Source organism: Leptodactylus fuscus, chromosome 9 (genome assembly GCF_031893055.1).
Source record: "Leptodactylus fuscus isolate aLepFus1 chromosome 9, aLepFus1.hap2, whole genome shotgun sequence".
NCBI classification, from domain to species: Eukaryota; Metazoa; Chordata; class Amphibia; order Anura; family Leptodactylidae; genus Leptodactylus; species Leptodactylus fuscus.
Window position 1 is genome coordinate 26,168,428 of NC_134273.1, and position 60,948 is coordinate 26,229,375.

The window sequence follows — 60,948 nt, forward strand, 5'->3', positions numbered from 1 at the left end:
GCCGATGGACGTGTGGGGGGGGGTCCGACCATGCCACGACCCTGGGTCATGTGATCCAAAGCGGCCTACAGCCTCCAGGGTCACATCACTTCCCAAGCCACTCCACCCATTCCTCTACCATTCCCACAGGCAATTTTGTGAGATTGGTGGAGGACGGACTGAGCAACCCTGAAGGCTGATGGACACTTTGGATCACATGACCCAGGGGTCGTGACATAGCCAGAACCCCTGAGTCCATCAGCTGCAGTTCAATTAACAGTCCCCATACAATCCTTTGAAGGGGTTATTTCAGCAATAAGAACTTACCTCCAATCCAAAGGTTAAGGGGTGACTTTCTGATTGCGGGCCCATCCGCTGGGACCTGCACCACTCAAGTACATTGTTCTGTTTTGCTCCCCTGTTTAAAGTAGCAGCAGGTTGGGAAATGTGAGTTTTTCCGCCATTAATTTCAATGGGAACCGCTGGAGACAGCTTTGGATAGGGAGGAATGTCTTATTACAGCTATACCCCTTTAAGACTTTGCATGGAAAGCTGATAAATAAATCATCCATGGAACAAATGACTGTCATATCTTGAAACGTGATCTGTACTTCTGAAACAGGACACGTCAATTCAGGATGACTGCTCCGTCACTAAACCATGAAGGCTCTGCTGCCTTAGTTTACTGTGAAATGCAAGACAAGCACCTTGTGACTAGCAATGTCAAACTCTGTTTGCCCCAAGAAATTGTAAGGTCCGAGGGCTCTGTGCCTGGAACATCGAGTACTTATATTAATATCCTCAACTCAAGAATCATAGGGCCATAGTTTCAGCTGACCTTAGAAACCCCTTACACAACCCCGGGCCCTGGATAGATAAGTGGTCTGAGATGTCACACACAGTTTGGAGTAGACTGCTGAGACATCTGGAGCTCGAAAGTTCTTCACTATGTCGTCCACATATACCAATCCTGAAAAAAACATCAGAGAAGAAATATATCCCTTTATGTCCAAAAGCACAGTAGGTAAAGTGATGACCTATCCTTAGATCATCAAATAGGTGGGGTCCAACACCAGGCACCCCTACTGATCAGCTGTTTTAAGCTCAGTCCCATTCAATTGGGCTGACCTGCAATACCAGGTACAACCACTATACAATATAAGGCGCTGTGCTTGGTAAGCAGCAAAACAGGCTACAGTACTCTTCAAACACCACCCTTGTGTTGGTGACCTTTCCTAAATAGAGGTCATCAGTATCAAAGTGCTGGAAAACCCCTTTAATTGTGGGGAATTCAGAGTTAATAAAAGACAGCATCCCTGTTTAGGTCGCTCAGCTCATAGAAAGAGTGCCGACAAGTAGTTTCTCCCACCCTGGAGGACTGAACACATCCAAACATTACAAGAATATCTCAGTAATTTTTTTTATAAGAACTGTGCAATACCTCATTGGACCTGCGGGGGTGTTGCAGGGGAATCAACACAGATATTTCCATCTCATACAATTATGGCAAGATCTGACTTACAGAGCCACCACCCATCCTGAGTCTTTCCCTGTGCAGTGCCTCCCTGCTACCCAATGTACAGGAAGGTCCACCACATCTTCATTTAAAGGGGTTATTCACTTTCTAGTATTGATAGTCTATATCAGTAGAGCGATGCAGAATATGATGGCTCTATGTAAGTAAGCAAAATAAACAAATCAATCTCTGGGTCTGAAACCCAGGACCCCTGCAGATCAGCTGCTCTGGGACAGCACAGCTCCCGGTAATGTTTACGTGCCGGGAGTCGCACTGCCCACTTTCTGTACAATATGTAGAGGTGGCTATAGGTGCTGTAGCATTGTCCTATAGAATTCAGCAGGGCAGCACTACATACCTCCCAGCTGTCAAAGAGGGGCGGAATGTGCGGCACACAGAGTGCACCGTGTGGAATGTGCGGCACACTTCTACTTTGACTCCCCCTATTCCCAGCCATTTATAACGTTACCCTAACATGATATGCCGCCAAATTATAGCGTCCCCCTCCAATTGCTCCCACAGTATAAAGTCCCTCTCCTGGTGAACCCACAGTTAAATGTCCCCCTCCAGCTGCTCCCATGGTTTAATGCCCCCCCCCCTTTAACTGCTCCCATAGACTAAAGCCCCCCTGCAGTTGCCCCTACAATATTAGGTCCGTCTCCTAGTATCACCCAAACATAAAAAAACACTGCTACTCACCTCTCCTCTTCCCCTGCTGCTCTGTGCCAAGTCACTGCTCCCAGGGGCTGCAGGTACGATGTGACCTCATCACATTGCACCTACATGGGAGGAATCATACAGAAGGGAGCATGTTTTAGCGGTTACACACGGTCACCAGTGCACCCCACTGACTATATTGGGCTCCATCATTTCAAATCTGAACCTGGTGGAGGAGCGGTAAAGGACTTTTCTCTCGGATTCTTTGCAGTTTCTGCAGCAGAGTATCCAGGCGCAGATGTGAACTTAGACTTAAGCGGCGTTCACGTTGCTGCTGCTGTAAACCCCGGGGAAACCGGACGGCTTGCGATCGGTCGGCTTTAAAGCCCATTATTTGAATGGGTTTTCAAAGGTGACCGCCCATGAGTGTTTTCAGCCTCTCCGCCAGGTGTCCGTTTTTTTTCTGCGGACACAAAATCCTACATGGCGGAGAAGCTGAAGACGCTCACGGGCGGTCACCTTTAAAAACCCATTCAAATAATGGGCTTTAATGCCGACCGCTCGCAAGCCGTCTGCTGTCCGGTTTCCCTGGCGTTTACCACGGATACCCCGGGGTGGACCGTAATGGCAGTGTGAACACCGCTTTACAGGAGTATAAGTATGATGGGGATTTATATTGCTCTTTGACTGAAATGCAGCCAGTGTGAATAAGGTCATAGAATAACACGGCTCCCATATGTCTATTCTGTACATTAGCACAGACTTAGCAGTGTGAATGAGACCCTAGCCCATCCAGGTCCTGTATACCGAGGCTGTGTATACAGCTAGTCTATAGTATACAGGTGACCAGGCCACACAATAGGCTCCTCACACCTCTCCGGGCTCCATGCTGAGGACACAGGCTGAGGCTGGAAGTGACGACATTCGGGGCGGCCCGTACTCCGTCTCCAGCGGGTGTGAGGGGAAAGCGGGGAGAGCCATAGAGAGGAGCCCGGTAATATACTAGCCCAGGCGGACACCGGAGCGGGGAGGACACCGGGCCGGCACCATGTCTATGGAGGATCCGTTTTTCGTGGTGAAGGGGTGAGAGCCGCTGTTCAGGCCTGTGTGTGCGCGGCCATGGCGGGAGGAGATGGATGGGCTGAGGGCATTGTGTGATGGTTGCCATAGAAGAGACTGAGGGAAATCACTGTCCTGAGGGAAGGAAGGCGGAGGAGATTCCTACAGGTGGCCATAGACAGGCTGATGGGGCCATCATGTGTGAGACTTACCAGAGCTGTTATATCAGGTGTATTATATGTCTTATATTACAGTATAGTCACCATATACACTATAGGATATGGTCCTATGACATAAGGCACTGTTCACATGGCGATTGTGATGTACGTTTATTGCATGTCCCATAGGTTTCTATTAGGCCGGAGCATTGTAAAAAATTCCGCCATGTTGGATTACCTATCTTAGTAATGCGTCTAGAAGCCTCGCCATTGGGGTCTCCATTTAGATTACAGCGACACAGACATCTTTGGTCACACGACAAGAGTTGCAGCCAATATCGCTAATTGACGGCGGTTTTTTAAATGGCCCCCACGCGTCTGTATTACATTCGCTATCTGTGTGCGGGGAGGATTCACCATCCAAATATAGGTCATGTCCTATTGTTGTGTTTTCACTGATCCCTCAAAGCACTAAAATCTATGAGGGACCTGTGAAAATGGGAAATTTTTCGCTCCTATTTTCTTCCACGGTCGCGTAATTTGAGGCTTCTGGCCCATAAATGTCAGTATACTACAAAAATAGATATGGAATAGTATGGTAACCTGCACTATGAAAGATGGCTGGAATGAGTTTTATGGCCCCAAATCAAATTTTTATACTGCTGATAGGATAGATCATCAGTATGAGATCTGTGGGGAGTCTATGGATGGCGGAAGCTGCTAATAAACAGGCAGCACCACTCGTATTACACTAGTCGCAGTGCTGCAATTCACTGAAACCACCACTATGCAGTGGATGGAGCTGCTGAGCCTCTCGTATTACTTGAATAGGAGCAGTGCTGCACGCGCTCCCCGTTCACTAGCAGCTTCCAGAACCTGGAAATATGGCCTATACGTGACTGTGCGTCCCAGACTGTACAGGGATCCAGATTCGAAACATCATGGTCATCTATGTTACTAGGAGTCTGTGTTTCCCTGGGGGATTACTGTCCTGTACCAAAACTTATCATAACATCATATAACCAACCCTATATATCACAGAGCTCAGCTTCTCTCCTCTATCATATAACCCTATATATCACAGCTCAGCTTCTCTCCTCTATCATATAACCCTATATATCACACAGCTCAGCTTCTCTCCTCTATCATATAACCCTATATATCACACAGCTCAGCTTCTCTCCTCTATCATATAACCCTATATATCACAGAGCTCAGCTTCTCTCCTCCTATCCTATAACCCTATATATCACACAGCTCAGCTTCTCTCCTCCTATCCTATAACCCTATATATCACACAGCTCAGCTTCTCTCCTCTATCATATAACTCTATATATCACAGAGCTCAGCTTCTCTCCTCTATCATATAACCCTATATATCACAGAGCTCAGCTTCTCTCCTCTATCCTATAACCCCATATATCACACAGCTCAGCTTCTCTCCTCCTATCCTATAACCCTATATATCACACAGCTCAGCTTCTCTCCTCCTATCCTATAACCCTATATATCACACAGCTCAGCTTCTCTCCTCTATCATATAACTCTATATATCACAGAGCTCAGCTTCTCTCCTCTATCATATAACCCTATATATCACAGAGCTCTGCTTCTCTCCTCTATCCTATAACCCCATATATCACACAGCTCAGCTTCTCTCCTCTATCATATAACCCTATATATCACAGAGCTCAGCTTCTCTCCTCTATCATATAACCCTATATATCACAGAGCTCAGCTTCTCTCCTCTATCATATAACCCTATATATCACAGAGCTCAGCTTCTCTCCTCTATCATATAACCCTATATATCACAGAGCTCAGCTTCTCTCCTCTATCATATAACCCTATATATCACAGAGCTCTGCTTCTCTCCTCTATCCTATAACCCCATATATCACACAGCTCAGCTTCTCTCCTCTATCATATAACCCTATATATCACAGAGCTCAGCTTCTCTCCTCTATCATATAACCCTATATATCACAGAGCTCAGCTTCTCTCCTCTATCATATAACCCTATATATCACACAGCTCAGCTTCTCTCCTCTATCATATAACCCTATATATCACAGCTCAGCTTCTCTCCTCTATCATATAACCCTATATATCACACAGCTCAGCTTCTCTCCTCTATCATATAACCCTATATATCACACAGCTCAGCTTCTCTCCTCTATCCTATACACCTATATATCACAGAGCTCAGCTTCTCTCCTCTATCCTATACACCTATATATCACAGAGCTCAGCTTCTCTCCTCTATCATATAACCCTATATATCACAGCTCAGCTTCTCTCCTCTATCATATAACCCTATATATCACACAGCTCAGCTTCTCTCCTCTATCATATAACCCTATATATCACACAGCTCAGCTTCTCTCCTCTATCATATAACCCTATATATCACAGAGCTCAGCTTCTCTCCTCTATCCTATACACCTATATATCACAGAGCTCAGCTTCTCTCCTCTATCATATAACCCTATATATCACAGAGCTCAGCTTCTCTCCTCTATCATATAACCCTATATATCACAGAGCTCAGCTTCTCTCCTCTATCATATAACCCTATATATCACAGCTCAGCTTATCTCCTCTATCATATAACCCTATATATCACACAGCTCAGCTTCTCTCCTCTATCATATAACCCTATATATCACACAGCTCAGCTTCTCTCCTCTATCCTATAACCCTATATATCACACAGCTCAGCTTCTCTCCTCTATCCTATAACCCTATATATCACACAGCTCAGATTCTCTCCTCTATCATATAACCCTATATATCACAGAGCTCAGCTTCTCTCCTCTACCATATAACCCTATATATGACAGAGCTCAGCTTCTCTCCTCTATCCTATAACCCTATATATCACACAGCTCAGCTTCTCTCCTCTATCCTATAACCCTATATATCACACAGCTCAGCTTCTCTCCTCCTATCCTATAACCCTATATATCACACAGCTCAGCTTCTCTCCTCTATCATATAACTCTATATATCACAGAGCTCAGCTTCTCTCCTCTATCATATAACCCTATATATCACAGAGCTCTGCTTCTCTCCTCTATCCTATAACCCCATATATCACACAGCTCAGCTTCTCTCCTCTATCATATAACCCTATATATCACAGAGCTCAGCTTCTCTCCTCTATCATATAACCCTATATATCACAGAGCTCAGCTTCTCTCCTCTATCATATAACCCTATATATCACAGAGCTCAGCTTCTCTCCTCTATCATATAACCCTATATATTACAGAACTCAGCTTCTCTCCTCTATCCTATAACCCTATATATCACAGAGCTCAGCTTCTCTCCTCTATCATATAACCCTATATATCACAGTGCTCAGCTTCTCTCCTCTATCATATCCTGATCATAGACAGGGTAGTAGAAATTAAGGTTCACAACCCTTTGGCTTTGCTTCTGTTACAATGCCTTTAACCCAGTACTATAAGCGTGGATCCATGTATGAAAATGTTATGTTGGATTTTCATTGACCACAATGTTCCTGTGTACGTCCTCTGTAGTGCATTGTGGGTACGCACATAGGAGTGTACTATATACTGGTTACATATGGTTTTATACTGCGCGGCCCCCTGACTACCACTCCCTGGGGGAGCCAAGCCTATGGTAGACTTTTGGCTGTATCACAGATGTGGAGGGCTTCTGCTCCTCACCCCTAGGACTACCTTGTGCACAATATATTTTTTTTCTTCCACAGTTTCCTAGTATAGAAGAAGAGCACCCCTACTAACCAGAGAGATCTCGTCTTTTCTGTTTTCTGTTGTTTTTTTGTTTGTTTTTTCCTGCAGTGTGGATATGTCGACTAGTCTTGTGACTTCTCTGGCCAGTTATGGGCCTCAGTGATCTCATACTGTACGTGTCAGTGCGGACGCAGTCACTGAGCAGGGGATTTTTAGATTCTTTATTCATGTACTAAAAATAAGGTTAAATTCCTGTGGCCATAATACATGGATGGATAAGTAATACAGGATAGGGGATGTGTTTGGTTACTGGGGTCCAACTACTGGAACCCCTAGTGATCAGAGGAACGGGAGACCAAAGGTCCCTCTAAAGCTTGCTTGTAGATATAGTGCTAACGCGCTTTGTGACCAGCGCTTCATTCACTTCTATGGGACTGCTAGAACTGAAACCTCCTGCCGCCCTATAAAAGTGCATGGTGCGCTGGTCACGAAAGCATCTTGGCACTTCATTCACAAGGAGGCTTTGGGGGTGGGGTTGTGCCCACTCTCTTAACCACTAGAACCCCTAGTAATCTGCAAGGGTGCAAGTGTCTGTAATGGCACAGTCCCTTAAAACCATAAAATCTCTTTAACAGGATAAAATGTGTTAAAGTTCATGATCATTGTAAAGTTGATGCGTTGTTAGAATGGCTTATGTCTGCTTTTTTTAGACTGAGGTGTTTTGTTTTTTTTTTTCCTTTTTTTAGGGAGGTGCAAAAGGCGGTGAACACTGCCCAAGGCTTATTTCAGAGATGGACTGATCTCCTCCAGGACCCCTCCATTGCTACTAGAGAAGAACTGGACTGGACTACCAATGAGTTGCGCAACAACCTGAGGAGCATTGAATGGGATCTTGAAGATCTGGATGAGACTATCAATATCCTTTTACATTAGGGATTATATGTTATATTATATGTGTACGGCCAGCTTAACATTAGATAGCTGACTACCCAGCACCAACATCTATTCCTCCCCTCTGCTATACAAGGTTCTGTATGTGTACAGGGAGAAAGCCAGTGCCAAATATCTCTCCTTCTGTCCACTACAGAATAGATCCTCAGTATCAGATCGATCTGGGTCCATCACGTAGACCCCATACCGATCATCTGATACGGCCTTCAGAAAGTATGTATGAATTATATGGCTGGAAGGAGCCCTGTTCCTTTTCAGATGTATGGGGGCAGGGCTGCATTCCCCTGGCATCGGGGCTCTGTATACTGTAGTGGTGGCTCCTGAATTTGCTTCCATCCACTTGAATAGGAGCAGGGCTACCTCCGTCCATATACCTGGTATGTGGCTGCCGGCAGCCCAAACAGCTGATCGGGACAGAGTGTGGATGTCGGATCCCGACCATTCTCATACTGATGACCTATCCTGTGGATAGATTATCAGTCTCCATTATCTTCCAGTCTCGCACCACATTTTTTTAAAAGGATTTTTCCGGTATTATGATATTGATGCATCATAAATATTAGATTGTCGGTTTTCCATCACACAGTTCCTCCAAACATCACAAGCGTAACGCCGTCCATTACATTGCAGGTAACAGGCCAAGCGACTCAAACACGGTATTACTGGCCTGTGAAGTCGAAGCCGTGCCCATGTGTCAGATCCAATCTGATACTGTTGACATATCCGAAAGTTAGGCTATCGGTATTATTGTCCCAGAAAATCCCTTTAACAAAAGGCCTTTGTTTTATCTCAGTCATAGTTGCTTAGGCTCAGTGGTATGTAGTGATGGACTGACCCGGACAGCCAAATTACTCTAAATAGATGGAAACTGGGAAATAGAAAGAAATAAAAACCTTTTGGTTATCCAGTATGAACAGTAAGTGTCCGTTTTTTTTTTGTTTTTTTTAACATTGAGGTCTATGGACAACGGACAATTACTGATAGCGGACACCAACGGTAACCCTAAATAAATCATTTATATTAGGAGTTTTCCTGGTATATTCTTAGTATATACAGGCAAAGAGTCAAATACCTGTCAGAATAGTAAAAGGAGCAGGAGTTGTAGGTGAAGGAGCCCTTTTGTCATTGAGGAGTTATAAAGTGGTTAACACAGGAAGACAGTATGCGGACATATGGCGGCGTCTGGGTCAGCTGCTGAGGTGTAGTTGGTGTAAGGCTGACTAGACCATGAAAGCCATTTGTTCCATTTACTTCACGCCAAGATTTCCTTAACTCCACTCACGTATCGTAGAAGCCAATCCCCGCAAGTTCAGCCTGGACCCTGCAGAGATGAGGCAGAGAAAAGCTTTTATCAGTGAAACGCGGCAGTGTGTTAAGGTGGGAATCGCGGCAAGACGTCAAAATTATATCACCGTATATCTGCAGTATTCATGTCTTATGGGTTTTTTTATATCTGTAAAGTAATGCTGAACACCCTGCTACATTTCTATATATCCTTTTCTTTAGCACTTGGGTCTGATGATGCTTTTATAGCACAGAGTGACATGAAGAGCTCAACCTTTAGTTTTATGGTTATGGCTGTCTCTGCTGTGCCACTTTTATGGAAGTACTGTATATACTCGAGTATATACGGTTTACTGAATGTTATTGGCGTGTAATGGCCACATATAATAAGTGTTTGTCTAAGATTGCAAGAATGTAAGGGTCTCCCTTTCTTTATAGGGTGTTACAGTTCTGCACATACACTTGAATGCGGCTGATCTGCAGTACCAAACAGAGACTATGGACAAGGGTGGTGATGTCTCTTTCCAAAAAAAAAAAAAAAGCCCTTTTTTTTTTTTTTCTAATTGCCGACCATCTTTCTAAAGGGGTTGTCCAGACATGGAGATACAGACCTGCATGCTGGGGTAGTTGGATTGCCACATTAGCCATCCGACACCCATTGAGTCACATTAAAAGGGTTTTCCAGGACTTACATAATGATGATATTTCTGTGGTATAGGTTATCAATATGTGATTGGTTGGGGGTCTGGACCCCTGCTGATCAACTGTTTGATGAGGCTATGGTTTCTTCCTTGTCACACTTCATTAGTCACTTGCTACAGAATCCGCTCAGTCCCATTCAAGTGACAGGGGCCGGGCTGCAATACCAAGCACAGATGTTATATTTTGCTTGATATTCAGTATTGCTGACCTCATCAACCAGCTGATTGGTGGGGGCCCTTGATGGAGGAACCCTACAGATTACTTCTTCATGACTTATAAATTTAGGGCATCAATATGCAAGTCATGGAAATCCCCTTTGAGTATGACCCTTGCACAGTTGACTATTGTCAATGTCCAGGATTAGATTGGGTGGGGGTATATGCCTGGACAAACCCTTTGAGTCATTTCTAAGATTTGTCGCCCATAAAGCAGTAATAAGGTATGTCAGAGTAGCCTACTTGACCGATTTGTCCCAGTGACACATGATAAACGTCTGGGAATTTATTTCACAATTTTCCTGGCTGTCTTTACTATATATACACGTCCGTTAATCTGGGTTATTTCTTTTAGCCAATACCAAATGTTTTTTCTCTCCCTTGTGCTCACGTACAGGAAATGAAGGATCAGATGACGGCTCCATCTGTTCAGGCCCTAGCAGAGAAAAAGAACCGTCAGGTAAGCGGCGGCGGCGGCGGCCGGGGCTTTTTCCATCTTCTGTTTGTTTAGTGACATGCTGGTCTCCTTGGTGAATTGGACGAGGTCACTCTGCGAGAGTGTGTAATGCATCACCAACAGTGCGCTCAGGTTACACGTTCTTCTGTCTGAGTCACGGTATCGTGAGTAGTGAAAATACGTTACCCTACCCCTCTCCAAAGCCTCCTTCTTGTGTCCTAGAGAGGCCGTCTCATCTATACCAATACATCTCCCAAAAACACATTGTTAATAGGGACAGTATCACAGGAAAACAATAAATCAATGAGTAGAATTCTGAAATCTGGGTGGGGAGCTGAGGAGACCCTTTCTAGCACCCCGTGCAGATACAAGTGCTCAAAAACTGAGCCGTAATAAGCCTCGTGATGTTTGTAGCTTTTTCCAGTAATGGGAATCTCGCACTTGACAGAGTAATCGCTGGGCTGGAGAAAAGACCTGGTCAGCAGCGCTGTCTGTAGTCAGAGTCACCCTGCATATTGACCAAGAGTCACCCTGCATATTGACCACGCGTTTATTGAGCAGCAGGATTTTCCGGTGTGACGGGTCAGTTTACAAAACAATCAATGGTAACAATCAGGCAGTCCTACCCCTCCCCCTCCTTCCAATGTGGTGACAGCAGAGTCTGTCAAGGTGACGGATTAGCAGATACTAAAAATATCTGCATGTTCCCCCAGGGAAGGCTGCAGTGCAATGTGACAACCGCTTACCCCCTGTCCTTCTACATTGTATGACTGGCTGTTTTCCCAATCTTCAGTGTCTAGATTTGATAAGTCCATGGGATGGAGAATCAGTCTATTGACAGGGAGGTATCCGTATTCAGGAAAGTCTGATGATCCTTTAACTTCTCTTTTCTTACCCCATTGTGAACACTGTAGTGGGAAAGGGGGTTGGGCAGATGTCCCCCTGTTAGCGGGTATTGATGCACAATCTGTTTGGGAGTGGCGGTGTACTCAAAGGTTTGGGCATGTAGGAATCTAACATCCTAGGTTCTTCTTTTCCCCGACAACTGCTGTAAGGAGAGATTGTGGGTTATGTTGGTGCTGTATTTGTAAGGGCTCGTTCACATCAGCGTTGTGAACTCCGTTCTGCAGGTTTCCGTTTCCTGCCTAAAACAGAGGCAGGAGATGGAAACCTGCAGGAGTCTTTCTCACCTATTCATTTGAATGGGTGAGAGAGATGTCCGGCCGTGAGCGGCGGTGAGCGTTTTATGCTCTCTGCTGTGAAACCGGGTTTTATAATCCGGACACAGAGTCGGACATGCACTACTCTGTGTCCGGTTAAAAAAATCCGGTTTCGCGGCGGAGAGCATAAAACGCTCACGGCCGGACCCAGTCTGTGCTTTCCGTCTTCTGGCATGCAGAAGACGGAAAGCACAGAACGGAAAGAAGAACGCAGGTGTGAACCTAGCGTAAGCGACATCCCGACATATTAGATGGCTAGTGGGCCGGCCCTGTGATATCCATATGTGAATGTGGCCAGACCTACAGTACGGTGGAAAATGCTGCTAGGGAAGAATGCTTTAACAATAGAAGTTTTTTTTAGTCTGTTTTTGTCATTTAATGGTGAATTTTGTTTCCCCCTGCTTTTTGAGGATTGACCAATGGTGCTCACTGGGATCGAGATCAGGGGAGTTTCCGGGCCATGGACCCAAAATGACACCGTTATGTTCTCCGAGCCAATAAGTTATCATCTTATCCTTGTGACAGGGCGCTCCATCTTGCCTTTTTATAGCACGTTGCTCTTGGTCAGTTGGGATTACCAGGAGTCCTGAGTCCCAGATCTCAATCCCATAGAGAACCTGTAGTCAATCCTCAAAAAGGGGGTGGACAAACAAGACCACAGAGATTCTGATGATCTCCAAGCACTGGATAGATAGGAATGGGTTATCATCCGTCAGAATTCGGCCTAGAGGCTGATCTATCCAGCTCGCCAGGGAGAAGAATAAGGGTCAACACTAGAAACATGGAGGCTATGTAATCCAACATTATAGAACTGTGGGACTTGATTTGCCCGTGTTGGCCATAGGTGGATAATAAGATGATGATTGTATACCTTTCCTAGATGCTGGTTGCGATGGCAACAGCACAATTTCCTGCTCGCTAGCTTTCAAGACTACTTAGTGCCGAACTTCACTTATTACACTACCTTAAGGACTTGTACATTAGAGGAATGAGAAATACTAATTGTGGATTCCTGACGTGATTCTTCAGGCACTCTTAGGAGAAGGGACCAGACAAGGCTGGAAGTCTGAACAGGAAAAATACAAAGGCTTGGACCAGGAGATCCAGTCGGCCAACTCTCAGTTTCTTGATGGTCAAGTCTCGCAGCAGCAGGTAAGGGGTCGCACTTCTGTGCTTTGGTGTTGACCTAGGACAATACCCCGGCATGTGGGAATTGTTAAATTTCACTTTCCCCCTTTGTTAGATGATCATGGAGCAACAAGACGAAGAGCTAGAGCTGGTATCTGGCAGCATTGGTGTCCTGAAGAATATGTCGCAACGCATCGGCAATGAACTGGACGAGCAAGCAGTGTGAGTGTTCACGGGGTTTGGGGATGGGATATAGGGCTTATTTCTTTAACCTAGCACTAAAGGGGTTGTGCCACGAGCAAGAGTTCTCCTCTGCTTACAGGATAGGGTAGAAGTGTCTGACCACTGCATCCTCCCAATGTAGTGCTGGATACACATGTTCAAGTCCATGGGACTGCCAAAGATGGTGTACAGCACTCTGCTACCTTACAAATATTTCTGGGGCTGCCTAAGCCTACATGCACACGACTGAGGAGGGACTGATTTCATAGCAGATGACATCCAAGTGTCATCCGTCCCCCATTGACTTCAGTGGGAGGTCCTATGCCATGAAGCAGGTTAGGACCTACTCTGTAGTCATTGGAATGGAGCATCATACCCCCATTGGGAGAGACTTGGCCTGGACACTTTGCTGTGTGCATGAGGCCTAAGGTGGCAGGGGACATTCCTGACTTTTTTGGAACCAGGAAGTCAAGCCCCCTTAATGGCTGTATATAGAATAACCCTACAGATGGGACCATCTCTAATTGGAAGTGTGTGACATAAGGGTTACAGATGGACAGCTCCTGTTACCCGAAAGGTAAACTAATATAAAACACAGGTGACTATAGACCTCCTATAGACTGATGTGATTTTTCAATGCATTTGTGGCCACGCACAGCATGCATAACCGTTCCCCAGTCATCGGTGACGTGAGCCGCTTGCGTCTGCCTGCATCACTCTGCACAATAGCTCTAAAGCAAATGTCTATTCAGTTGTGAAGCCTTTTGTTGACCTCCATCTGTCAGGAAGTCAGCAATATACTACCCCTGTGATTCATCCTTTCATCTCCGAAAAGCAGCATTGACCCCTTCATGTCCAATCCACACTAATCTGTGTTATATGGTTCCCCAGCTCGGGGGTTACCCTGCGATGTCAGTGACACAATTCATTGCTCACATGTCTCTGACAGGGAGATTTGGGAGGCTTGTGTGTAAATAGAAATCTTTGTAATTGGGAGCGACCTCTGCCATTGCTTCCATAGGTCATGAGATACAACAGCAGAGATTGTGAACTGTGGGCGGTTATAGGGAGGAGAGGCGGCTTCCAGCTTATTTATGGTCTGTCTTATCTCACACACTTACATGTTTGTTTTTGTTTCCTCTTGTGGAAAATTTACTGTCCTGATCTACTTTCCTTGTGCACGTTTGTATGAGATTATGGGGATAACGTCCATCCTTAGGGAGAGACCACCTTGTATGTGCTGTCTTTCTCCAGTATTTCTTTACAGAATTGTCTTCCTGCATTCAGACCCAATGGTGACCAGCATATGTCTGAAGACACCCGGACTTGTCAGCACACTGGTCTATTTACCCCTGATCCAGTTCTGATATTTCTGATATCAGGATAGTGGGTTTGGCTTGGTCTGGTACTGCAGTCCACGTAGTGAATGTGTCAGAGCTATGGCGGTATCGGGTGTAGCCACATAAATGAGAGTGGTGCAGTCTTGTGTCCTGAATGCAGCTCCAGCCCCTTCCTCTGACTAGTCGGTGGGGACTGGGAGGTAGTAGTAGTGCTGGTCACACACCATTGCCCCATCCTAAGGGCAGTCTATTTGTGTTAATTTCTAGAAATGCTTTTAAAGAGGACCTTTCATGTCCTCCTGCACATTTACAATTTTATATACCGATAGAAAGCTGACAGTGCGCTGAATTCAATGCACTGGCAGCTTTCCCGTTATGTGCCCCGGGGTTGGAGATATGATATCCCAGGCTTTGGCACCAATCTCTGCTCACTGTCAGAAGGGCGTTCCTGACAGTCTAGCTGAGCTGTGAGGCACATCCCCCTGACTGTACTCATCCATAGACTTGTACTGGGATGATGGGGAACGTTCCTCAGAGCTCAGCATCATCTCTGGGCGGTAAGGAAGCCCCCTCTGACTGTACAAGGCTATGTTAGGGTACTGTCAGGAGGGGTGGGGGGTGTTGCTCACTGCCCAGCAGTGACGCTAGACTGTCAGGAACCTGACAGTGGGGAGAGATCAGCGCCAAAATTAACGGCACTGATATCTTCAGCCCCAGGGAACTGAACGGGAAAGCTGAATTCAGCACACTGTCAGTATTTTAGCCGTATATAAAACCGAATGTGCATGAGACATGAGTTTTTGTCTTCCGTGACCTTGACATGTGAATATATGGAATCTCATATATGCCTTTGCTTTCGTGTTATGGTGTAGGTATACACTACTACACAGAGGTGTTCAGCAGGTATGGAAAAGATGCGAAAGCTTTCAGAAATAGAAGTGTTATTCATTTATTTTTATGAGTGAAGCAAATGAACAACAGAGGAAGCTAAATCCCATCAGTATTTGGTGTGACCTTTGGAGGAGGAGTCCTGGAGGTGATGATCCGACCCCCCCACACAACCCTGATCTCAGCATCATCCAGTCTGTGTGGGATTGCATGAAGGGGCAGAAGGATTGGGGCAAGCCTACATCCACAGAAGATCTGTGCTTAGTTCTCCAAGATGGCGGGAACAACCTCCCTGCCGAGTTCCTTCAAAAAGTATTTGCGAGTGTACCGAGAAGAACTGATGGAAGGCAAAGGGCAAAGGTCACACCAAATATTGATGGATTTTTTAAAAATTTATTTTACAAAATTAAACTTCTATTTATGACTTTTCTATTTCTTTCTAACATTCTTCCACACCTGCTTAAGAGGTTTACCTGATACTGTACACACAGACATTACACAGCCAACCATCTGCGTCTCCCATATTCTCATTCACAGTCTCCTCAACTAAGGTGAGAAGGGGCAAGCTGCTGCCGGACATCTCTGTCTGTGTCTTATATGCCCAAGGACAGAAGGATTGTGAATGTTGAATCCACTATGCCTTAACCGTCTTTTCCTTGATGTCTGTACTTGGGAGGCCCATACACCTTAGATGGTCAGCTGCTCGGTTGTGGCATTGGCTGCCTCACTGACATACATGTGATGTATACGGCCAGCTTTATGCTGAGCATTGACGAGGTTTCTGATTCATTCTGTGCAGGATGCTCGATGACTTCTCCCATGAATTAGACACGGCACAGTCTCGCATGGATAATGTTCTGAAGAAGCTGGCAAAGGTGTCTCACATGACCAGCGGTGAGTAGGGACGCCATCTGCTGCGGTATTCTCACTGAGATGATCTGGCTTGAAACATGTTGGTAAAAAAAACAGGATGAAACTGCCAAGCGGATGTGCGGATATTCTGTTAGCCCCTCTGTGTTTGTTTCTGCCATTGCTGGAAGTGATACAGCCGTTTAATGGAATAACTTGGCTCCAATTGATGACATTTATTTTTGGCGATGAGTAACGTGTGCCCACAGCAGCGACAGGAGTTTACTCATCATGGCTGAGAATGGAAATGACACCCTGACATCTACAAATGGGTTCAGCCATTAAAGAGGTAGTTGATCCCAAGAACAGGATCCCGCTGCAAGTTGTGCATGTGAATTGCAGCTCCATTGATTCTCTATGGGGATGATGGAGTCCAGTGCTTGGTGATCTCCAGCAGTCCCATAGAGAATGAATGCGCTCTGCTGCAGCCGCCTGTACCACCCCTGTATTCAGGTATAACGGTGCCAACACTTCAATCAGAAGAGGGCAGCACTACCCCAATCCCAAGGACCGTGTAGAGGCTGTATGGTCTAACTCTGATATGTACACCCATGCCTCCCCCACTTTGGCAGAAACCATATCTCAACCAGTGTGCCCATGTAATGGATCGTCATTCAGGAGTTGTAGCAGAAATGGAAGGGGAACTGGAATAGTGGGTGCAAGGGAACATTTGCTGCCTCCTGTGGCAATAAACCTTCATTTGTTTCCTATGGGGTTGTCCTGAGATTGTATGAGATGAGTATATAGGAGTGTGATGGATGTGTACAGCACTACGGAATATTAGATATGGATACTAATAGCCTGCTTGTGTTCCTTCCTGTAGATCGGAGGCAGTGGTGTGCCATTATTATCCTCCTGGCGCTGCTTCTGGTGGTGCTCATCCTGTTTTTTGCACTGTGACGTGAACACTCGTTCCTTCCTCGGGACATTTCATACAATTTCTCCAGCGAACCAGGATATTTTGATGTGTGAAGTGGCATTGCTGTGACCAGTGGGCATTTTGTGATGTATGTGACCACGGCTGGAAGCCATGACATCATCTACATACTGCTCAGACTTTTCTGGTGCCCCAGTGTTTTTGGGGCACGGACCACACACAGAGTGCTTACCCCACAAGGTTCCCTGCGATTCTCCGCACAGTTTACTCGTTGGATTACTATTGCAGTGTTTTTTCTGTGTCACATCTGCCTCATTGTATCTTCCAGCGGAGCCATGCCCAAGCTTGCCTCTGAGTGGATCTGAACCAATGCAGACGGCACAGACTCCTTGTGCGCGCAGCTTTTTAAGGGGAAGCCCTAAACCACATGGGAAGCGCCGGTGCCGCACCACAATCTGCTTAGTAACTGGTTTATTTCTAGGACTCTGGAATAAATTACAGGGCCTGCTCCTGTTTCCGGGCGAATCCAGCCACAAGATGTTTACAGTGTTGAGGGTGATTGGCTTTATTGTGTAGAAGGTTACGTAACGTTTCCATCCGACTACATCTGATTATTCAGTACCCCCACCCATCGGCCTTCCGAGGATGATGAAGGAGAACCGTACCCCTGGCTAGCCAAAGGCGTTTGCAGTGCATTGCCTCAACTGCTGTGATGGGTAGCTCATTACTGGAAGCGTTTGCATCTTGAGATGTGGACTGGATCTCGGCGGTGTGACTATAGACAGTTTTCTTATTAGGACCAGTGTGGATACTACTGAACCTGCTCTGTGTGTGACAGGCAGGCCCTTTGTGTCGTCCTGTACTTCTCAAGCCCCCTCTCCACATCACCGTCTTTTGTCTCGAGCTTCTGTCTGTCGCCTGCCTTGTGTCTTGATCTCTTTGTTTTCCTTGATGCGGTCTGCTCCTGTCGGTTTGTACCATATGCAATATAATGAACCACCTTCCATTGAACCAAACGTTGGGGACCGGATCGGAACATCAACGTCCGTTTTTCCTAAAAATAGGAAATGACCTGAGACTAACAGGCCCACATTGAATGCATTATTATTTATGTCATGGTGCGGTCATCTGGTCGCACACCAAGAGGAACATTAGGCAGTGTGATAGCTTGGTGCTACAACAAAGTGGATTGGTAAAAAAGATTTTATTTTTTTTTGTTTTATTTTTTATAAAATCAGAATTTGCCTTTTGCAGTCGTCATTTAGCGACAAGCACAGGACAGCAGACTTGGTCGGGATATTAAAGGAACACGAAACCTAGAAAACAAAGAAGTGATGATAAGACGGAGACAAATGGGTTAATCTCTTTATCTGCCTCATCTCAATATGGAGATGAGGGGAGGGGCTTAGTTGAGGGGTGGAGCTTCATCTTCTTGTCCTGCTCCAGCCAGTTGTCTTATATCGGTGAGTACGAGGACGTGGCTGACCTCCTGAGACACAAAGAAATATCTTTACATATTTCTAAGTTTTATCTTTAACATGGGACAAAATCAGATCAAAGAAGATAAAGATGAAGTGATATTCTTTAATGTTTTGTGTGTTTGGTGTTCCTTTAACCCCCTGCATGACCGGAGTCTGATTCTCCGATGCAAAGGCACAAAGTCTTATCCTTAATGTAAAGTATAACCGATGCGACTCCATAGTCCATAGCAAAAGCACAGCTTTCCTATAACACAGCCAGTGCTAATTCATTGAATGACTTGATTTGTTTTTTGCTTCTAAAGAAGTGGTAGCCGGCCTGATTGTAATGGCCGGTGACCTGACACTACTGAGAGCCCCACTACAGGTAACGTCTCCTACTTTCCTTATTATTGCAGTATTTTTCTATTATTCGTGTCCTCATTGTCCTGTGGATGTATATAATGCTGCTTAGATTATGGAGTGGAAATACCAGGGCTCTGGCTGGCATCTTCTGGGTACGGCAGCGGTCACTTATCCCTGTTGTCTGTTTCAGAGACATCTGTCGACTTTCCATTTCATATATTATTTTTGTATGATTTCAATCTGTGAATTTTTAGAATGCGCAAGTGATGAAATAAACCGTATTTCTTTTACATACTCTGTATTACTATTGGTCTGGTTTATGCTGAATTATTTCTCAGGGGCTATCGGGAAGATTTGGTTACAGAGAGAGGCCGTTGGTACACGAGGTGTTGTTTTGTGGGTTACTTACTATCTACGCTTGAGCTTTTGGACACGGCTGGGAATATCCTTGAGGTGTTGCGAGTTGCTGCGGGCTAAGTCGAGCTGTCATAACCTTCTTATAAACAGAGTGATGTGCCCGAGATGCCGCCATTGTCTGTCCTTATCTTGTGTCTCTGCAACCTATAAAAATAAGCAGGAAATTATTATATGTAACATACTGAAGCTTTCAGCCCGCGCCGCCATGAGCCTGACAATCCTAGTCGTTCCTCCTGGGTGCGATGATATACCGCACATACATGTACTCGTGACAGCTCTGTAGCAGTCACTTTACGGCATTTTATTTTATTTGATCAACTTCCTGCGGTTATCCTTTGACCTTCGACCTTTGGTCAATACTAAAGAAGAGTTTTCGTAAGTGATGTCCAGTCAATATGAAACTTCTTTATGATGTCGCATGTTAATAATTGTCATCTGGCATGTCAGTATAGACCATAATATTATACCCTATTATTACCTTACCATGGGAAGGTGCTCTCTGCTTCAGTTCAGATTCCTTCCATTTATAGAAGAAGAAACGTGCGTCGTCTTAAAGCATTCCACGTCATGTATTGGGTGCGGTTGTCATCTGCCGAAATGAGTTATGTAAGAAAAGTATGTAGTCTGGCCGGAGAATATGGGGCGACCTGGTAGGGACTGCTTACGGTAAAAGTGGATGGATGTAGATTAGAGATGAGCGAATAGTGAAATATTCAAGATTCGTTTCAAGTAGAGCCTTAATATTCAACTAAAGGAAAGTCACCAAGTCCACGAATAGCAGGAGGAGCGCTGTGCAGTTAAAGTGCACGGACCCCAATCTGCGGAGGCCGACTCAGGTTCCGGACCAAAAGCCGGGTAGCCGTACCTGAAAGCCGGTACACTGCATCGGCATCCAGCCACGCACTCCGCTCCGGATTAGGCCCAATGTATGGGCCTAGTCCAGAGGAAGGAGTGTCTTCAGGCTGAATCGAGAGGCGACTCTGCCTGAAGAATGAGCACCTCGCTTCTTTTTTTCCGGGAGCGAGATTTCAATGGGAGCCGTCTTTTTGGTCAAGATTCGGAGGCGGATATGGCCTCAAAATCCTGACCAAAAATCTCCGTGTGAACTTACCCTCAGGCCCACGTAGCGGACTGCGGTGGCTATGCATCACGGTATTTCCCACAGCGCTTTTTACAGAAAACACTTTCTGCTTCTAGTATACCTAAAGGGAAACTACCGGCATTTCCATGGGTAAAATGGACATACTGTGATTTCCAAAACCGCAGCAGTTTTAGAGATGGCAGCGCATGGACTGACCGTATTTTTCCGCAATGTGTGGATGGGGTTCACTAGAATCTCCTCCACTTTGCCATGACTGTAAAACGCCACTTTTTTTCCCCGCTGCATTAAGTGCCACGTGGGGCCCCGGCCTAATAAGCCTAACAGACAAGACCCAGGGCAACCCCCTCCCCCCATGTCATGGCTAATTCCATTGTCTGAAAAAAGGAGGGAAAGCGGCGGCCTATTGTGCCCATAGAGCGGCCTCTCTGCTGCCTGTGAAAGGCTCCATTATACCAGGACTGGCCATGTAAATGGCAGCTGTTTACTTGTACACAAGGTGTGAATGGCAGGTAATGACTAGCTCATTTACCTACAGATAAGCAAATTGGGATTATGTGTGGGAATCCGCACCCCTGTGGTAGGGCCTCTTGTTTTGGGTCTGTATGCTAAACTGACAGATCCGCAAATTATCCTAAGTAGCCGCATCTTCTAAGTGAATGTGACAGGAATCCTCGTCTCACAGCCCGAGGGGAAGGGTGGGCTATGGAAAATGTGGTGGGGGAAGGGGCAGACGGCTATGACTTGTGCTTTGTCTTCCCGGGTGTGCTTGAGGCGCTCTAGATTTTGACACGAGGGGGGTGGTGGGGGGAGAGGTGATCAGTGGTGGCTCTGTCTGTGTGGGGGAGGGGCCGCTGACTGCTATACTGAGGGCTACTCTACAATGTCCGCCGCCTGTGTGTGGCCTCTTCACTACTGCAGGTCCAGTGAGGGGAGTTTGGGTGGGGGGGGTGACTTGCACTCCATAATGTGACAGTAACTGAGGAGCCGTCCTGTCTTACCACAGCTGTATTTACTACAGGAGGGGGGGGATAAATCCTCCACAAAGTCAAAATGTCACGAAAATTGAAACCGTGTTTGTACGGTGATGCATGTCCTTATATAAGGAGTAGCTGTATACTCCAAGAAGCCATAATACGGTCCCATATATAAGGCCTGTAGATTTGGCGTCAATAAGACTACAGATCTACTTACCCCAAAGACAAGGCGTTGCATAAGACGCACTCTGATCCGACTTTTGTGACTAAATATAGGGTTCCCTCATGGAGATGTAATGGCCTTCTGAGTGCAGCCTTAAAGGGGTTGTTTTCCCTTTGAAAATGTCTCCGCAGGGTCTGATCAGCAACTTCATGGATCTCCATAGGATGCTGAAAGCCTCTCCTATGGAGCGATCCTTTGTCATGGGTGACGGTGATCTGCTTTATTAGTGACAGGGTTTGTGTTTATAATGCAGCCCCTTTAAAAGGTTGTCCTGATAACACATCCCTTTTATCCATTGACCCTATTAGACGAGGTCATATGGATCATGTCATGAATAGCTTGTTTTATCTCAGCAGCCCCTTTATAGCCCTACATAGGGGGTCCTCAGCACTGGAGGGTTAGATACCTCAAGATTCCCCTGATATATTCAGCAGATAGTTGGGGGGTGAGGATCCAAATCTGTGACTGCCATTGTGACCCCATAATATAGGTGTTCTCAGATGAAAGAATCCTCTTGGCCCCGTGCCCACCATCCTAGTTACCTGTGGGTGTATGAGAACCAGTATGGCCGCCAGATGTGTGTAGTCTTTGTTTTCTGCAGAGCCTATCAATAGAATAGAAAAAAAAAATGGACAAGAAAAGGATCTTCTGTATATTTTAGGTATATGAATGGTTCCTTATAACATTGCACAAGGACCTACAGCACAGTGGTATGTATGGGGCCATAAGGTGTTTGTTTTTTAATAAAACCCCAGTATTCAGGTATCCAGATCTCGTATTTATTGCAGTTTTTTCCTCCTGACTTCATTGGAGAAAAACGTATGAAGTAAAATAAATCGAGCTGTTGTGCGCGGCCATAAGGCCTGTATATAGTAGCTTGTCACTTAGATTACTGGTGCATATAGGCAGAAACAAACGCTTCCTTGCGGGTCACGCGCCCCCTTCATTCCCTGCCATATTGGCAGCGTACAAGCCATGCACATAATAATGTGAACATCCCTGTCGCCGTCCCTATTTTGCATGCCGGGAGGATTACAGCCGGGGCCTTGTGTTTTATATTCTCTTTCATCATTGCCTTCAAAAGATCACAGGGGCGTGAGGGATTTTTTTCTAATCTAGGAATGACGGCGAATCGTGCAGGTCTGTGGCGAGGTGCTGCACACATCCATCGTCTCCCGGTGTAGATCAGTGGAGCATTGGCGTATTAATCATCCCTCAGCCCCTCAGACATCGGCTCATGTGGACCTGAATCCATTATCAGGACAATACCGCACAACCTTGACGCACAAACACCTTTCCTGACAGGAGCCCGGCGACTTAATTCACAGCTAGAATCAGCATGCCGGCCGCATCCCTTCTCAGCATCACATCCTACATTATAGAAGCCCTGACAGCCTTGGCTAATGGGAGAGGTCACTGCATGTTCAATAGCCCGGACCCCTGAGCGCATGAGACGCAGCCTCCGGGCAATGGCGGAGGGGCTCCGGCCCAATAATAGACTGCAAGCTTTAATCTCAATTTGTAATGTTACATAGGATTGTGTGTGCCCTGGATGCATATATTAAGGGAGGGGGATGCTGGCGTCACTATACTATTTTACATGTCATCTACCGGCATTGCCTTGTCAACATTTATTTTTATTTGCTGTGAGAAATTTTTTAAAATTAGTTTTTAACCTTTATTTTCATTGTTATTTTTCAGAGCTAGCACAGCACATGAATGGTAGCAATATGAGGATGAAGTGGGCACTGCCAACATAAGCAGGGCAAATGGAGACCTTCATACAGCTGGGACTTGTAGTGTGATGGCTTTCAGCAGAGCAGATTATCTTTTTATTGATCTATAATGGACAGTGGGTTTAGGATGGGGCGGTTCGCTGGCAATGAAAGGGTCTGTTTCAGTGTATAGACAAGGGTGGTGGAGGCAGGGATGAACCTAGCCTTTTTGCCGCCTGAGGCGGACGACAGAAAGTCGCCCCCCCCCCAGCATAGCGCCGCCTGAAGCAATCGCTTCAGGTCGCCTCATGAGAGGTGCGGCGCTGGGTGGAGGGCTGAGTGTTAGGCCCCGTGCATCACATGAGGAAATACAGACTGGAAAATCCACTGTGTGCAATGGCCAGATTCTCTGACCCAGACTCCAGGCATCATAGTGATAATAGCATAATACCATACCATAGATCACTATGGTCCAGGTCTCGGCCGCTGTGCAGACTTCATTTTCTGCTCCATATTCCCCAATATCTTGAGAGATATATATGCGCTTATTTTCCAGTTTTGCCCTTGCAGCATATCTACTGTGAATCTATAGCACATTGTGTGGCTGTGGCGGATTTCCTTGTGTATTGCAGGGGATTTGCCTCCACCCTAGGGCTTGCAGAATGAGCTGATGTGCCAAGGCCTTAGTAGTCACACAGTAGGCCAATTTCATGTGCATATAGACTAATACAGAGTTCCCAATCTACTGCATTGATGTCAACACCACCAGGCTGGTTACCTGCAGTTGCCACTAGAGGGCACTCACTGCGTTCACTGAGCTCAATAATAACACAATATGTAATAATAGGCCCGAACTGTCCCTGTATTGGTGAGTGCAGGTATCTGGTGCTTTCTAATGCATGCAGGGGATTTGGAGCTTTGTATCAATCCTCTGACTGCTGCAGCCATATAATAAGTAAATGGGAAGAGTTTTGATACTAGAAACGCCATGATAAATGGTAGATATCCATGTTAAGATGAAAACACTGATAGATGATGTAAAACATTAATATTTTTCCCAATTTTATCACAATACGTTCTAGTAGCTCATCCAGATTCTTGTGAGACGCTGCTTTCCTGGAGACCTACGTGTCTTCACCTTCATTTCCCCGAGCAGGGCCATCCCAGAGGTCATCCTCATAGTAGCGGCTGAAGCCTGTTCCGGCCTTGACAACGGATCAGTGACGTCATCAGCCAGCATACATTAGATAGTGCGCGGACGGCAGTCTCTGGTAGTCACAGGCTTTGCTGCTGCCTTGTACATGAGCAGTATATAGGCGTACAGTGTTGTTATGCAGTTCTTGTCTTCTCTACCAGCTTGATGTTCTTCAGTGCCACTTCATGCTATGTAATATTACTGTATGCCTTTACCACAGTCTCCTAGGTATCGGTGCCGAATCCATATTCAGCCTCCATCATAATATGATCAGTCTAGTCCTGGTTTCTCTAGGCGGTCTGGATTGCGGGAGCAGATAAAGCAATCTTCATCCTCTGAGCGACACACACATGCTGATGTGATACGGCGCAGCGATGTCAGCCCCAAGAGGTAAGTGATAGGGACAGAGAGTAGACGCTCTCCTGCCACCGCTCCTCACACTGCATATATTGTGCCTGAGCAGCAACCACAGCCCATTACTGCACTCCCTGCCAGGATAGGGACAATGCTATGTGGACTGTAGCTTACTGCCGGGTGATGTATACTGGGCATGAGAGAACAATGGCCGAAAATACCAGCGCCAATAGCTGCCATGTGGAAATGATACCGTTCTGTAGGTGGTCACTGAAGTCTCAACCAAAGGATTTCTTATCACTCTTGTTTATAGGCTCTCTCTATTGTTACAGTTCATCCCCTTTCATTTGAAGAGGAGGAGAACTGCAATACCAGACACAACCTGTGGGCAAGAGTGGTGTTGTTTCTTCATGAACATTAACCCTCTGTATACTGTGCTAATGCATAATGGTGGATTTATGAGCACAGTTTAGCAGTGTATTCCCTGCCCTGGATAAGCTTTAATACCAGAGGCCCATTTATTACCTTTTGCAGAGGGCGGATGTGTACTGGAAGTCGCTCTACTCTGCCTTCCATCCTGTTGTTCTGACTGATGCATGACCAACCCCGCTGTACTCTATGAACATATATATACAGTCCTATGAAAAAGTTTGGGCACCCCTATTAATCTTAATCATTTTTAGTTCTAAATATTTTGGTGTTTGCAGCAGCCATTTCAGTTTGATATATCTAATAACTGATGGACACAGTAATATTTCAGGATTGAAATGAGGTTTATTGTACTAACAGAAAATGTGCAATATGCATTAAACCGAAATTTGACTGGTGCAAAAGTAAGGGCACCTCAACAGAAAAGTGACATTAATATTTAGTAGATCCTCCTTTTGCCTCTAGTCGCTTCCTGTAGCTTTTAATCAGTTCCTGGATCCTGGATGAAGGTATTTTGGACCATTTCTCTTTACAAAACAATTCAAGTTCAGTTAAGTTTGATGGTCGCCGAGCATGGACAGCCTGCTCTCAAATGATCTGAAAACAAAGATTGTTCAACATAGTTGTTCAGGGGAAGGATACAAAACGTTGTCTCAGAGATTTAACTTGTCAGTTTCCACTGTGAGGAACATAGTAAGGAAATGGAAGACCACAGGGACAGTTCTTGTTAAGCCCAGAAGTGGCAGGCCAAGAAAAATATCAGAAAGGCAGAGAAGAAGAATGGTGAGAACAGTCAAGGACAATCCACAGACCACCTCCAAAGAGCTGCAGCATCATCTTGCTGCAGATGGTGTCACTGTGCATCGGTCAACTATACAGCGCACTTTGCACAAATAGAAGCTGTATGGGAGAGTGATGAGAAAGAAGCCGTTTCTGCACGTACGCCACAAATAGAGTTGCCTGAGGTATGAAAAAGCACATTTGGACAAGGCAGCTTCATTTTGGAAGAAGGTCCTGTGGACTTATGAAACAAAGATTGAGTTGTTTGGTCATACAAAAAGGCGTTATGCATGGCGTCCAAAAAAACAGCATTCCATGAAAAACATGCTACCCACTGTAAAATTTGGTGGAGGTTCCATCATGCTTTGGGGCTCTGTGTCCAATGCCGGCATCGGGAATCTTGTTAAAGTTGAGGGTCGCATGGATTCCACTCAGTATCAGCAGATTCTTGAGAATAATGTTCAAGAATCAGTGACAAAGTTGAAGTTACATCGGGGATGGATATTTCAGCAAGACAATGATCCAAAACACCGCTCCAAATCGACTCAGGCATTAATGCAGAGGAACAATTACAATGTTCTGGAATGGCCATCCCAGTCCCCAGACCTCAATATCATTGAACATCTGTGGGATGATTGGAAGCGGGCTGTCCATGCTCGGCGACCATCTAACTTAACTGAACTTGAATTGTTTTGTAAAGAGGAATGGTCCAAAATACCTTCATCCAGGATCCAGGAACTGATTAAGAGCTACAGGAAGCGACTAGAGGCTGTTATCTGTGCAAAAGGAGGATCTACTAAATATTAATGTCACTTTTCTGTTGAGGTGCCCATACTTTTGCAGTGGTCAAATTTTGGTTGAATGCATATTGCACATTTTCTGTTAGGACAATAAACCTCATTTCAATCCTGAAATATTACTGTGTCCATCAGTTATTAGATATATCAAACTGAAATGGCTGCTGCAAACACCAAAATATTTAGAACTAAAAATGATTAAGATTAATAGGGGTGCCCAAACTTTTTCATAGGACTGTATATATATATATATATATATATATATATATATACACCGTATTTTTCGGACTATAAGACGCACTTTTTTCCCCCCAAATTTCGGAGGAAAATGAGGGTGCGTCTTATAGTCTGAATGTGGGTTTGCAGCATGGCCGTGCTACTGCCACCGCTGGTTTTCTTCAGCGGCAGTAGCGCGGCAATCCGCAGGCCCCGGCAGCTAAGACACTCCCCGGCATCTGCTGTAATAGACCGGCGGATGCCGGGGAGTGTCTTAGCTGCCGGGGCCTGCAGATTGCCGCGCTACTGCCACCGCTGGTTTTCTTCAGCGGCAGAAGTGTGACAATCTGCAGGCCCCGGCAGCTAAGACACTCCCCGGCATCCGCCGGTCTATTACAGCAGATGCCGGGGACTGTCTTAGCTGCCGGGGCCTGCGGATTGCTGCGCTACTGCCGCTGAAGAAAACCAGCGGTGGCAGTAGCGCGGCCATGCTGCAAACCCACTCCTCCACCGCAGGTCCCGACAGTCAGTTAGCCCCCCCCCCCCCCCCGGCCTCATACCTTTAGTGATGCAGGCCGGCTCCTGCACGGCGAGGCCGCAGGAGCCGACCTGTTCCGATGACAGCCGGGAGCCTAATGAAGGCTCCCAGGCCTGTCATAGATATATATTACTATCGCGGCTGGTCTATGACCCTCCGCGATAGTAATGTATAGAATCTCCCATAGACGGCAATACACTTGTATTGCCGTCTATGGGACTTGCAATCAAATGATTGCAGGTTCAAGCCCCCTAGGCGGGGGATATTAAAATAGTAAAAAAAAAAAAAACCCACTTAAAAAAAATATAATAAAAAATAAAATAAATAAAAGTTCACCTCCTTTCCCTAGAATACATATAAAAGTATAACATTACTGTGAAACATATACATTAGGTATCCCTGTGTCTGAAAATGCCCGGTCTACACCTGGCCCCACAAAAAAAACGCCCTATACATCCCCGTACAGCTGCAGGGTCACCTGTCAATGTGGCCTTGCAGCTGTTCCAAAACTACAACTCCCATATATTAAATATTTTACCATTTTTTGCCTGAAAATTTTTTTTCCCTATTTTTCTCCTCTAAAACCTGGGTGCGTCTTATAGTCCGAAAAATACGGTGTATATATATATATATATATATATATATATCACACACCAGGTCCCAAGATCTCCACTGTTTCTCTTAACAGAGTGCTGGAAGTCAATGCACGGCTCTCCTGCAGCTGCTTCAGCTTGGGGTGACATCACAGTCTCTGCTGTACTCCGGCTACAAGTCCATAGAGTAGGGCAGAGTCAGTCATGTGACCAAGAGTCGGAAACTCAGCAGAGGAGGCGAGGAACAAGACTAGCCCCTTTCCCCTGTGCTTTGCAAAGGTAATAAATGGGCCTCTGGGGGGTCAGGTATAGAATAAAGCTTATCCAATGCAGGGAATACATTAGTAAGCTGTATTGTCCCTCTTCAGCTGGTCAGATTTTATTACTAGAGATGAGCGAGTACTGTTCGGATCAGCCGATCCGAACAGCACGCTCCATAGAAATGAATGGAAGCACCTGGGACTTCCGCTTTGACGGCGGCCGGCCGCTTAACCCCCTTCGTGCTGGCTACGTCCATTCATTTCTATGCAGTACTCGCTCATCTCTATTTATTACCATTGGCCAAACCTGATCACTATCTAGTGTGTACAGGGCAGATGTTTGGCTATGCCAGCACTTTGTTCCAGGCAGTGACTTTCCTTCTCCTCATAGAGAACACATCAGTGTGTCTATACCCCGGCAGACTCTTATCTTCTTCTGAGAAGACCCCTGCCTGCAGTTTAGGCCTGAAGAATCTGCTATCTCCAGCCAATGCAATGTAATGATTGCCTCCCCCTCCCACACATGGCACATTTAGGCTCCAGCTGTTTGTCTTCATGGCTTTCACTTCTTCCTTCCTCCCATCACATGACATCAGCCGCATAGAAGAGAGACTTCTGCATCTGAGGAATATTCATTATTACTAGAAAATGTGTCAGATTTCCCAGAACTGCGCTAAACAACAGCAAGCCGGCCAAAACTGTGATACACCCCACAATGTGTTAGCGCACAGATGTTCTCTGTATACACCCTTGGGTCTAGTCCCCTCCTAACGCTCAGGATATACAATGAAAACCTGCAATATGGTTTGTAGGATTCCTGTAATACTGACCCCCATAGAGGTTATAGGGCGAGCTCAGGCCTGGTCTTATTCCTTTTATTTGGTGCAGGGTCTGGGCATGGGAATGGTGGCGGATGTGCGTTAATTAACCCATAAATAGCCTAATGTTCAAGAGCTGGGCTATCCTAGATAGTTATACAGGATGGAAATTCAGAGGGGTATTAACCAACTAAGCCTGAACCATAACGGCCGAGACCCCCAGTGATCATGAGTACAGGGATCCCACATGTCATACCCCATTTCTTATATAGACAATGCTAATAAACAGCCCCCCCAAAAATCCCAAGCTCTGCGCACATTGTAAACAGAAAAGTTTAATATATTAAAATCAGAATAGGCAGTGAGGAGCGACAGATTCATAAATACACACAAAAAACACAGAGAGTGACCTGTGCAAGGGGTGGGGGAGGGTGTCCACTTCAGGACAACATCAACATGGGTGTGCCATCGGTGTAATACTGCGCGGTAAAAGTTCTGAGGATTACATGGACGTAACAGAGGCTTGTACAGGGTACGGCGGTCTTCAGGGTGTCACACCAGTGTTGTAGTGTACACAGAACATGATGTCAAAAGACAAGTGCAAAATAGTTTGGTAAACAGAGAGACGTTCCAGAAATACAACACAAGCTTGAGACTCTGGCCGAGCAGCAATGTCATCATATTTATTGTCAACACGCAGGAGACCACGTCAAGTACCACGTGAGTGCGCCATGTGTCCTGTCAGCACTTGGTCCTTCTCTGATGTAATACTCGTAGCGACAGCACAGATTCCCGCTGCAGGAGGTCACTCAGTTGTCTGAGTCCCATTGTAGACACCTTTGCCCCATTCACCTCCAAGATCTCGTCTCCCACTCGCAGGAGGCCTGAATAAAGCTTGGCAGTGTTGGCGTCACTCATGTCCTGCACGTAGATACCTACAGAGGAGCGGAGAGGACATGTTCTAGCGTCTACACCACTTACTGGAATGAGACACTGTCGTCTATAACCTACCTGAGTCTGGTCTTCCATTACCAGAAGAAACGCTGAACCCAAAACCTCCCTTCTCTAGACAACGTAGTTCCAAAAGGCGAGTGCCATCCGGATAAACCTCCGCCACCTTCCCTAATGCACGAGCCATACCAGGAGAGCCAATGTCTTCTACACTGAGAGCGCGCCTGTAGATACAAGGAAATGGTGGAAGCATGATAGTAGCTGGGGCAGGTGCAGGCTATCCACTATGGGGACTGCTCCTCAAATCTGTATCACCTACCCAATAATAGATGAGCAATGTAGGATTCATGGGGGTCCAAGAGTGACCACCACCCCATTCACTTCTATGACAATAGTGATCCTTCCCATAGAAGTGACTGGAGCTGTGGTCAGGCACGCACAGGGGACCTCCGCCAGCTATCCTGTGGCTAGGAGATACTTGTTACCTCTAACCTTATATTAAAGGGCTGTCTCCATATTGGAAAATCACAGTTTCTAACACTCTCATACAAGTAAATGGTAGCTCCACCGTGCACCTAAACATGCAGTGCTGTTTCCATAGGCCCCATTCACCTCTATGGGAGGTACAGAAAGTGTACGCTGTTTCTGTAAGTCTTGCTCTGCTGGTCGTGGCTTCTAAGCAGTTATTACCCATAGTCATAACCCTTTAATGGATACTACTGGAAGCCTTTAGTGTATTGTGGACCTCATCTATCCCGCTGGGTAGAGCTGGGGCTTGTCAGTGCTGTTCTGTCCCATCTGTTTTACAGACCTCCATAGCCCGGTCTACAGGGACCTGACACCTTCCCCGTACAGCTCTGCTCCTCCCTACAGAAGAGCCAAGCAACTGGATTTTTAATGCACTCCATATGCCTTGTATAGTAGAAGGTACATTGCTGCAGTATTTGTGTGTTTTATGGCTTTGCCTAAATGTAATGTGCTGCAAAAAATATATATAGAACAAAATTATTAGTGAATGAGTTTGCAGTTACTATAGTCGCCATTTCTGGTCCCATCTGGACACGGCTATCCTTTACCTGTTGTGTAGCAATTCGTATATTATAGTATATCGGTAACATACCTCGGAGCGGTGTTGACCTCCCCTGTAATATAAGCAGCAGAGCGGTCTGACTTTCCCAACAAGTTTTGAACAGAGGACGCTCTTCTTGGAAGGTTAAATGGTGACATCTGGTGGTGAATTGAGAGTACTGCAAATTAGAATCTCACCTGAACTATTTATATACTCACTCTGTAATGATGGATGACATTATGTAAGGGGATGTACAGAAGATTAAGTTAGATATGCCGTACAGAAGGTTAGATACACCATACACTAACAACATGCATGAAAAAAAATCTCACAGTAAGTGTAATAAGTGACCTGCGGGGTGAATGATAAATCTGCTGCATGTGCTGTGGATTTTCACATTATACAATGAGATTTGTAACCAAAACACAGGCTGAGGCCCCATATTAGGGAACAGTATTGTGTTTTGTTGCAGATTTTGCTGCATTTTTTTGGCGCAAAGTTAGGAGTAGACTAAAAAGGAATGAGAAATAGAAAAGGAAGCTCTCAGATGTTTCTCCTCCTGTTCATTTCACTCCTGACTTTGGCTCTAAAAACTGCAGAAAAAAAAAATTTGCAACAAAACACACGGTTTCCGCAGAAACTTCTTACCTTATCAATGTTTTATACTATTTATTTTTTTTTTTTTTTGCTACCTCTTGTATTCTCCATGGGAAAAATGCCTACCGTCTCCACAGCTAAAATTTAGAAAATCAGCTTTTCCACAGCATTTTTTTTTTTTTTTTGCAATGTCTGGATGGGCTTTGCTGAGACCATAAAATACAACATTTTCCACAATGTGCGGCCTCAGCCTAAAGCCGGGTGTGCATGGCCGTGTGCTAACCAGCTGCCGCCAATGAACAGCATGGGGACACGTAGGGCAGGGCTGCAAAATCAGACAGGACCTGTTCCATATTTTGTGGACCGGACTGTCGACCTGCATACGTGACCGTGTAATTCATGGTGATGTGTACGGGCCCATAGAAATGAATAGGTCAGTGTGCTATCCAGGAAAAACCCAGACATATGGTCGTCCCCCCCCCCCCCCCTTCCCGAACAGAATACTGAACGCAACTGCAAACGGTGTGCAGTGAAAGCACACGGACCACATAGACTATAATGGGGTCCGTACGCTTGCTGCCATATCTTCACAGGAAATCTACTTTCCTGCTCGCATGATTCATGCGGGCAGCGCCCGGCAAGCACACCGACCCCATATAGTCTATAGCTTTCACTGCACACCACTCACAGTTGTGTTCAGTATTCGGAATGGGGACCCCTGTACGGAATACCGAACGCAGATGTGAATAAGGGGTAAGACTGGCAGAAATCCATGTGCATGCCACAAAAAAAACAATCTTATTCAGATGAGTTTCAGTAGCATAAATGTCAAGAATCTTCCTACTCACTGACAGCAAGCAAAGATCCTACAAACGGTGAGAAACGGATATAGAAAGTCCCATAGGTTTCCATTATATAGTGGTTAAGCCCTACTTATAGACATCTCTCTAATATCTCCGGGGCAAGTAACACAGATATCCCGGTGGTCCGCAGCAGAGATCAGGCAGCTGTGTGTGTGTGTACAGCAGCCAATACAATTAGGAGGGCAGGATACAGCGTATACTGCAGTGCTGGAGCAATTAGAGCAGCAGAGACGTGCGCTGTCACAGCTGTCCCTGCAGGCTCTGCTCCTCCGCTCGGCCTCACCTGGCGCCTGCACACGCTTGCTGGATGCCCACAGGGCTGGATTTTAATGGCAGAACCCTAGACAATGTCAGAGGTGACAAGGAGGGAGCTTGCGGGAACATCAGTTAGGAAAAGAGAACGTCTGGAGAATCAAGACAGTAATGAGTTATATTCCGGGCAAAGCGCTTAGTGAGGGGAAAAAAAGCTGCAAGTCAATGAAAACAATGAAGGAGTTGAAGTTTGGGGGTCATGAAAATCCTTCAGAACTTAAAGGGCTTCTCTAAATACGGCTTAGAACTGGATGATGAATTATAGTCCTCATTATAGTCTATGGGGTCCGTGTGGTTTCTATGTTCACCGCTTTTTAATGTGTTTGATATTCTGTTCCCCAAGCGGTCCTTCCCATCCCATACGTACAAGTTTGACTCTGAGGAGTCCCATTATAGGGAACAGGCTTTACTAGGCCACTGATAATTGTCCCATATAAATGTCGGCGGCATCTTTTGTGATGTATAGAAATTCCTGGAGTCTGCAGCACATTGCACAGAGATGACATTGTGCGGGTTTGTATTAGAAAAAAGAGCATCCAATGTCATGTTATATCATTGATCCACACTCCTCCATTGGACTATGAAGATGGAGTCTAAGACACTGCCAGACAGCTGTGGTTCCTGCGCATCTCCCCTGAGAACAGAAGTCATGTTGAAATCCATCTGCCCCATCCTTATCTCTCCTAAATATGCCATTGGGGAAGAGCTGTGAGGCCCCACTACACGACAACCAGTTCCACTGAAGATCAGGTTCAGTTAACATTATATGTGTATGGCCAGTGTTAGTGCTTCAACATCGTCAAGATCCCCTGTGCAGGGAGCTCGTGGTCTGCAAGTCAATGTGGTAGGACGCTCGTCACATCAGCTCCTACCCTTACGTGCTTTGCTCAAACCTCTGCAGGCTTCATAATCGGCTCCATGAGGAAGAAAGGTGCGGTAGCTGCTCCTCCTGGCCCGGCGGTCCTCCCGTCTGCCGCCAGACAGCCTGGCATCTCTGGCTATTTAGTCCCGTCAGCTCCATCTTCTCGGCCTAACACGCAGCGGCGGCCACATTCTTCTCCTCGGCACAGCAGCAGGGCGAACCGCGGACCTCTGACGTCTCAACTGCTGCCCCCCAGCTCCCAGCTGCCTCTCTGATGTCTCCAATATCCTCTGCAGCGGATCCCTCACCCTCCGGACCGGTGATGTCCTCCTCTGGCCTTCTCCCTGCTACAGGCCCAGATTTCAAGATGGCGACGGCGTCTGCTGCTCCCCCTGCTGCATCACCAGTACTACAGGTACCTTGCGCTACAGCCTCATCTGTGCCTCCTGACCCTCAATCCTCAGGACATGCTGCACCCTCTGCCCCCATTCTACGTGCACCTTCACAAGTTGCCTGCCAGGGCCTGCGATTTCTTACTCAATCTCTGATTACTGAGGTCTCGGCGGTATGCCGCAACTAAATCTGCACTGAAATTTGGGCTGAAATTTCTGCCTTACGGCAGGACCTTCACCACATTGCAACCCGAGTTGAGGTCCTGGTGGTCGATCATGACCAGACCCGTGCCTATGTTTCTCAACTGCAGGACTCGGTCTTATCTCAGTTTCACCTTTCCTTGGACCTCCAGTGCCACGTTGAGGACTTAGACAACAGGGGCAGAAGGAACAATATACGTGTCAGGGGTCTGCCTGAGGCCACCTATGATGAGGACTTACATGCAACCTTCACTATTTCTCTACTTCTTTTTCTGCCTTTAATTCCCGTAGAAAAGTTGGGGGTGGCTATCCTGCTCTCCCGCACCTGTCCCATCTCTGTTTCGGCATCCCACTTGGACCCTAAGAGCCGTTATATTATTTTGGAGGGTCTTCTTTACGGTAAACCGATTGTCCTCTGTAATATATATGCCCCTAACTCCTCCCAGATCCCCTTCCTCCGTAAGATACGACGATGTCTACAAGCTTTTTCAGGTTCGGCCCTATTGTTAGGTGGGGATTTTAACATGGTCTTTTCTGAGCACTCTGATAAATTGACCATACTGGCCAGTACCCCGAGTGCCCCACAGACCCGCTTAGCCAAGGAATTCCATAGATTTATTAGGTCTTCTGCCTTGTATGATCTTTGGCGTGTCAATAACCGCACAGCTAGATCCAATATGTTTTACTCCCACCCGCATAAATCACACTCCAGGATTGATTATTTCTTTGGTAATACCCTGACTCTTAGCAGACGTGGACATTGGTCCTATATCCTGGTCTGACTATGCTCCTGTTTCTCTATTGCTGTCTTCTGACTCCGACACCTCTAAGAGATGTCACTGGCGTGTAAATGAATCTCTTCTTCACTCCTTACCCTCCAGTACTACTCTTCGTACTCAGCTTCAGGAATATTTTACTGATAATGTGGGCTCGGTCTCTTCTGACTCCATCCTATGGGAGGCTCACAAAGTGGTTATGAGAGGTCACTGCATTGCTCTAGCCACTTGACTCAAAAAAGATAGAATAGCCAGGGAGAAAACCTTGGTCGCCCCGATCCAGTCCTTATTGGATAGCTTAAGCTGTACCCCATCTGTCTCCGTTCTCCACCGCCTTGTAGTGGCTAGGGCGGATTTGAGAGATTTGGCCACTCAAGCTACTCATCGCCTTCTCCTATACAGCCGTTAACACAATAAGGCTCACACCCTTCTAGCCAAGACTCTCCGTGACCACCAAACCTCTTCCACCCCACATGCTGTCCGGGACCCTCAGGGAATTCTCCACCACCATCCTGACTCTATAGCATCCCTGTTTAAGGACTATTATACGAAGTTGTATAATTTACCCTCTCACTCAAACGCCGACTCGCCCTCACAAGCTGCTGCATTGGATACTTATTACGTGCTTTCATCCTCAGCACTTGCCACATTAAATGCCCCTATCACAATGGACGAGATTAGCTCCACCCTTAAGGAACTCCCTAATGGTAAGGCCTCGGGCCCGGATGGTTTCACATACCTCTATTATAAGACATTCCAAGCAGACCTGATCCCTCACGTGTCGTCTTTTTAATTCTTTTTTGGAAGGTGCTCCCATTCCCCAATCCATGCTCCATTCTCATATTACCTTAGTGCCTAAACCCGTAAGAACCACCAAGATTGCTCCAACCACCGTCCCATAGCTTTGCTAAACACAGACTTAAAACTCTTCACTAAGATTTTGGCAAATAGGCTTAGCGCTTGGCTCCCTTCTTTGATACATAAGGACCAGGTGGGTTTCATCCCCTGTTGTCAGGGGGGGACACAACACCAAAAGGACTGTGGATTTAATTGATATGGCCAACCGCTCTACCACCCCTACAATCTCATTGAGCCTTGATGCAGAGAAAGCTTTTGAGCGCCTTGATTGGTCGTTCATGAGGGCCACCCTTGGTGCCTTCGGATTGTCTGGAGCTTTTCTTACTGCAATCGGGGAGCTGTACTCTTACCCTGCTGCTGTGGTGAAACTCCCCAACTCAGTCTCTATACCATTTTCCATTCGCAATGGGACCCGTCAGGGTTGCCCCTTGTCTCCCCTTATCTTTGCCCTTTGCATTGAACCCCTTGCAGCCCGGATTAGGTCCAACCCTGATATTACAGGAGTTTTAGTTAAGGACAAGCCCTTTAAAATTTGCTTATTTGCAGATGATGTCCTTCTGACCCTCACTAACCCACACATTTCCCTTCCTTACGGAAGGTGCACGATATCAGGCGTAATACCCGTGCCAGAAATTTGGTGCAGTTTTTGAAGCCAAAACCAGATGTGGATGATAAAGCTGGGACACACATAGGACAGGTTTCTGCTTTCTATGATATTGAATTCATTCCTGGTTTTAGCTGCAAAGCTTATTAGGAAACCTGAACAAAACCTGATCCAAAACTTCTGGTCTTTGCTACAATGTATCAGCAATGGTGAATGTATCAGGACTCCACTTCTATGGCTTGTAGAGAGTGCATTGTACACCAGTCTTAATAACTGGCCGCAGGCACAGGGAACCAGAGATTTATGTAGAGGCTCCAGCACCACAATGGAAGTCTACACCAGGTAGGATTTTCTGTTCTGTATCTGTATACCTGCTTGTAGCAACCATGATGGTATTTCATGAATAAAAGTAAATACAATCTGAATTCCAGAACACAAGAATCGTGCAGACATGACAGGGCTCTGTACTGTATGTCAGCCATTATATAAGCCTCCCCATAGCAGCAGGCTCAGGACACATCTGGCTGGGGATTTATGGCCGTACATAAAGTCTAACTATCTGGGAGCGTGTGCAGCAGATAAATCACTATAGCTATAGCTCAGCCTCAGAATTCGGTGCAGATCACGTCATATTTTCATAGGGGTCTGGGCTCTGATTTTTTCTGTTAATCTGCTTCTTTATATAGCTAAGGTCGGTGCTGCCGCGGTACTCTGGTTACAGACTACAAATAAACCCTGCGTCATCTAATCCGGCAGTCATTTGTTACTTCTAGGCTAATCTATATTGGAGCATTGTTTACACACAGCAGGTTATTCATCCCTAAGAAAACGTCCGACAGCCATCGCAGTAAGCACATGCCATGTCAGTAATGTACTTGCATAGACTGGGGAACACTTTTATAGGTTGCACTTGCAGCACAAGAAGGTATGTCACTTTATGGCAACCTGCCAGTTGCCATAAAGTGACAGTGGAAATCCAACCCCACTGGACCACTGCACTTAGAACCATTAGGTGTCATTGGCTTCCTAATATTTCCAGGGCTAATAAGTTGCACAATCGAAAGATGTATTCTAGCCCTGGACAAATGGTGCAAGTGCCACCAGAGGGACAAGATGGTAAGAACATACAGGCTGAGGCAAAAGCAGCTTTTTTTTGTTGCAAATTTTGCTATGGAGTGAATTGAGCAGAAGGTACAAGTATAAGAGATTCCTATAAATTTCCCACTCCTTCAGCAGCCACTCTTGGCTTTGGCTCGAAAAAAAAAGAAAACCCACAGCAAAATCCACAGCGTGGGGCTTTAGCATAAGATTCTTGAACGGCCACAAACAAGGCGATGAGTGACATCACACCGCCAGGACAGCTGCGGTCACCGCTCTCACCACTACACTACATAAAGTTATGTTTGGCTGCAGCAGTCCCATCAATGCAACGTCCCTGCTGCTGCAGCTCTGTATACAAACAGAGCCCAGCACATCCAAGCCCCCTAAGGTCTCATTCACATGACTGTAAGAACAAGACAGCGCGTTCCATTCACACGGCCATGGTCAGTCTGGCCCACACATTGGCAGAACGCAGTCAGGTTATTAAGGCCTATACTGAGTGGAGAGGAATGGGTTAATGCGCTGGGGCAGATGGGAGGATTAGCTCATTATTACCAGTGTAGAACAAGTGTCTCTGCTTTGTGTATATAATATATATGCAGAGATAAGGCAGGTGCTGAAGGCAGATAAGGATGAGCCAGGCTCTGAGGAGGTATCACAAGAGGCAGCACTTAGCAGCCGCTGTGCATACACAACAAGCTGTGATTCAGGAGTACTCACCAGCTTCAGAGATTGCAGCGATGGACTCTTCTTTATCCTCCCCAGATTCTCCGATCCATCATATGACTCACTGTGCCCATTTGTGGATGCGTGTCCTTTATGAAGGTCTGGAGGAGATATCTGCTCCAAACTAGAAGACTGGAACCGTTCCAACTTGGGCCTTGATGTTAGGCCAATGCTGGAGAAAATTTTTCTCATTCCAGTACGGATGTCTCCTTTCTTAACCTCAGATTGCACTTTGCTGTGAAGAAGATCACAAAACGGTATTTTAATTTTTTTTTACTAGTGTCATTCCCTTTAGACATCAATGCATGATTCCTTAAAGAAAAGTGTGCCGGAATAATATAAAACAAACTGCGCCGAGCGCGAATAATGTAATATAGTAACAAGGTGGAGTTTGAATAAACAAAGAAATGGTTGTGACAAACGCTCACAACCACTTGTATCACGTGTAGCGATAATTCCCAAATGTCATGGACCCCATTATGCAGCTGACAGCCTCAGGAACGTAGTAAAGCCATTTACACATCAGGAAAATCCAATGCAGAAGAAAGAAGAGGCAGAGAAAGCGCTGGGCTTAAGTAATTTCCTTCATTCCAATTGGCTAATACACAACGCGTTTCGGGAAGAAGCCCTTTTTCAAGTGTGTTTCATAACAAATGTGAGATACAATAAAGAAATAAATTATATTTATTTATACACATGCACATAACATAAAACAAAAAAAAAACTAACAAAAAAACCCAAAAACGAGCGGTAACCCCAAGTCACCAGGTCAGTCAAAAGGTCATAGGAACATATAGCTGGGAAGTAAACAGAAAGGTTGAGGGATACATTATATCATGGGGATAAAGAGAAGGACTAGACGTAAAATAAAGAGGTCGAGTTGTACACTATGTGACGGACCATAGCAGCCACTAAACAGGGCTCGGACACAACGCGCTTTGTGCATGCGCCCCAGCCAGTATACTGAGCCAGAACAGCTGATCAGAAACACTGATGATTCAGTCTCAGCCCCCAAACTCTTCCCCCTCTTTATTTTCTAACTAGGCCTTCTCTTTATCCCCACGATATAATCTATCCCTCAACTTCAACCTTTCTGTGGATCTCTCCCAACTAGAAGTTCTTTTGACCTGGTGACCTCCGGGGGGGGGGGGGGGGTTACTGCCCTTTTTTCTTGTTTTATGTTGTATATATATATATCTGTATTGTATCTCACATCTGTTATGATACACACTTGATAAAGGGCTTGTTCCCAAAATACGTTGTATGCTAACCAATTAGAATAAAGGAATGTATTTAGGACCAGCGCTCGCTCTGCCTCATCTTTCTTTTGCGTGCAGCCACATTAAGCAGTATGAGCAGTGCGCCGTCCCCTCATATCAGAACACTACAGTTATACTTCACTGTCTTTTTAGTAACTTATTACATTTATTTCCCAAAGGCTCCCTGTCCTCATCCGTGGTCTTCTGTTCTCCTTGGTGATGCCATTGGGTCCCGCAAGGAACCGCTGAGGCCTGTGATTGGGCCTGAGTAGTCACATGGGGCACAACAAAGACATGGCGCTTCTGTTAAAGCATCTTGATGTTGGCGCATGTGTCCACTGAGGACAAAAGGCTTCAGTAGTCCCCAGGCAATTGACATGGCTCTAAGAGAATCTTGTGTTGTGAGAGGACCAAGGAGAGGTGAGGGAAGGCGAATATATATATATATATATATATATATATATATATATATATATATATATATATATGTTATGTTGCCGCACCTTCTCCTGGACTGAACAATATCATTTCCAGTTAGCCTCAAACAAGTTTGGCCCAAAATGAAACAGCCGAGGAAACCCAGGGATATTCAGTGAAACAAATCTCATGAGGTCGGCCATCTCTAAGGTCAATATAAAGAATTCTAATGACTGGTGAACGGATCCTCCTAGCTCACCTCTCATGTGTCAGCTCCACACACCGGTCTTTGGTTGCAATAACTGGCCCAGAACCTTAAAAAGAAGCAAAACAGTAAGTCAAGATGATCATCCATGATGGAGTCTACCAGTCTGTGTTCTTAACCAGAACTATGGTTATCATTAGAGATGAGCGAACACCGTTCGAACGAATAGGTAATCGATGGAATATCAGGCCGTTCGAGGTATTCAATTCCAATCGAATACCACGAGGCAAATGCACTAAAAATTTGTATCCTCTCCCACCTTCCCTGGCACTTTATTTGCACCAATAACTGTGCAGGAGAGGTGGGACAGGAACTACGACAATGGAGGCATTGAAAAAAGATTGGAAAAAGTAATTGGCTGGCTAAATCAGGTGACCTCCAATGTATACGAATAGTGGATTTAATATCTGGGTCATATGAGACTGTGAACTATGTGACTGTGAGACAGGGACAGATCTACAGGCAGGGTTAGCTAGGGATTACCTTTATTTAGGTGGGAATGTCACTCACCCAGTTCTTTGGGGCTCTATCTGGTCGGGATCCCTGTCAGCTTGCAATATGCGGGAGCTGACTTTTTCCCATAGGAATATATTGACCAGCGTTGATTGTCCGAATGCCATACAGAGTACAGCATGCGGCCAATCAACGCTGGTTCTGCCAGAGGAGGCGGAGTCTAAGATCGGTCCACAGCAGTCTCCGATCTCAGATGTAGCAGCATTGAGCGCACGCTGTGCTCTGCTACACCCTCAGATGCAGCAGAGTTGACTGTGTGCTGAACCCTGCTACATCTCAGATGTAGCAGAACTGGCTGTGACTGGAGTATAAGACATGATTTAACAGCAGAATAGGGACTGCAGCTCTAGATGTGACTGGAGTATAAGACATAATGTAACAGCAGAATAGTGACTGCAGCTCTAGATGTGACAGGAGTATCAGACATAATGTAACAGCAGAATAGTGACTGCAGCTCTAGATTGACTGGAGTATAAGACATAATGTACAGCAGAATAGTGACTGCAGCTCTAGAGGTGAGTGGAGTATCCTACTAATCCTACTAATATTATAAATGCTGCTGTTATAATTTCTGCTGTTACATTATGTCTTATACTCCAGTCACCTCTAGAGCTGCAGTCACTATTCTGCTGTTACATCATGTCTTATACTCCATTCATAGCCAGTTCTGCTACATCAGAGATGTGGCAGGGTTCAGCACACAGTCAGCTCTGCTGCATCTGAGGGTGTAGCAGAGCACAGCGTGCGCTCAACGCTGCTACATCTCAGGTGTAGCAGAGCTGTGTTCGCTCAACACTGCTACATCTGAGATCAGACCAGAATGGAGACTGCTGTGGACCAATCTTAGACTCTGCCTCCTCACAGACGAGCCTCCGGCAGAACCAGCATTGATTGGCCGACTGCTGTACTCTGTATGGCATTCGGCCAATCAACGCTGGTCAATGCATTCCTATGGGAAAAAGTCAGCTCCCGCATATTGCAAGCTGACAGGGATCCTGACGTAATACAGTGACTTGGGCATGTTAGATGCCCCCAGACATGCTTCCCCTGCTGTCCCAGTTACATTGCAGAGGTGTTGGCACCAATTCCTGGGGTGTCATAGTGGACTTGGTGACTCTCCTGAGTCGAATGGTGGGTTCCCCTGAAACAAAACATTTTTCCCCATAGACTATAATGGGGTTCGATATTCGTTCGAATAGTCGAATATTGAGCGGCTATTTGAAACGAATATCAAATATTTTACTGTTCGCTCATCGCTAGTTATCATGGACGTACAGTAAGCGGTCTATAACACTCTCCTTTGGCTGTAGATCTCCTCTATGTTCTATATTTCTGCACAGCGTTTATTAAACATAGATTAGCATAGAAGCCATAAAGACTATCAGCCATTCTTACCTGGCCGCTCATTGCTCGCTGTTGGTTGTCCATTTGTTCTGGGTTTCTCAGCGCACTTTTCTCTTCGCAGAACATTCCCTTCATTCTCTTCCCTTGGTGGACTATTGATATTAGGACAAGGCCCAGATTCCCGAAGTTCTTTCGTGGAGTTACTTCGCTCACAGTGCACATGTCTGTTACCACTGTGTGAGCTCTCACTTGGTTCCCTTTTGACCTGTTTCTTCCCAGAATTCCTATTCTCCTTGGCTTCTTTGTTGTTCTTCTCCTCGGACTGTTTCTTAGAAGTTGAAGAAACGTCTCTTATCTTAGGTTCGCTTGGTTTTATGCTGGCTATAGGCCGATGAGGATGGTCTATATCTCCAAGGATATCAGGATTGGTCACTTTAGAATTTGGCACTAGGTTTGATTGAATTCCCTTTTTGTCCTGGAATATGGGGACCTTATGTCCTCCTTGTAATGGCTGTTGGGTGACACTCTCTGTACGGACTGTGTGTCTACTAGTTCTTGATAGCGCTATGGTGGGTGCTTTTCCCGGTGGAGGGATAGGCACGCGGTTAGAAAGACAACCTTGCATTTTGCCGGAATCCGATTGAGAAAGCATGTATGGCATGCACTGACCCATGGGTGCCATATGTGCTCTAATCTCTGTCGGTTCCAGCGTTCCCTGTCTAGTGTCTAAATTTAATACAATGTTCCCTGTTTCTATGTCTGTATGTAATGCATTGAATCCCTTCTCCATATCAAGTATCAAGCTCTTGGATTTTCTTGCGGGTTTCGTCTCTTGCGGTATTTTTGTTAAACCAGTTCTTACCGAATCAACATGAAACCCGCCAGTCGTGGCAACCAACTGCGGATTAGATTCTGATATTTTGAGTATAGAATTGGGGTCTATAATGGCAGACTTGTCTTTGAATCTGCTTTCTAGGGCAAAAACAGAGGTCCCATTTTTTCCTTTGATGACTTGTTCAGAGTTGGTTCCCCCAGTTCTTGTTTGAACATCTGAGAATGAGCGCGTTGGGCGTAAAATGGCTCCATGCTCAGGTGTATTTGGTGAACTGTTTTTGTATAAGGTTTGAGTTCCCCATTTATGACTTTTATTGCCATGAGTCTTAGTACCATCTTCTTCTCCAGAAGAGTCTGCAGTGGAGTCACCTCCAATGTGCGTTTCACGGATCAGCTCTGTATGCACTCGCCATGGTTGGGAAGGTAGAATCCAGTGAGGAGAGGGCTTGACCCCCAAAGGCGAGCTAAGGGAGCCATCCTGAGTAATTTTCGAACCTAAGTGAACATTTCGTAGGTTAGTACCATGAGTAGCAGCTGGACCGGTGCCTGATCCTTTGACGTTGGAGCCGCAACTCCCACACTGTCCATGACCAGATGGTGACAACTGCTCTGTCCAGGAAGGAGGTCCATTTGCCTGTCTCTTTGGCAGTGGAGTGTTAGTCACAGAAGTCTGTGGAACGTGTTGTCTCTCTCGATATCTCTCTTCTACGTCTCTTTCAGATTCATCTTGAAAACGGACATGAGATGGAGAACTCCCTCGAGAACCTTTGTGCCAAGAACAGTAGTCACTGCTTGAGCTGTCACTTAGAGATCCTCCATCTGTCACCCCTCCGGTTGTACTTGGACCTCTGCATAAAGAAAATATTCAGAAGGTAATAGTGAATTATTTTCGAGACTTCGAGAGTTTGTGTATTAAACTTGGAGAGGGCAGAAAGTCACTGCCAGGGGTTTATTTCCCGGAGAACAAAATACAGCAAAATCCACTACCCAATTCTCATCTTCACCCACGTGTTGTCGGAGGGATAGCTTTAAAGCGTAGCTAAACTTTCCGTTAACTTTTAATTTTCTGACAATATTTGTGTCATTAATAAAGTTTTGTAATTTACTTTACTAACAGCCATTAAAAACTGACCTGATACGTTTCTGTCTAATGTTTGACATGTGAAGAACAGAACATTTGCGTGACTAGCGCCTAAACTAGACATTAGGAGGTTGGAGTTATACAAGCCTGATCTCTTTGTCCCCCATATCTCTTTGGGACAGTTTAAGCTCACCCCCATATATGTACACTACTTGGCCAGTCCAACCAAAACTGGCAGGTTTGCTCTTAAGTGCACTGGGGTCCTTGAGTACAAGGCTAGGGCAGAAAACCGATCCTTTGTCTCAGTAATGGAAACCCAATGGAAGTCCTAGCATTTGGTAACAAGAGGATCTTCCCAATTTTAGGATCCATATGTAGAAGGAGGACAATGGATGTTACTGAAAAAACAGGCAGTGATAGGAAATACCGGAAAGTTGTCTTACTGATGGCTCGGAGTGATATCTCTCCAATGTTTGGTAAAGTATGTGGCCATTCCTGCTCAGAGTAACAAATGATTAACTCAAGACATGAGATTCTGAGATCTGGAGCCGAATATTCTCATGTCTTACTGTATATAATGTATCTGTCGGCAGGCGGTGTTACTACAAGGCAGGGATGTGCTCACTGTCATATACTCCGTTTAGCAGCCTTGACACCTCCATGGTATATAAGTACTGAGCAGAATATGGCCGTAAACATTTCATTAGCATCGTCTTTACAATGGACTGTTTTATAGGGCTGAGTAACCAAACATGAAACAAGGGCACAAACATGGACAACATAGGCAGTCGTGTAGATGGAGACGGCGCTCTAGTGAGTATTGTTTCAGCTCATTCACCTTCGCCACTACTACGACCGCCGTGATCACAACCTATAGGAAGGGTATAGATAGCGGCTAAACAGTAAGACCATAAGGAAGATCAACAGCATGAAGAGCGGCGGTGACACAGGGGACTCTCGGGGACTCTTACCCCCCTTTTGTTCGCACACGCTTTGCTTTTTGATTTTCTCCACGAGCTCTTAATCCCTTAAATCCCTTTCTCTATCTTGTCTGGTCCCTTAATACATTTCACCATCCCCATTTCTCCTTTCATAGCCCCCTTCCATTGCTTACCGGCGAAGTGACGGCTGCGAATGTGGATGTGGTAGGACACAGTGGGAGGCTCGCAAGGGACTGGCCCCCTTTGCTTTCATCCGTGCTCTGTGTAGCAGCTGCTTGGCTTGTTCGTGACGGACGCTCAGCTCCCTGGGAGAGGATTAGAAAGGATTTGATCATGACGCCACTTCCCTAAGTGCATCAGCCAACGTCAGAATGTATAAAAATGCAGAAGGAGAACAGAGACCAATGCGGACAGCGCCCCCTAATGGATTTTTGTAATAGATATACAAATAACATGCAGCAAAGAGGTGAAAGTAGGACATAACCTATTTTAGGAAATCGCTAAAGAAGGACACGCAGAGACTGCGATACACAACATATGGTTTAGGCTTAAAGATTACAGACATTTGTTACAACTGGCAGCATATTCGCATGCGGCAAGGAGGATCAGCCGAGAAACCACAGTATTGTCAGTAAGTAGATGCCCGAGGATCAGCAGATGCCAAGTGCTGAAGAAGAGCCAAGCACCAATGACTTCATACTGGCCGCATCCGCCTGTATAAGATTCCCTCACTACTACAAGTCCCAGAATATTCTAGTAGTATATAGGTGGTCCGTTGCTGAAATCTGCTCCAAAGACATAGGATGGTCCATGAGCCAGCTAAACCTGTAGCTGCATATACAATGCTGGACACAGGAGAGGTCCTTATGGCTGCACATACCAAATACAGCCATATAGGAGATATATACGGTCTATAACAAATGGTTAAAATTATATTTTAACTGGAATTACTGGACCTACAGTGCTGGCCAAAAGTATTGGCACCCCTGCAATTCTGTCATATAATACTCAGTTTCTTCCAGAAAATGATTGCAATCACAAACTCTTTGGTATTATTATCTTCATTTAATTTGTCTTCAATAGAAAACCACAAAAAGAATTGTCAAAAAGACAAATTGGATATAATTCCACAGCAAACATAAAAAAGGGTGTGGACAAAAGTATTGGCACTGTTTGAAAAATCATGTGATGCTTCTCTAATTTGTGTAATTAACCGCACCTGTTACTTACCTGATGCACCTAACAGGTGGTGGCAATAACTAAATCACACTTGCAGCCAGTTGAAATGGATTAAAGTTGACTCAACCTCTGTCCTGTGTCCTTGTGTGTACCACATTGAGCATGGAAAAAAGAAAAAAGACCAAAGAACTGTCTGAGGACTTGAGAAGCAAAATTGTGAGGAAGCATGAGCAATCTCAAGGCTACAAGTCCATCTCCAAAGACCTGAATGTTCCTGTGTCTACCATGTGCAGTGTCATCAAGAAGTGTAAAGCCCATGGCACTGTGGCTAACCTCCCTAGATGTGGATGGAAAAGAAAAATTGACCAGAGATTTCAACGCAAGATTGTACGGATGGTGGATAAAGAACCTCGACTAACATCCAAACAAGTTCAAGCTGCCCTGCAGTCCGAGGGTACAACAGTGTCACCCCGTACTATCCGTCGGCGTCTGAATGAAAAGGGACTGCATGGTAAGATACCCAGGAAGACCCCCACTTCTTACCCAGAGACATAAAAAAGCCAGGCTGGAGTTTGCCAAAACTTACCTGAGAAAGCCAAAAACGTTTTGGAAGAATGTTCTCTGGTCAGATGAGACAAAAGTAGGAAAAGGCATCAACATAGAGTTTACAGGAAAGAAAAAGAGGCCTTCAAAGAAAAGAACACGGTCCCTACAGTCAGACATGGCGGAGGTTCCCTGATGTTTTGGGGTTGCTTTGCTGCCTCTGGCACTGGACTGCTTGACCGTGTGCATGGCATTATGAAGTCTGAAGACGACCAACACATTGTGCAGCATAATGTAGGGCCCAGTGTGAGAAAGCTGGGTCTCCCTCAGAGGTCAGGGGTCTTCCAGCAGGACAATGACCCAAAACACACTTCAGGTCAGCACTAGAAAATGGTTTGAGAGAAAGCCCTGGAGACTTGTAAAGTGGCAGCAATGAGTCCAGACCTGAATCCCATAGAACACCTGTGGGGGAGGAGAGATCTCTTGATGGCAGTTTGGAGAAGGCCCCCTTCACATCTCAGGGGGGACCTGGAGCAGTTTGCCAAAGAAGAATGGTCTAAAATTCCAGCAGAGCCTTGTAAGAAACTCATTGATGGTTACGGTTGTAGCGGTTGTTCACAGTTATTTTGTCTAAAGGTTGTGCTACCAAGTATTAGGCTGAGGGGGCCAATACTTTTATCCGGCCCATTTTTGGAGTTTTGTGTAAAATGATCAATGATTTGACTTTTTTTTCATTTTCTTTTGTGTTTTTTCATTGCAAGCAAAATAAATGATATTAATACCAAAGAGTTTGTGCTTGCAATCATTTTCTGGAAGAACAAGAGTATTATCTGACAGAATTGTAGGGGTGCCAATACTTTTGGCCAACACTGTATGTCATATGCAACTCCCATACTGAGCCAATTCCCATAGCTGAATTTCTCCAGTATCAGTTCTCTGGTACCCCGAGGTTTATAGTTTGTCTGCATGTACAGGTCCATGAGAAACCGGCACACAGATCGGATGACATCTGCGCGCCATCAGTAACCTCCACTGACCCATACATTACATGAGCCTGGCACATGAATAGGACCGGTCTTGAGTTTTGTCCCCCGGTCCCAGCCCCTTACATGGACCCATAATGATACACAGTTGTGTGTATGGGACCATAATAAATAGGTATAAGATCAGTGTGTGAGCCATTAAAAACACGGCCAGCACACTGACAAAGCTGACAGTCGTATGAATGGGGGCTTATAGAGACTGACCGACCCCGTGTAGTCATTGAGATTCAGTGTCCTGGTCTCTTTCCATTGATAGTCTCCTTTATTGTTTTATTGTCTCCTCCCTCCCATAGTCAGGTATTGCAGCTCAGTCCCATTCACTTGACTAGAGCTGATGTGCAATGTCCCCAGCGACCATGTTGCTCCTGGGCAATAAGAATCAGGTAAGCGCCCCCTGTGTTAGCTCTAATACACCTGTTATGGTGTGTTACTCACCGGCAGTCATCTGTTACAGGTAGAGAGACACCAGAATCTGCGTCTACGTCACCAGGGAACAACCCTAAAATAGAAAACAGCCGTGTTATACACTATACACAATATACAACTGCAGTCCATGTCCCCTACACCCGTACTTACAGCTGACTTCTTTGGAGACATGTCCTTGGCTGGACAAACTACCATTGGTGTTGTCCACGTTGTGACCGGCTGTCCTGTTGAGTTTACACCTCAGCTCCAGACGGTTTTTCTCCACGCGCTCGGCCAGGCTGAGAGCGGAGTTGGGGTCCCCTGTAGTGCATGGGTTCCTGGAGGGACTGTCACATGAGGAGTGCAAGCAGTCGTGAGGACAGAATTGTGAATTATTCTCATTTATGTGAACAGAGTCGGACAAGTTTTCTGTTTGGCATCTATTGCATTGACTCAAAGAAGATCCACCAATATTACACGTCCCCCAAAGCTCATCAGATCCCCATGCGGCCTCCTGCGGGGTCCCAGAATACAGCTCTGGCTTATTACAATCCAACAAGTCTTCAGTCAGGTAAGTACGAAGCTGTGGAGACACCAGAGCATCTTCAGAGATGTCACCTTCACTTCTACGGCTCTCGGAGTGTCGAGATTCCTTCACCTTCATTTGTTTTTCCTTTAGGGCTTTCACCTTTCCCTGGAGCACAGACGTCCTCACCCCATGTTCAGACTGGTCACTATCTCTAGTCTTCCCACTTGCGGGTCTTACTTTTCTTGGGGATTTACTTGTCCGTCCTGTGGATCTCCTCTTGTCTGTAGGGGACATGCACTCTCTTGTGTTAACCTCCATCTCCATCTTTTCCACAATCGAATCTTATCTGCAAATTGTAAAGAAACAGAATAAAGAACAGTGAGGGGAGAACTAGAAAATACAGTAGGATATGTCCAGTGGCTGGTCACTCATGCATACTGATCACCTATCCACAGAATAAGCCACCTGTATCTGATCTATCGAGGTCCCTGTACAGATCAGCTATTCCAACAGACTCCAGGGACTGGACACTACAGCAGTGGATGGGAGGCAGAAACAGTCAAGTAATAGGAGCAAAGCAGCAGTTCCCTACCACCACCGCTATACAGCGGATGGGGCTGCACCTCTGCTATTACTTTAATAGGACCAGTCTGTATGCGCTCCCCAATCCACTGCAGCAACTTCCAACATCTGGGGACTGCCAGAATAGCTGATCTGTGTGGGGTCTGGGTATCGGACCCCCACAGACCAGTTACTGATGACCTATCCTAGTCTGATCCTTGAGTGATATATCCTTTCATCTTTACCCACTGCATGCACATTGATATAGTTTACCAATATGGACGTAGGGAACAGAAAAATATGTGACTGAAGGATCAGACTACACTGGTGTTTTGTAGTCTGTTAGCATGGAGACATATACATCTGCATAGTCAAGACAGTAGGAGATTTTCAAAGACTATTTGTGAAGTTGTTTCATCTCCAATCTAGATCGTTTTTTCAATGTCTGTGACTAATATAAAGCAGATCTAGGCTATGAAAAGAAAACAATATACAGCAAACCTCAATCTTAGCATTAAGGATAGACGTCAGTCTTAAAGGCACGCTTATGCTAATAAAATCCAAAAGGACACTTGTTATTCCGTTTCAAAGTCTAACCCTACAGCCGCGTTACAGCTCCTGAATAGCTCAGCCGTGAATAGAGGATCAAAGCATTCCTCCTGAGGAACTGGCAAGGCTTTGGTAAACCGAAAAGAGGTTTGTTCTGTAGGAACATTTGTCACTGAAACTTCTGGATTGCAAGGAATGGTCTAAACCTCAATGGGATAGATGTGACATTACTGTAGGCCGAGGTATCCTGTGCACAGGTGAGGGCGGGGAACTGAGCCAAGGAGAAGCTGCCTGGTGTGTACTGATGGATACAGGAACATGACTGGTCTGCTACAGGTAGAAGGTCCTGGCTCTGTACATGGCGGGGCAACCTCATATCCCAATGACTAATGTTTCTATAGAGAGGTTCAGTATTGACCAGAATATCCCTTTAAAGGGATCCTATCATGAAAATGCTATTTTTTCTAACTAACAAGTAGGACTAGCCTCAAGAAAGGCTATTCTTCTCCTACCTTTAGATGACTTCTCCACGCCGCCGTTCCGTAGAAATTCCGGTTTTCGTCAGTATCCAGCGCCGCTTCCATCTTCTTCAGGAACAGCCTCTTCATGTTTCTTCTGGCGCTGGTCGTCAGATTTCTAGCCAACTGCGCATGCCCACAGGCTTCAAGAAAATGGCCGCTTACTTACTGTGTAAGTGGTCATTTTTCTTGTGGCCAGTGGGCATGTGTAGTCGGCTTTGCCCTAGGCCCAAGGCCTAGAGGTTTGAAGCCAGCGCCGGAATAAGATGTGTGAAGAGGCCGTTCCTGAAGAAGATAGAGGCGGCGTTGGAGATTTCTCTCACAGCATTGGGGACGCCCCCGGTGATGCGAGATAAATCATTTGCATACCGAAGAAAACCAGGATTTTTATCGAACGGCGGCGCGGAGAAGACATTTAAAGGTAGGAGAAGAATAGCCTTTATTAAGACTATTCCTATGTGTTACTCACAAAAAATTGTGTTTTAATGCTAGGATCCCTTTAAGGTTGGATGACAATGCTTTTGCAGTCTGCCCACCTGGGTCAAATCTGGATTTTTCCACCTGTAATGTCCATTAACATTGCACCAGTGCAGCCTGGGAAGTTGTGTCTACAAAGAATATTCTACAAAGCTAATTTTTTGGTATAGTGTAGACCAGGGGTAGGGAACCTTCGGCTCTCCAGCTGCTGTGAAACTACAACTCCCAGCATGCTCCATTCACTTCCATGGGAGTTCCAAGAACAGCAGAGCAAGTATGCATGCTGGGAGTTGTAGTTTTGCAACAGCTGGAGAGTCGTACGTTCCCTACCCCTGGTCTAGACGATGTGATCATGTGGCAGATTTATAGGCGCTTGTAAAGACAAACCTTATATATGATGCAAATGTAACACATAAGGTATGTACAAGAGTTGTGTTTTGGTTCACCTTTGAGACAATGTACAATGGCTGAACATTACCGAGCAATCAGTATTGCAATTTCAGCATAATTAAGCTCTCTACTGTCAAGTGGGAGGTCCCAGGGATGGAGTAGAAAAACAAGGACTGCCATCTGACAGTAAAGTGCACAAGTGTGCTGAAAATAACAGCACAAAATGTAAAGGGGTGTTCCAATTCTTCTTTATGAATGACCTATAATCAGGATAAGGCATCAATAAGAGGTCTGTGGGGGTCTGACCCCCAGGATCCGCTGTTTGAAGGGCTGCGGCACTTTGTAAGAGCGTTGTCACCTCTTCGCTGTCACATGCTGTTTCATAGCAGACCTATGATATACCTGAAGCCAATTAAAGTCAATGGGACAGGGCTGTAGTCACGTCACATGGCCGCTATGAAAAAATCAGCGTGCAATGTAAACAGGAAATACATCAAGATGCATGTACAAGCACTGCGGCCTCTTCAAACAGCTGATCAGCAGGGGTGCTAGGTGTCAGATCGCCACTGATCTCTTATGGATGATCCTATCCTGAGGACAGGTCATCAATAACAATGAGCAGGACAAGTCAAGGTCAAGCCAGACAACTCACAATGCGGCATTATAAGGTCAGCACATGGGCAGAGCAGCCGGTGCACTTGTCTTGTGTCTGTAATGCCAGGCAGTGGTGGGCTGTAACCGGGTGCTGCCAACATCTACTCCATGTAATAGTATGCTTTAGACTACTATGTAAGTGGATCCCTTGTACATGGGCACTTTATGGGGTTTGGCTTAGGCACTGCCATGTGCCACCTCTGCCCTCTCAACTGGCCCTTCCTACGCTCGTGTGACATTATTTTAACTCTTTCATGATTTGTACCACCTTACCATTTGATATAAGTGTAATATAAGTGTGTCTAACCACTTTACACAATAACCAACCACATAATATACATTGTATAAACTACAACAATCCCAGACCGCCGCTATAGGGGAAACATCCTACAATCCAGTGTGTTTTTAGGAGATCCGCTCTTACCCGCTGCAGGGGATATGGCGGGCTTTGCGTTGTAAAAGCAGCAAGGCCTTCTTATTCTTCCTTAGAAGGAAGCATCTTTTATTCCTTGGGCTTATACAAGGAAATAGCAAAAGCAAATATTTCACCGTATGCTGTAGTATTAGGATAACCGGGCGCTAAGGAGACAGCACAGGGGAATTGCGTATACGCTGTGGGCTTACAAATTAGGACTGGGCCCCAACGGGATAGAAGGAGTTAAAATAACTGTGCAGTGTAGACAGTCACACAAAAAGAGTTGTGTGCCAACAGGTCTGATACTTTCCAGACATTCTGAGTAATGAGATGGGACTTTAACCCTTTAGAAACCCTCTTTCAATAGGGTCCTCAGGCTCGAAATTTTAGCAGAAGCGTTACACAGACTATGGATGCCAGAGACCCTTCCTGTGGGTAACGTAGGCCGGCACGATCTTACCAGTTGTCCAGTGTCCCTGGAGTCCTCCTCTGTCTCCATGTGGGGTTGTGGCCCTTGTAGCTCTCCGGGGCCCGCTGGCACACCTGGCTTCTGCTCCAGAGGTCTTGAGATAGGAAAGAACAGGGCTCAGTGCTATGGCTGACTCCCTGGCACATCTCTGAGGGCGAGCAGCAGACGGGGAGCCTGGCAGCTTCAGCTGCTCCTTTCCATCCCAGCTGCCAGATGTGCCAGGAAGTCCAGGGCGAAAACACGACCTCTATGACTAGATGCCCGAGCGATCCAGGCTTCAGTGATATTCTATAGCCCTCATTGCTTCCATATCATCCTGTGTCTCCTTCACTGGCCATAGCTCCCTCCCCTCCTTCCTTCACTCTGCCTGTGACCTCCTCTCTCCTTCCCTCCTCCTCTGAATGAAACTCTCACCCCCTTCTCTGCCCCAGTAAACGCAACTTCTCAGTCAATATCTAACTAGCCCTGGGTACACAAGTGCACAGCTGGCCTCTGTGGCCCGGCTACAAGTCTTATAGCCGCAGGCCAACTCCTCAAGGGGGAAGATCCCTGGAATTATAGTCTCCTCTAGGATACATTGATAGAGGGGGATATATCTAGGAAAAGGAGGGAGGAGCGAGAAGGGAAAAGCAAAGAAATACTTGGAATTGCCAAAGCTGTAGGAATGTTACGGTTTTATCTTTGAGCGCTCCTATATGTATATGTGTATGTGTATGGACACACATCTGACCTCTCGTGAGTGTCACAGGTGGAGCGACTTTTGTCAAACCTTATGTGTTCCATGAAGAAAGCTACAGATACAATGTAAGAATCTCATACACGACATATGGTCTCCTAAAACCCAGGAGCGGAATGTTCTACAAGATGGACATCTGCTAAATGTAACACTCCAAAGCCGGATACATGATCGGGTCGGATTATTCTACTGCCATAAATACGTTTCTGCTCACCAATAGCATTTTATTTTATTTTTTTTCAACTTGAGACAGAAACTTGTGAATTGTCAGTTTGAAGCTGGACATACACAATAGATTCTCATCAGCTGACGGCCAATGTTTAGATGCTGTTTACTGGAGGAGGACGACATTAAAATGTGGGGGCAGCTAGAGGGGGTCATTAAAATGGGAGCAACTAGAGGGGGACATTAATGTCCTCCACCAGTTTAATGTCCTGCTTCAGATACCCCCCCCCCCCCTTCGTTTAATGTTCCCCCTTCCAGTTGACCCCAGTTTAATGCTCCCTCCATCAGCCCCCAGTTTAATGTCCTTCATCTACACGCAGTTTAATGCCCCCTCTATCTGCCCCCAAAGTTTAATGTCACTTTTCATATGCCCCCTCCCCCATTTGTCTCCTCCATCTGTCCCACAGCTTAATGTCCCTCTTCATTTGACAAAGATTAACATAAAAAACACTGTTACTCACCTCTCCTTGCTCTACGGTTGTCTCTTGATACAGAATTTCCAGGCGTGATGTGATCGACATCATCATGCCTACAGCTCCTGGAGTTGGAGCACACAGAGCCACAGTAGTGAGGTGGGGGCTCTCCGCTCCTGCTTCACCAGTGTATTCAACTCATCTGCGTCCACTCTGTACACAGATGAGTTTAATTCGGGACATACCTCCCACTGATCGGGACAGGACCCAGAATCCAGGATGGTTGGAAGGTATGCATATATACAATTCGTGATCGCCATACAGTAACATATATAGAGTGACTGCTATACTGTAATATATATACAACTAGCATATGCCCGCGACTTTGTCTGCAAGTTGGTGTTGGCGCTGAGCCACTTATATTTAGCCAATTGCTGTTGTGGATGATCCACCTGCTCCCGCGTCTCGGCTCTGTTACATCGCTGCATATGCGCAGCATACTCAGTTGTATGTACATCTCTGCATATGGAGAGCGTACTGAGCTGTGCTACAGCACTGCTTAAGCTCTGCTACATCTGGCCATTTGGATTATAGGGGTGTTCTTATGTCAGTGTGTGAGCAGCTTCTATGTTACAAAGGGCTGAATGGATATTGCTGAAATGTGCCACAGTTCGATCAACCTGCTCCCACGTCTCAGCTCTGCTACATCGCTGCATATACGTAGGATACCCAGCTGTATGTACATGTTTGCATATGGAGAGCCTACAGAAGTGTGCTACAGCGCTGCGTAAGCTCTGCTACATTGGGCAATTGTGATTACAGGGGTTTGGTTATATGACTGTCTGAGCAGCTCTGGCTACATCTGGCCATCTGACTGTCTGTCTCTGCTACATCTGGCCATTTGGATTATAGGGGTGTTCTTATGTCAGTGTGTGAGCAGCTTCTATGTTACAAAGGGCTGAATGGATGTTGCTGAAATGTGCCAAAGTTCTCCCCCTTCCCCCATCAGAGGCAGAACAACACATTCCCCGTCGTACTCACTGAAACGTTACACCCGATATACTCCTCTTGCCCACACACATCCTGCATGTTCTGTAATCTCCTGATCTTCCATGAGACTCCATTTTCATCAGCTTTCACACTGTCCAGCTTCATCCTATATAGCTCCGCCCACAAAATAGCATGAAGCTCTGCCCACTGCCTAGCATGATCCTATCCTAGAATGGCTCAAGGACCTGTGATGATGTCATCCAGGTCCTTGAGTGTTGTGTGAACCTACATTCCTTCACTGCGGCCGAGGAGTGACGTCATTTACCGGGATAAAAAGTAGCCTATGTTTTAATCGGGGTTCCTATGTATGTATGCAGCAAATTTCAAGCAAATGCATTCAGCTGTTTTTGCATGATTGAGGAACAAACATCCAAACCCACATAGGATAGGATTAGTGAGCCCTATACATATATCTACGCTAGGATATGCCAACAATTGCAGTAGTATACCCCATGCGCCATGTATGCCATTCTGGAACTCTAGTAGCATGGGTCTACACTGCCTTACATAGTGGATTTTGTAATGTGTCACATGACTTGACACAACCCTCCTGATTGGCTGTTTAGTATTTGTAATTTACTACAAATCTGAATACTTTCCATGAACATTCCCTGGTTTAGTTGCCATTTACTGCTCTCTACTGGAAAGAAATTTAATTCTGGTCAGAAGCAGAACCTATCCGTGCCCGGGAAAGGAAATCTATAAATACTTAACGGAGCAATCCATGTTCACATATAGCTTTGTGCACAGTTATATAATGTTACAATATACTTTCTGTATAAATCCTTACTGCCAATAGATCATTATGTATTGTTACTGTTACAAGATCCAGCGCTGATATACATGCTGTATATACATGCTGTAACTGTTCAGGGAAGGTTTGTAGCCAATAAAGTGAGTCAGTCACCAGAACCCAGCCCTGCTGATAAATAGGTTAGTGTCACCAGAAGCAACATATCACCCCAGCCCTGCCGATAGATAGGTTAGTGTCACCAGACCCAGCATCTCACCCCAGCCCTGCAGATAGATAGGTTAGGGTGACCTGAACCCAGTGTATCACTCCAGCCCTGCAGATAGATAGGTTAGGGTCACTAGACCCCATTATATCACCCCAGCCCTGCAGATAGATAGGTTAGTGTCACCAGAACCAGCGTATCACCCCAGCCCTGCAGATAGATAGGTTAGTGTCACCAGAACTAGCATATCACCCCAGCCCTGCAGATAGATAGGTTAGTATCACCAGAACCAGCATATCACCCCAGCCCTGCAGATAGATAGGTTAGTATCACCAGAACCAGCATATCACCCCAGGCCTGCAGATAGATAGGTTAGGGTGACCTGAACCCAGTGTATCACTCCAGCCCTGCAGATATATAGGTTAGGGTCACTAGACCCCATTATATCACCCCAGCCCTGCAGATAGATAGGTTAGGGTGACCTGAACCCAGTGTATCACTCCAGCCCTGCAGATAGATAGGTTAGGGTCACTAGACCCCATTATATCACCCCAGGCCTGCAGATAGATAGGTTAGGGTCACCTGAATAAGCTCTTTGGAGCAATGAGAGCATTACTGTTGCCCCAAAGAGGTAACCCCTTTGCATATTAACAAAAATAGGCTAATAGGCAGATAATGATGAATCCTACTGAAGGACACCAAGCAGACATCTTGTAAACGGTTATAAATCTATACATAAAGTATACTGGATAACTATACAAATACCAGTTCTATGCTATATCCAGTACATCCCATAATGTCATGTACAATCTCAGAGATATTTAGTAATGTTTTTTGGTAGAAGATGCAGATTTTCTTCACAGGTTAAAATTGCAGAATGTGAACAGTAGGACAATTCATGGAGTAACATCCTGGACAAGTAAACTTTCCCTGGGTCCTGCAGACCATAGCGCCCTGGGCCCAGCCACTTGTCATGGTGCATTTCATACAAAGCTCTGCCTGTTCTTCCCCGGGTCTTGTTGCTCTCTATTAGTGGACTGTAAAATTCCTAATTAGCCCGACATTGCTGAAAACCAATCTCCGTGCCGGGGGAGGGGCAAGTGCATTGGATATGTTAAGACACCTTTGTCCTCTTGTGTTCCTTTCCAGAAAACATTACATCTTAGTAATGACAAAATCATAATGTAAAATAAAAGTAGTGACAACATTAAGAAATTATTCTGAGCGAGTTCACGATATACAAGATGTAACCCCAATCCGTATCATGAATAAAATCTCTTGGATTTACATTAAAAAAAAAAGTGTTTCTTGTTTTCTAGCAAGAGCGCCACTCCTGTCTATAGGCGGCATCTGGTATTGTAGGTCAGCATTATGCGGTGTGTGATATAACACCTGCACAAGAACCTCATTGTTACTGGATAGAAACGGGTGAACCAGTTCGGGATCAAGCAGATTAGTCCCGAATGTTCCCGTCCCCCCCAGATATTTGCTATAGAAGTATATTAAAACTATACAGCTCCCTACACTGTCTAGTGGCTGGAAAAGGTACTGCAAGCCGGTGGAACTGAACTTCGACTGCTGCACAGAGTTATAAAGCTCTGGTATAGTATGGCACTGCCCCTGCCCATCTGCTATTGCTGACCTATCCTAAGAACAGAACACCAGCAGTGAAAATGTGAACCCTTTAAGTACACGGTTAGGCTGAAGTCCCACGTTGCAGAAACGCAGCAGCAAAAAACGTTGCATATTACAGCACCTGTAAAGTGTATGCGATTCTGGCTAATCCCATCCACACATTGCAAAAGGAAAAAATCTGCAGTGGAAAAGCTGAGTTTTCAAACACACCCGCATCTCTTAATATCACAGCTTGTCCATTATACTGGCGGGAATGTTCCATCTAGGTATAAGAAGGCCACAGAGGTTTTTCTGCAGCGTTTCACTACGTGGGGCCTTAGCGTTACATACTAAGGATGAGCCCCCTATTATACCCATATTGATGTCAGACCGGATCACTGGACCAATAGTCAGACTCAGACTTGCTGCTGTAATACAGAATAACTGCGGCCGTATTACGCTTGGCAAAAACGTAACTAAGGCTATGTTCACATCTGAGATGGCGCCACCTTTTGGAGACTCTGTCGCAGTGTCTTGAAGGAGTGTTGCAGCTCAAACTTTTATGTTCGTCAGTTTCAGTTGAAAAAAACAGAGACCTGACAGATCCCATTATAGTTAATGGGATCCATCAAGCTCCATATGTGACTGCTCTTGTATAGTTCTCCTATCTGTTGTTCTGATCCTCTGATTTACCAGAACAACGGATAGGCAAATGCTATTGTGAACCTTACCAGAAGACGGAAACCTGTCAGTGTTCGGCCGTGAGCGCCTGTGAGCGTTTTATCCTCTCCGCGGTGAAACCAGGTTTTTTTTTAAACTGAACCGGACACAGAATACCGCATGGCCGACTCTGTATCCAGTTAAAGAAAAACGATTTCGCTGCGGAGAGCATAAAACGCTCACAGGCGCTCACGGCCGGACACTTTTCAAACCCATTCAAATGAATGGGTGAGAAAGAGTCCTGCAGGTTTTCGTCTCCTGCCCTGTTTCGTGCAGGAAACGGGAACCTGCAGAACGGAGACCGGGCGCAGATGTGAACGAGCCCTTAAGTGTACTTAATGGGAATGACACAGAACAACCTCGTGGACCTTGTTAGACATTGTCTATTACAACTCATCACTAATACTTGGACAGTTTAAAGGGTTTTTTCAGGATCAAGAAAAAAAAAATGGTGGGAAATTGTGTAACTTAATAATATGAGCACAGAGGCCATATTATTCGGGCCATTTCATTCATTTTTCTCTCCGCATTTTTCATGTGGAAACCACACGGACCCCATTATAATATATGGGGTCCCTGGGTTTCCTAAGGTAACCACTTTTTTTATGCGGAATAGGTTTCCGTTCAGGGGGTCCCCAAGCAGACTCCCCGAACAGAAACCCATGTGCAGATGTGAACCGGGCCATAGGCTGTAGTGGTCACTTGCGTGGACGCGGCCTCAGTCCAGAAACACAGATACCAGCAGGGAGCACTGGAACTACTGGGGTCTAATAGGCAAGGACTTCCTTTACTTTTCTAGAAACTTTCCCACCAATGCACCATTTTTTAAATTGGACCCTTTACCATCAAGCCCAATTCATTGCATCCTTCAATAGGTGCTGGTCCCGATTCTGGCATAGTTGGATTTTTTTCTTAGGTCCCCACTCTTCCCGATAAATCATTTTTGTTAGTTTCAGCACAACCATGTTATTTACTGTCAGGTGGGCGGTCCTAGGCTGGAGCAGACAGACAGGGACCGCCCACAGGGAGCATAATAGTGCTGAAACTAGCAAAAGCGATTGCTCAGGAACGGTGGGGGCTAGAGAGAAAAATTCAAGTATACCAGCATCAGTATTGAATAACACAGTGGATTGGAGTTGGCGAAGGTGGGGAAAAGTCCAGTACAGAGATGACCCCATAATGATCGATGGGACATGAAGTCCAGGATAGGGTACTATAAGGGGTACAAACAATGAGGGGTATTTGTTATGGAGCATGAAGTACAGTTTCTAACGCTTTGCCTTTGCCATACAGAACACATTTATTAATACACTGTGAAAGATACAGCCAGACATGTAGAAATCCTTCCGATGACAATCTTCCCAGGTTTATAAGTCAAGCCATATTAAAATTTGCGTCTTACCTTCTGCTTACCATTGACATCCACTTTGCAGCAGCCCCAGGTAGTGACCAGGATGTGCAGTGTACCCAGATGTGTCCATCACCCTACTGCACAGATCAGACTCAGCATCTGCTCCGCGGCCCCTGGAGCTTAAGGCAGCTTTTAATATTCCTGATTGATTTCATAATCCCAATAAAAAGAAATGGGCAGGATTATAACAATGTACAGATCATCCCCGGGAGAAAAGGAGATGAGAGAGGAGGCAGATCCCGCTATGGCTGCTCTCATGGCGCTTTGTTCTCTGCTGCTGATATTCTGTTCTCCATTCCAATACTCTTTTTCAATTATTATTTTTGGATAGGTCCTCTGACCTAGCGGGATGTGGCCGGACCCCTCTGCAGGGTGAAGGAACACTTATGGTGTGGACAGAAATGAATGTCCAGGTAACGCACAGAGGTCTCAGGCCCCGCAGACAGAGGGATGCTGCGGGTAACCAATTCTTTGCCCCATTAAGGCTGTATTCACACCTGTGTTGGTATCTGACCAATGCAGGCTGTGTCTGAAATAGCAGATGTAAAAGCTCTGCAAGATCAACTTTTTTTTTTTTTTTTTTTTGTAAGATATCCGATGGATCCCA

General features: G+C 45.7%; 2 protein-coding genes across 3 annotated transcripts; one reads left to right on the forward strand and one right to left on the reverse strand.

The window, feature by feature from the left end:
- Window positions 1-3,091: 3,091 nt before the first annotated feature.
- On the forward strand, window positions 3,092-19,391 carry STX6 (syntaxin 6). Its single transcript, XM_075287929.1, has 8 exons — window positions 3,092-3,235; window positions 7,838-8,007; window positions 9,325-9,419; window positions 10,641-10,703; window positions 12,950-13,072; window positions 13,164-13,270; window positions 16,298-16,392; window positions 17,231-19,391. The coding sequence occupies exons 1-8, from the start codon at window positions 3,201-3,203 to the stop codon at window positions 17,305-17,307; spliced, it is 765 nt and encodes a 254-aa protein (XP_075144030.1). The 5' UTR covers window positions 3,092-3,200; the 3' UTR covers window positions 17,308-19,391.
- Window positions 19,392-29,839: 10,448 nt separating this feature from the next.
- KIAA1614 (KIAA1614 ortholog) lies at window positions 29,840-60,419 on the reverse strand. 2 transcript variants are annotated; one of them, XM_075287228.1, is made up of 10 exons: window positions 60,333-60,419; window positions 48,826-49,529; window positions 48,685-48,748; window positions 45,658-45,789; window positions 42,680-44,310; window positions 40,766-40,820; window positions 38,825-39,065; window positions 31,590-31,696; window positions 30,530-30,693; window positions 29,840-30,453 (listed from the first exon to the last, which is right to left on the reverse strand). In XM_075287228.1, the coding sequence occupies exons 2-10, from the start codon at window positions 49,505-49,507 to the stop codon at window positions 30,260-30,262; spliced, it is 3,270 nt and encodes a 1,089-aa protein (XP_075143329.1). In that variant the 5' UTR covers window positions 49,508-49,529; window positions 60,333-60,419; the 3' UTR covers window positions 29,840-30,259. The 2 variants fall into 2 exon arrangements, with proteins under 2 accessions (XP_075143329.1, XP_075143328.1); XM_075287227.1 differs by lacking the exon at window positions 60,333-60,419 and adding an exon at window positions 53,208-53,600.
- Between the last annotated feature and the right edge of the window lie 529 nt (window positions 60,420-60,948).

Coding starts and splice junctions, on each gene's coding strand:
- STX6 (XM_075287929.1), top strand. CDS start 3,201: ATGTCTATGGAGGATCCGTTTTTCGTGGTGAAGGG. Junction 9,420..10,640: donor AAACGCGGCAGTGTGTTAAG/GTGGGAATCGCG, acceptor GCTCACGTACAG/GAAATGAAGGATCAGATGAC. Junction 16,393..17,230: donor GGTGTCTCACATGACCAGCG/GTGAGTAGGGAC, acceptor TCCTTCCTGTAG/ATCGGAGGCAGTGGTGTGCC.
- KIAA1614 (XM_075287228.1), bottom strand. CDS start 49,507: ATGGAGATGGAGGTTAACACAAGAGAGTGCATGTCCCCTACAGACAAG. Junction 40,821..42,679: donor AGCGAGCAATGAGCGGCCAG/GTAAGAATGGCT, acceptor CTTCTTTTTAAG/GTTCTGGGCCAGTTATTGCA. Junction 39,066..40,765: donor GTGGAGCTGACACATGAGAG/GTGAGCTAGGAG, acceptor TCTTCTTCACAG/CAAAGTGCAATCTGAGGTTA.